The 72,089-nt window shown below is 41.0% G+C and overlaps 1 protein-coding gene across 1 annotated transcript; it reads left to right on the top strand.

The window, feature by feature from the left end:
* The first annotated feature begins 27,898 nt into the window (after positions 1-27,898).
* Positions 27,899-34,404, top strand: pdx1 (pancreatic and duodenal homeobox 1). The gene is made up of 2 exons (XM_043692776.2): positions 27,899-28,341; positions 33,304-34,404. Exons 1-2 carry the CDS (start codon positions 27,939-27,941, stop codon positions 33,705-33,707), a joined length of 807 nt encoding a protein of 268 aa, XP_043548711.2. The 5' UTR covers positions 27,899-27,938; the 3' UTR covers positions 33,708-34,404.
* Positions 34,405-72,089: the final 37,685 nt, after the last annotated feature.

A 72,089-nucleotide genomic window follows, 5' to 3' on the forward strand; every position in this document is an offset into this window, starting at 1 on the left:
ATTTTGACGATATACCTCAGTGGATGCAGTCACGAATACAACAGGAGATAATTAATACCTACAGAATTATATTAGCTATGTGTTGATTAATCGGGGACATTTAATTCAGAAGTTAGCTTTGATAAATACAATTTTGATATGTTAGGTATAAAATCCCAGAAGCAAGTAGAGTAGCATTGATCAGATTTTAATATAAAATCTTCAGACTGTTCGTGTTGCAACATGTAGTCGTGAATTTTGAAACCATACCTCTTAATAGTAGCTAACTTCATATATCATTTCACCGTAACAACCAATTTACTATGTATTTTGGAAATGTGCTCCTTCTTAATTGCCATAATCTATGAACTGGTCTTTTCTTCTACAACAACAATGATATTAACAATTAGCCCAACCCTATATTATGTGGAGGGGTCTCTTGCATGCTATCAGTGTATGACTTGGTAAATCTATAGCGACCCCTGGCGTTCCTTTGCTGTTGATTCAGACAGAGAGCTGGGCATTCTGGGACTTGTAGTTCGCAACGTCCTTTTTACAACAAATTTGTTGAATACAAGGACTAGTCGGTCAAATACCTCTCACAGGATCAACAGCATGAACTCGAGCGTCCTTCAGACTAATGATAATGTAACGTTTACATATTTTCACAAAATTTTCAAACGTTTACAAATTGAGCTGCATATTTAAATTTTTAGTAAATCCTTTCAAATTTAACAACATTTTTCCTACAGCAGAGAGACCACAATTGAACGCATCACTCCAAAAGTAGCCTTAGCAATGTCCTGTACAACCGCAACATGATATCCCAACTCCTTTACTCAATGCATTGACCAATAAAGGCAAGCATTCCAAATGTCTTCTTCACTACCCTACCTACCTGTGAATCCTCCTTTATTATTGCAAGAGTCTAGCATCTGAGTTATTAATACAATTACTCACCTAAGCAGTTATTTTCTTTGTACATATAGAGAGATAGGGACATTTTAAACTTTTTGATTATATGCTGTTCTGCATATTGTACAGGAGTATGGTGGAGAAATTGGACTGTGTAGCTTGGTATTGGAAAGTGCTAAGCCAATCACATTTCCCACCTTCCTGCGGTCCTGGTTCTCTTGCTGTACTCTCTCCTGGTTAAAACACACTGCTGCTTTCATCCATCCTTGCTTACTTTCCATCCTTGAGATAGCTCATCCCATTGCACCCTCTCAGATCCTGCACTTTCTGGTGAAGAGTGAATGACATCTGTCCCAGGTTTCCTCTCCTTTCCTGTGGTTGCTGCAGTCTGAAAGACTCAGGCGCTGGTGAACACTCATACTCAAGCCTTTAATTAGAAATATTTCCTTGACAAATTGGCACATCATCCTGTTCCTAACTGGTCAGGGAGATGGGAAGCAGGATGATAATTATTGTTCCCTAGTAAAGATCAACCACTTGGTCCCAATTTATTGAGTCAGGTTCTAGGCCTAAACGAGGTCCCACCATTCTGGCAGGGACTGACTGAGGGAGATAATGGCTTCATGGTCATGTCACTGAGCTAGTTATCCAGAGGCACAATCTGTTGTACTGGTGCAATGGTTTATAATCCACCATTAAGCCCAACAAGTGTAGAAAATACATCTAGTCCCATGGAGATAATTGTCATTAGAGAAAACCACTCTGGTTCACTTTAGGGAAGGAAACTTGGAATCCATTTTCACCTAATCTGTGGAAGTTTTTACCACAGAAAGTTGTCATGGAACCACTATTTCCCTCAATCAGTCCCTGCCAGAATGGTGGGACCATGTTTGGGCCTGGAACCTGACTCAGTAAATGGGGACCCACTGGCTGATCTTTACGAGACTGCTTTAAGTGTATTCAAGGCTGAGATAGACAGATTTTTAATCAGTAAGGGACTCAAGGGATATTAGTCAAAGGCAAGAAAATGAAATGGGGGCCATCAGATCAGCCATGATCTCAGAGCAGACTCAATGTATTAAATAGGTTACTTCTGCTTGTGTCTTATGGTCTTATGACCTGTAGGTGACTCCAGATCCACAGAAACATAGTTGACTCTAAAATGCTGTAGTGAGCCATTTAGTCAAAGGACAATTAAGGATACTGACCTTGCCAGCAATGCTCACATACTATGAAAAGGTAAGTGTTAATTAATAAAAGGTAGGAGGAAAGCACCCAAAATTTTAGGTTGCTAATCATTGCCAGACTGGATAAAATTAGAGATCTAACAATGTTTACACAAATAGAGAGGTGGATCGAAGATAAAGAGAAGGGCAGTGCTATAGTGTAAGACTGGAAAGGTTATGGAGAAATGACAGAAAAGTGAAATTGAGCATTATCAGAACAGCCATGTTCTCATTGAAATAAAACTAAAAACTGTAGACGCTGGAGATATGAAACAAAAACAGAAATTACTGACGAAACTCAGCATGTCTGGCAGCAGCTGTGGGGAGAAAATAGAGTTAACATTTTGAGTCTGGTGACTCTTCATCAAAGTTGGTTGAGACAATACATTGAAAGGTATGAAAGTGCATAGGCAGCAGGACAGGTTAATCGAAGGCATACAGGGCACTTGCCTTTATTACTCTTGGCGATTAGATTATCAGACCAGGGAGGTTATGTTGGATCTGTACAAAACTTTGGTTAGGCTACAGAGCACTGTGCTCAGTTCTGGTTGCCACACTACAGGGAGGATATGACTGGATGGAGGGGGTGCAGGGGAGAACCAGGGGGATGTTGCTTGGAATGGCACAGTTTAGAGAAACTGGAGAGACTGGGTTGTTTGTTGAGAGTGGAGATTGAGGTGTTTAAAATTACAAGGGACATGGACAGGGGGAAGAGAAAGCAGCTGCTCCCCCTGTTAAAGTGTCTAATAATGGGACACATTTATAAGGTGAAGGGCAACAAGATTTGAGGGCTTTTGAGGAAAAGAAAATCACCCAGGAGGCAAAGGGAATCTGCATTCATTGGCTGGGAAAGTAAGACTATCAGATCAACCATGATTTACTATAATCACTGCCTGGCTCACACCTCTCATACCCCCATCCCTTCTCCACAACACTCACTGCCCTCCTCACCTCCAATTCTCAACCTCACTCACTGTCCTGCTCATCCCCATTCTCCACCACACTCACTGTCCTGCTCATCCCCATTCTCCACCACATTCACTGCCAGGATGTAGCAGACATGGCAAATGCCATCTGAGGAGCAGGAGAATTGACCTTCGTGTATAAGCCGTTCATCAGACAATAGACAATAGACAATAGGTACAGGAGTAGGCCATTCTGCCCTTCAAGCCTGCACCACCATTCATTATGATCATGGCTGATCATCCTCAATCAGTAACCTGTTCCTGCCTTATCTCCATAACCCTTGATCCCACTATCCTTGAGAGCTCTATCCAACTCCTTCTTAAATGAATCCAGAGACTGGGCCTCCACTGCCTTCTGGGGCAGAGCATTCCATACACTCACCACTCTCTGGGTGAAGATGTTTCTCCTCATCTCTGTCCTAAATGGCCTACCCCTTATTTTTAAGCTGTGTCCTCTGGTTTGGCACTCACCCATCAGCAGAAACATGTTTCCTGTCTCCAGAGTGCCCAATCCTTTAATAATCTTATATGTCTCAATCAGATCCCCTCTCAGTCTTCTAAACACAAGGGTATACAAGCCCAGTCGCTCCAATCTTTGAACATAAGATAGTCCCGCAATTCCAGGAATTGACCTTGTGAACCTACGCTGCACTCCCTCAATAGCCAGAATGTCTTTCCTCAAATTTGGAGACCAGAACGGCACACAATATTCCAGGTGTGGTCTCACCAGGGCCCTGTACAGCTGCAGAAGAACCTCTTTGCTTCTATACTCAATCCCTCTTGTTATGAAGGCCAGCATGCTATTAGCTTTCTTCACTACCTGCTGTACCTGCATGCTTGCCTTCATTGACTGGTGTACAAGAACACCCAGATCTCTTTGTACTGCCCCTTTACCTAACTTGACTCCATTTAGGTAGTAATCTGCCTTCCTGTTCTTGCCACCAAAGTGGATAACCATGCATTTTTCCACATTAAACTGCATTGCCATGCATCTGTCCACTCACCTAACCTGTCCAGGTCACCCTGTAATCTCCTAACATCCTCCTAATAATTCACCCTGCCACCCAGCTTTGTATCATCAGCAAATTTGCTAATGTTACTATTAATACCATCTTCTATATCATTAATATATATTGTAAAAAGCAGAAATGTGAAGGTTATAGAACAAAGGGTTTTGTGGGTCCTCATCCATGAATCACAAAACACAAGCATCCAATTTCAGCAGGTAATATGGGAGGCAAATGGAACATTGGCCTTTATTTTGAAGTCAGAAGTCACATGATGCTAAGTTTATTTAAAATCACAAGCTTTCTAAGCACTGCTCCTTCGCCAGTTGAAGTCTAATTTGAAGGGAGTGAAATATGACTCAGGGCATAGGTTTAGGGTGAGAGGGGGAAAGAAATAAAAGGGACCTAAGGGGCAACTTTTTCATGCAGAGGGTGGTACATGTATGGAATGAGCTGCCAGAGAAAGTGATGGAGGCTGTTGCTACAATTGCAACATTTAACAGGCATTTGGATGGGTATATGAATAGGAAGGGTTTGGAGGGATATGGGCCGGGTGCTGGCAGATGGGACTAGATTGGGTTGGGATGTCTGGTCAGCATGGACTGGTTGGACTGAAGGGTCTGTTTCCATGCTGTACACCTCTATGGCTCTATGACTCTACAAGGCACAAGCCATGCCATAACTGGAATATTGTGAACTATTTTGGTTTTATGACTTAAGGAAAATGATAGTGGTAGTGGCATCTAAGGAAGCCCAGAAAAGGTTCACTGGGATTGATACCAGGTAAGGAGGGACGGTCATTTAAGAGGAGGTTGAGCAAATTGAGCCTATACTCATTAGAATATAGGAAAGTGAGAGGTGACCTTATCAAACATATATGATTCTTAGGGGAACAGGATAGATGTTGAAAGGTTGATTCCCCTTTTAGGAAAGTTTAGGACCAGGGAGCAAAATTTAGGAGTAAGAGGTTGCACATTTAAGACAGAGTTGAGGAGGAATTTCTTCTTGCAAAGGGTAGTGAATCTGTCAAATTCTTCACTACAAAGTACTGTCGAGGCTAAATTGTTAAGTTTATTCAAGGCTGGCGTTGAGAGGCTTTTAATGAGTCAGGGAGTCAAGGGTCATTGAGAACAGGCAGGAAAAGTGAAGCTGAGGGTTATCAGTTCAACCATGATGTGGGAGTTGGTGTTGTAATAATAATGTCACTGGACTAGTAATTCAGAACCGAAGAGTGTGGTGCTGGAAAAGCACAGCCGGTCAGGCAGCAACCGAGGAGCATAAGAATCCATATTTCAAGCATAAGCTCTTCATCAGGAATGAGGGGTGGCTCAAGGGGACTGAGAGATAAATGGGGGTGGGGGGTGGTGGTGGGGCTGGGGGTAAGGTAGTTGAGAATGCAATAGGTAGATGAAGTTGGGGGTGAAGGTTATAGGTCGGAGAGGAGGGTGGAGTAGATAGGTCGGAAAGAAGATGGATAGGCTGGGCAGTTCAAGAAGGCGTTGCAAGGTTGGATCTGGGATAAGGTGGGTGGAGGAGAAATAAAGAAACTGGTAAAACCCACATTCATCCTGTGTAGTTGGAGGGTTCCAAGGCAGAAGATAAGCCGTTCTTCCTCCAGGCAATGGGTGGTAAGGGTTTGGTGGTGGAGGAGGCCCAGGACTTGCATGTCCTTGGCAGAGTGGGATAGGGAGTTAAAGTGTTAGCTATGGGGTGGTTAGATTGTTTCATGCATGTGTCCTGGAGATGTTCTCTGAAGTATTCCGCAAGTTGGAGTCCTATCTCCCCAAAATAGAGGAGACAACATCAGGAGAAATGGATAAAGTAGGTGATGTGTGTGCAAGTGCAGCTAAATCTTTGATAGATTGAAAGGATCCTTTGGGACCGTGAACAGAGGTAAGGGTGGGTGGCAGGTGTGGGTGCAGGTTTTGTAATTCTTGAGTGGCAGGGGAAGGTGCTGGGACGAAAGAGTGGGTTGGTAGGGGTCATGGGCCTAATAAGGGAGTCACGGAGGGAATGGTCTTTATGGAATGCAGATGGGGTGGGGAGGGAACTATATTCCTGTTGGTGGAGTCTGTTTGTAGGTGGCAGAAATAGTGGAGGATGATGCAATGGATCTGGAGGTTGGTGGGGTGGAAGGTGAGGACCAGGGGTTCTGTCCTTGTTGCAGTTGGAGGGGTGGGGCTCGAGGGCGGAAGTGCGGGAAGTGGATGAGATGTGCTGAAGGGCATTGTCGACCAGGTGGGAGGGGAAATTGCAGTCTTGTAGGAAGTCATTTGGGATGTTCTGTGGTGGAATTGTCATCCTGGGAGCAGATGCAGTGGAGGTGGAGAAACTGGGAATAAGGGATAGCGTTTGTATTGGAGGCAGAACCCCAGGCTAACATTCTGTGGACATGGATTGGAACCCCAGTTTCGTAGGTGGTGCAGTTTGAGTTCAGTAAAAAATAATCTGGAATGAAAAAGTAGACTTATGGTTGTTGCTTGTCATAAAAATCCATCTGGTTCACTAATGTCATCTTGAGAAGAAATCTGCTGTTCTTACCTGGTCTGGCCTACATGTGATTCCAAACCCACAGTGGTTGGCTCTTAACTGCTGTCTGAAATAGCTTAGCAAGCCACTCAGGTTAGGGGCAATTGGAGATGGGGAACAAAGATTGGTCTTGCCAGTGACATCGATATCCACATGTATAGAGTCATAGAATCATAGAGCTGACCATGTTCCCAAACTAAACTAGTTCCACTTCTCTGCATTTGGCCCATATATCTCCAAACCTTTTCTATTCATGTCCTTATCCAAATATCTTTTAAATGTTGTGACTGTACCTTTCTCCACCACTTCGTCTGGCAGTTCATTTCACACACAAACTACTCTCTGTATGAAAAGGTTGCCCCCATATCCTTTTTAAAACTTTCTCTTCTCACCTTAAAAAATACCCCCAGTTTTGGACTCCCCCACCCTGGGAAAAAGACTATTACTGTTCACTTCATCCATGCCTCTCATGATTTTATAAACCTCTATAAAGTCACTGCTCAATTTCTGAGTGAAAGAAGTCCCAGCTATCCAGCCTATTCTTATAACCCAAACCCTCCATTCCTGGCAACATCCTGGTAAATCTTTTCTGAACCCTCTCTAAATTAATAATATCCTTCCAATAGCAGGCTTACCAGAACTGCACACAGTACTCCAGAAGAGGCCTCACCAATGTTTGGTACAACCTCAAGATAATGTCTCACTTTCTGTACTCAAAGTTCTGAGAAATGAAGGCAAGCAAATTTTTAAAATCCTAAATGAATGGTGGGCAGAGTTGATGGGCTGAATAGCCAACTTCTGTTCCTTTGTCTTGTGGTCTTATAACCATTATCTAACTGCTGCATTTGCCATAGTATTACCTCTTTTCAGTCAGAATCCACTTGCCAATAAATTCATACTTTTCTCTCATACAATTTAAACTATAATTTCTCTTTATATCAGCATTTTTGCTTATATCCTGATTCTACAAAGACATCGTGTGATCTAGCATCCTCACCCATCAATATTCTGGTATCATTCTTCATTAATAGCATTACCACCAAAGACCTCCCAGCTCCTTTACCTTTCTGCCTAACTTTTCTTAAATGTAAAATACGCATGAACATTCAGTTCCCAACCTCACTTGACCACTTCTCTATAATGGCAATCAGATCTTCAATTTACTTCAATTTGTATCATCAATTTAATGATGTTGTTGTGAATGCTGTCTATATTCAGATAATGCATTCTTAGTGCTGCCATTTTATTATTTTCACAACTTCTAGCCTTATCTGCTGGTGCATTCTGAAGTTTGCAATCTGTTTCTTCCTGCTACAATCAGATTATCATTACACTTATTGCTACCTTGCTCTAATGCTTTATCAAAGTTATACAACTTATTGCAGCACCCATCCAGCAAACCCTGCATGAAGACAATCCCAATTTTACAGCTCCCATTTTCTCTTCTACCGATACCAGTGCTCTTCAAGTGAAACCCATTTCTCCCACTTCTACCTTTGAGTCACACATTTAATTCTCTAATCTTATTTTTTCTTACTCCAATTTACTCCAGTTTCAGAGGTTATTATATTTAGGTTTCTGCTTTTTAATTTAGCCTCTAGTTGCTGATACTCTCCAAACGGCACGGTGGCTCAGTGGTTAGCACTGCAACCTCACAGCGCCAGGAACCCGGGTTCAATTCCTGTCTTGAGCATCTGTCTGTGTGGAGTTTGCACATTCTCCCCATGTCTGTGTGTTTCCTCTGCGTGCTCCAGTTTCCTCCCACAGTCCAAAGATGTGCAGGTTAGATGAATTGGCAATATTAAATTGCCCGTAGTGTTAGGTGCATGAGTCAGGGGTAAATGTAGGGGAACGGGTCTGGGTGAGTTGCTCTTTGGAGGGTCGGTGTGGACTTGTTGGGCTGAAGGGCCTGTTTCCATCCCACTATCATCCTATCCCACTACAAGTTCCTCTCTATGCAGAGCAGATATTCTGAACTCTGGACCAGGCAGACAACATAAATTTCTGAATTCACAATAGCAGCTGCAGAACACTTTACCCTGACTATATTATACCCTACTACCACTGCATTCTTATTAAAACCACTTGCTTGAATGGTTTATTACACCACAATGGCATGGTCCATTTACTCAGCCAGCTTGCAGTCACCCTGTTTTTACTTAGTATTCTCCATACAGGCGATGAGAACCTCAGACCTGTTGGAAATTACAAAGGTTAAAGCTCATCCACATCTGAGCTTCTCAATCCCTATTTTTGACTCACTTGCAGTCACATCTTCCTGTCCTTAACCTTGGACCAAATCAGACAACCTCATTCACAGGAGAGTAACTGCCACCCAGAACAAAGTGTTCAGTTAACTTAGCCCCGACTTATGTGTTACAGTGTCTATAGCTCAGCTCTTAGCTCAAGCTTCTCAGAGATGTTTTTATATACCTCTGGAGCTGGTGAGGCTTGAAACCAGATCACCTGGTGCAGAGGTAGGGATATTACCAATGTACCTCAAATCAAAATGCTCAGGTTTGCAGTGCCACATCTCTGAAGCAGGTGGGACTTGAAACCAGATTTCTTGGCTCAGATGTAGGGACCGATGCTCCTGCGGTTCCAGACAATTACTCGACATGTGTTGCCTTGGATCACACATGTTTCCATGAATTGCTACACTCTGCAGCTGCTATCTGTCCTGCCAGCTTTATAATATTTAATGAATGAATAAATGACTGAATGAATTTACTGATTACATTCTAATTCATTTCTCTAGTCCTGCCTGTGTTAATATTCTTATTATCATTTAGGTGAAGCCCTAAATAAGTTTTTTTGCTTTGGTTTTCACCAAGGAAAGGGAACTTGTTGTAAATGAAAACTTAGAGGAGCTAGGATACAGTCTTGACCAGATCAAGATTGATGAAGATGATGTGCTAGAAATTTTGGAAAACATTAAGATTGATAAGTTCCCAGGGCCAGACCAGATTTATCCTAGGCTGCTCCGGGAAGCAAGAAAGGAGGTTGCTAAGCTGCTGGTGAAGATATTTGGCTCCTCACTCTCCACGGGAGTTGTACCGGAGGATTGGAAGGAGGCGAATCTTGTTCCACTTTTAAAGAAGAGTAATAGGGAAATCCCTGGCAATTGCAGACCAGTCAGTCTCACGTCTGTGGTCAGCAAAGTTGTGGAAAGAATTCTGAGGGATAGGATTTATAACTATTTGGCAAAGCACAGTGTGATTAAATGCAGTCAGCATGGCTTTGTGAGGGGCAGGTCATGCCTCACAAATCTTATTGAGTTCTTTGAGGAGGCTTCAAGACAGGTCGACGATGGTCGAGCAGTGGATGTGGTGTATATGGACTTCAGCAAGGCATTTGATAGGATTCCCCATGGTAGGGTCATTCATAAAGTCAGGAAGTATGGGATACAGAGATATTTGGCTATCTGGATTCAGAATTGGCTGGCTGACAGAAGGCAGAGACTGGTTGTAGATGGAAAGTATTCTGCCTGGAGCACAGTGTTGAGTGGGGTCCCGCAGGGCTCTGTTTTTGGGCCTCTGCTCTTTGTAGTTCTTATAAATGACTTGGATGAGGAGGTTGTGGGTGGAGATGACATAAAGGTTGGAGGTGTCGTTGATAGTATTGAGGGCTACTGCAAGCTGCAGCACGACATAGACAGGATGCAGAGCTGGGCTGAGAAATGGCAGATGGAGTTCAACCTGGATAAATGCAAAGTGTTGCATTTTGGAAGGTCAAACTCAAATGCTGAATATAGGATTAAAGACAGGATTCTTGGCAGTGTGGAGGAACAGAGGGATCTGGGTGTGCAAGTACATAAATCCCTCAAAGTTGCCACCCAACTGGATAGGGTTGTTAAGAAAACATATGGTGTTTTGGCTTTCATTAACAGGGGGATCGAGTTTAAGAGCCCCGAGGTTTTGCTGCAGCTCTACAAGTCCCTTGTGAGACCACACTTAGAATATTGTGTCCAGTTCTGGTCACCCTACTACAGGAAAGATACAGAGGCTTTGGAGAGGGTGCAAAGAAGGTTTACCAGGATGCTGCCTGGACTGGAGGGTTTGCCTTATGAAGAAAGGTTGAATAAGCTCGGACGTTTCTCTCTGGAGAGAAGGAGGAAGAGAGGAAACCTGATCGAGGTGTACAAAATAATGAGAGGAATAGATAGAGTCAATAGCCAGAGACTTTTCCCCAGGGCAGGGTTGACTGGTACAAGAAGTCATAGTTTGAAGTTATTAGGAGGAAGGTATAAAGGAGACATCAGAGGTAGGTTCTTCATGCAGAGAGTTGTGAATGCATGGAATGCATTGCCAGCTGTGGTGGTGGAAGCGAAATCATTGGGGACATTTAAGCGACTGCTGGACATGCACATGGATAACAGTGAGTTGAGGGGTGCATAGGTTAAGTTACTACATTTTACATTAGGATTAAGTCTCGGAACAACATTGTGGGCCTAAGGGCCTGTTCTTGCTGTACTTTTCCATCTATCTATCTCAAAGTCCTTCTTAACCTGATTGAAATCCCCTTATTAGATTGTATAAGAAATTCTCACCAGCCAATCTAATCTGCTTTACTCATGTTAACGAGTCTTACTATTATCAGTAATACCATACAACTCTGAAATCACCTGAATTTTGAAAGATACATGCAAAATCTCCACTAACCAATCAACTGTCCCTTTTCTTGTTACGTCACATGGGATGGCCTCAAAACTCAGTTGTTCCACTCTGGAGCCATGAATTGCATTGGACTAGACAAGACAGGATTAGACTGGACAATTACAGATTGTACTGAACTATACTGTACTAGACTGAACTACACTGGACTAGATTGGACAGGACTGGATTGGACTAGATTCGACTAGACTAGATTAGACTACTCTTTTAGTTAGTCTGTCTGTCTGTCTGAGGGTTCCACCTCTCATTTAGATGCTGCTGTTAGTTTCAAGGTTCACCTCTTTCCTATTCTTTAAAGTGTTGCTATCTACCAAGAACATGTTAAAAGCAAATGATATATTTTTAAAAATTGAATCAGGAGAAATTTGACATTAGGTTCCCATCCTTAGGTGGCACAAGGAATGTAAAAGTACTCATATTTAGTGATACTTCAGAAGCTAATCTTCCTGAGAGATATTTTACTGAAGTGGATTTGATCTCTCAAAAGGGCTGAAAAGTCATTAGAGTGTTATGGAGAAGCAACAGTTCATAATACGACACATAATCAGAAACAATATATTGTCACCATATTGTTATAACAAATTATTCAATTGCTGATCTTAAATTGAAGGAAAGGATGAATAGGGAAAACATGGGATCTTTGTAGTATGTGGTAATGCTTTCTGGCTGCTTTGTTCCAGATGGTGTCAAACTACTGGAGGGTTGTGGGAGCTGCATCCATCCAGGCAAGTAGGGAGTATTCTATCACACTCCCAATGTGCCTTGTAGTTGGTGGACTGCAGTTGAGAAATCATGGAAAATGTAGGGTTAGAGGGATAAGGTAGGGAAGGTGGTCTGGGTGGGTTGCTCTTTGGAAGGTCGATGTGCTTAATGGCCTGCTTCGACACTATAGGGGTTCTATGCTTTTATGAAGGACATTACTCAACTGACTGTTCACATTCTATGTTGCTATCACTGCAGAAGTTTGTTAGGGAAGATATTTTTAAATCGAGCTGTTCAAAGATGTTATTACACATCTTTGGAGCAAATGGGACTTGTACTCAAGTGTCCAAATTACTCAGAGTGGATTTTTCTATAAATCCATTCAGATGTGTTATAATGCATCTCTAGAGCAGGTGGGATGTGAGTCAGGTCTTCTGGCTTAAAGGTACGATGCCAGCACTGTACCACAAGGAACCTCAGCATGCTCCCTACATACAACCATCTTCAGCTGCTTCATCAATGACCTTCCCTCCACCATAAGTTCAGAAGTGGGGATGTTCACTGATGTTCACACAATATTCAGCACCATTTGCAACTCCTCAGGTACGGAAGCAATCATTCTCCAAATGCAAGAAGACCTGTCCAGACTGTGCTGTTAAGTGCCAAATTCCATTCCTATCACTTGAGTGCTGGCAATGAACAGCTCCAACAGAGGAAAAACTAACTACCGCATCTTAATTTTAATTATATTACCATGCCTAAATGCCCTGCCATAATCAGTGAAAGGTTTGCCATTGACCAGAAACAATTGAATCAAGCATACCAATGCAGTGGCTGTGAGCGCAGGTCAAAGTTTATGAATTCTGTTGGATCAAATAGTTCCTAAGACTTTAATGAATGCCAGCTCCACAGCTACATGGAATTTCCATCTTTCTTTCTAAGTAAAAACTATCTGGTCTTTCACCTGAACTGGATGACCTACTAAAACATTCCTGTGCTGTCCTTGCTACGAGACTGGATGAAACAAAACAAGTATTAGAACAGAATGAAAGCAAAATTCTGTGAATGCTAGAAATCTGAAACAAACGCAGAAAATATTTGAGAAACTCAGCAGATCTAGTAATATCTGCAGAGAAAGAGAGAGAGAGAGAGAGAAGCAGAGTTAATGTTTCAAGTCTGATATGAATCTTCTTCAGAACTCCAATCCGATGCCCTGAATGTTAAAACTTCCAGCAAATTACCTTTCCTAAGTGACCAACATGAGAATGCATGCAGAAACAAAAATTGATTTCATCGCAATATCCATTGAATATTAATGTAGGGAATCATTCAATGTGATGTCAAGCACACTTTGATAACAGGGTGAATGAGAAAAATTTACAAATCAAGCATGTTGATTTTAAACAAATACCGGAGAGAAAAGAAGCCATTAAGAAAAAGTCTTTTGCTTCAAGTAATTAATTTTTTGATTGAATTACAAAATAGTCACATACTAAACATTTTTTAGGATGCTATTCTAAGACAGGATTTTGTAAAGAATATAGAGAATTTTAGATTTAACATATTTTGAAGTTCTAAGTCTAATAAACATTAATTTTTATTTAACAAGATAGTTGGGAATACATTAAATTTATATTAATCGTGCTTAATTGTATGCAGATGGTGGCATTATCTGAGGATTCATTATGCCCCTGTAATATCATAGCAACTGAAATTGTGCCTCTTCAGCAATACTTGTATTATGCAATTCTATAAGTAAATGCTCATAAGAGTATGTAAAAATTGATTCTAGGTGTACTTTTCATCAATTGGCTTTCTGGACTATAACAATGTCAATGCTCACGTTTTAGATGTGATGCACATGCATCTCCAGTTCTGATTTTTGTTTAAAAAAAAGGACACTTTGGTTACTTTTCATTTCTCAAATAGGGGCAAAAGGTTTGTTACCAATATGCCATTTGAAATGAGAACTTCCCAGTCTTCTTTTTACTGAATCTTTAACATTTCACTCTGACCATTCAAATATGCAGTCAAGAAGGGTGTTTTGATATGGAGAGTAATAAATTGTGAAAGGGACAAATAAAATAAATGATCCCTAGAAAACACTAAATGTGAAGAGAAGCAATGTAGTGGAACACCAGTTAGGCAGTCAAAAAGGATAATTGACTTAACAACCTTTTATTGCATCAACTTTGGAAATTCAGGCATTTCCACCACAGTGCCATTTCACAGTTATTGCCAGTGATAGCACACAGACAGACCACTTAGTTTGTCAGGTCAGTATCAGTATTTTCCATTCACGTAATGAAAAGTTCAAACACTAGAAGATTTGGATTAAAATTAAGAAATTACAAGTAACAAAATAAACCAAAAAATTGATGTCTGCTCACTGCTTTGTTTTTCATCTGTCTTCTTTCGTACGAGTAATGATGCCCCAGAAAATGAATGCTTTCTTATGAACTTTGCTCCAACAATGTTTTATGGCAGAAAACTCTACATTCTTACCATTGTCTGTATAAAGAACAATGTTCCTGACTTGCCTTTTGGTAGTTATTTTAAATGACCTTTTATTCCCATTTTGATATCAACCTGGGAATATTCATTTTATCATCCAACACAACCTCTAAAAATTCTGATTTAGAGATGCTGGTGTTGGACTAGGGTGTACTGAGTTAAAAATCACACAACACCAGGTTATAGTCCAACAGGTTTATTTGGAAGCATTAGGTTTTGGAGTGCTACCTGATGAAGGAGCTGCGCTCTGAAAGCTAGTGTTTCCAAATAAACCTGTTGGGCTATAACCTGGTGTTGTGTGAATTTTGACTTCCTAAAACTCCTGACATGTCTCCACTTCACCTTCTCAGCTGTCTTGGAATAAAAAGCCCAAATATTAAGATTTCTTCCTCTTTCTAACTCTCATTCTTGGGAGCATTCTAGTGAAGTAATGCTGATGATTTTGAGTTTTTATAACCTCCCCATTATAGGATGCTCTCAACTGCACACAGTATTCCAACTGTGACATAATAAAGGTCTTGTAAAGGTCCATATTGTCTCTTTCCTTTTGTTTTCGCTTTCTCCAGAAACAAAACCATGGGGAATTTGTTTGCTTTTTTAATGGGCTTACCTACTACTGCTGTCACTTTAATGACCTGCACGTCTAAACAATAAGATCCTTCTGCCTTCCAAATTCTTTAAAAAAATTAGTAGTTTAAAGTTTCTTTTCCTCTATCTGTTGTCATTTCTAAAACATAAAAATTTAGAAACCAGCAAAGGGAGACTAAAAAGTTGAAAAAGGAAAATGAAAATAGAATATGGGAGTAAGTCAGTCAGAAATATTTAAAAAAAAAGTTTTAAGAACTTTTACTTGTATACAAAAAAAAGACAGTAGCCAAAGCACACAATAGTCCCTAAGAGGCATAGACAGATAGAATTACCAGGAGGAATGAAGAAATGGCAGGGATATTGAACAAATATCTTGTGTTTAAATTCACAGTATAAAACATAAGTTAAATACTAGAAATAAAGGATAATAAAGAATCTTAAGGAACTTAAAGGTAATAATATGTGCACAGCAAAAGTTCTGGAGAAATAAAAGTGATGTAAGGGCAACCATTCCAGGGTCTGTTGACTTATATCTATGGATTTTAAAAAAGGTATCAGCAGAGAAATTCCCTAAATTCTAGAATGGTTACAGCCATTGGAAAGTTTGCAAATATGGCAATATTTTTCAAGAAGGGGAGTTGAGAGAAAACAGAGAGTTTGATTGACATCAATTATCAATGCACAGAAAGGAACACATAAAGCCAACATGATTTTACAAAAGGGAAATTGTGTTTGACAAATTCATTGAAGTTTTAGTGGGTGACTTTTTTTTAGTCGGGGAGATAATGGAAACCAATACATAGCAGCCTCAGCAACCATCAGCAGCCATTCTTAAACTATCTAGACTCTAATCCTTGGAATTCCATTTGGAATCTTCCTTCCTTTCCAACTCCTTCTTATCCTGAAATAAACTCATTAAAACTTCCCTCATTGACAAAACTTTAGTCTTGATATCTCTTCCTTTGGCTTGTTGATTTTAAGTGCTTTGGGATATTACAATAGATCAGTGGTGGCTTTTTCACTGGAGGGAAGGCATACTTCAATTTCTCTCCTTGGGAAATGACAACAGTAAACTTGAGGCTTCATCAAAAAAAATGAAGAGCATTAAATTGGTAATTTAAGTAATTAATAGAAATGATCATTACAAAGTGCCAAGTAGAAAAGCTTAATAATGAAGTATTTTTGCCTTCCTGTTTAAGAAACAGGGTGAAAGAGAGAGAAAGAATCTGTCATAATTTATGATCACCAGGTCAGGGGGTGGCAACTGGATTGGGCTAAAAACTTAGGTTTAAACAAGACTACGTAAAAAGGTAATAGAATAGATGACTACCTCTGCTGATTCCCGTGGCAAGAGAAAGGAATAAGGAGTATCTTAGAGATGGAGATGTGGAAGGGTTGAAACTGAGTGGGGGATTCGACGTTTCGGGCACAGGCCCTTCTTCAGGGCCTGTGCCCGAAACGTCGAATCTCCTGTTCCCTGGATTCCTGAAGAAGGGCCTGTGCCCGAAACGTCGAATCTCCTGTTCCCTGGATGCTGCCTGACCTGCTGTGCTGTTCCAGCAATAAAGTTTCAACTTTGATCTCCAGCATCTGCAGACCTCACTTTCCCCCCTTGAAACTGAGTGGTCAATTGTGGAGAAGGTATAACCTCCTAGTCTGGGCAGTGACTGCTCTATTAAGACAATATATGAACTTGACCAGGCCCTTCTGAATGTATTGCAGAGCTTGAAGACTTGACAAGAAGACTTGCATTGATATGATGCCTTAGCACATTTCTGAAAACGTCTCAAGTGTTCATAGAGAATGAATTAGCTTAAAGTACAAAAGCTGTTTTAATGTAGCTGTTTGGTGCTGTTTGATTTTCGTTTTACATTTAATTTTAATTTCTTGTGATTGCCTTCATATATTCCATATTAATAATTATTTTTAGGAAAATACATGAGGATGAATGGTGCTGAAGGAGGAATAGTTGGACTATGGAGACTTAAGTTTGTGAATTTTGATCTAGACCAATGAAGACAATCCAGTGTGAACAGTAGATATTGTGCTCGATTTGAATGGAAGTGATGAAGATGTTTCCAGGAAAGTCTTCAAAAGATGTGGTCAAACAGACTTGTTAATTTCAATCCAATCACAGAAGGACTTAATCATAATGGTACCAATATTTTAATCTTGCAGATTAGATTCCCTACAGAATGGAAACAAGCCCTTTGGCCCAACAAGTCCACACTGATGTTCCGAAGAGTAACCCATCCAGACCCATTTCCATATCCTATATTTGCCCCTGCTAATGCACCTAACACTATGGGCAATTTAGCATGCCCAATTCATCTGACCTGCACATCTTTGGACTGTGGGAGGAAACCCACACAGATACAGGGAGAATGTGCAAACTTCACACAGACAGTCACCCAAGACAGGAATTGAACTTGGGTCCCTGGCACTGTGAGGCAGCAGTGATAACCATTGAGCAACCATACTGCCCCTCCTACTATAATAACAGGAGATAAGGTTAAATGATCCTAAGGTTTAACAAAGTCTTAATTGACCAGACAAAATTAGCGTGTTGATCCAAAGATAGGTTTTGAAATTAGTTTCAAATGAAAGTCGAATCAGGTACAAAACTGAGCACACCTCTGAAAATATGAACCTACTTCCTGTATACCTCTTTCTGTTTCATCCAAGGGAATGGTCAGTTACTCTAACATTGTTCTACACCTTTCATAAATAACCTGAATACACATGTTAGCAAATCACTAGGTGGTTTGTGTATGATGGAAAATTATTGTTGTGTTAAACTCTGATGAAGAACATATTTCTGTAAGCAGTTAAAATAAAGAAAACTTTTGGCAAAACAAATCTAGCATTATGCATTTGAGCAGGTACAACACCAAATGTGCTTTCACCTTACAACAGAACTGAATTTAGTTGGAAAAGCAAAGGACTTTGGTGTTATAGTATATAATTCTCTCAAAGTGGAGGTCCAATGTAGAGATGCCATAGACAAAACAATAGAGTATAAGTCTGGAAAAGCATATCTACTCTGCATATAATCACACACACATTTTCAAAAAAGACTTCATCAGACCACATTTATGTTATTATCTCTCAATTTTAATCCCCTTTTAAAGTAGCTGGTAGAAGAACCTTAGAAAAGGTTCAGAAAAGGGGTACAAAAGTGATTTCCAGATTACCAGCCTTAGTTACTCAGATGGGCTTAAAAACTAGGCTTTTTTAGCTTAGAGGTGTACAGATTCCAGTGTAAACTGATAGTACTGTCTTCTATATTATGTTACTACTGTTTTGTTTTTGGTTTTATAGCTGGAAGGACAGGAAGGATCATGTGTATAAATTACACAAAGGGTTAGGCTAGCTGTTAGGTGGGTCTTAATTTTTGAAAGGAATATAGATGTACAGAAGGACTTGCTGCCTTTTGCTATCTGTCTGTATACCTTCACAAAAGAGCTTGGAAAGCTCCTGTCTGGACAGAGATCATGATGCAGCCCTTTGTCAAAAATGGAGGCAGTTTAAAGTGAGCTAAAACCTCACTCAAGTCTTATAAAAATACTGCAGATGAAATGATAACTGATATAAACAGTCAATGTGAACTCTTGTGTTAGGTACAATTTTCTAAAAGGTTTAGCGGGAATTTTCTAGGGTTTTATAGGTTTTTGTCTTTTTTTTAACCTTTCTCAGGAAAACCTGCTGGTAGGAGGAGGGGTCCATCATGATTTCACAGGCATTCAATTAATTAATTAATTAGATACTACTTTCTCATCTTCTCACAGTAAGTGGTGAATGGTCCTAAATAAATCAGGCAGCCAAAATATTTAGGTATCTATCAGTTTTCTTTTTGACCTGGATTAAAGCAAATTGGGGTTATCTCCCCATTTTATTTTCATTTCTTAGGAAGTAGTTTTGCTTCCTGTTGATATTGTCTCTGGGATTTATTGACAACGGAGTGGAAGGTCAATTCTCCGGTAAATTTTGAGACAGACTGTATTCTACTTATCTTGTACACGATAATAAATATGAATTATAGCTTGCATTTTGCCGGTTTCCTCCCACTTAGAATATGAATCATTTTCCAAACTAAATTGATACACTGCATTGATACATTTTTGCAACTGCGATTTGGCAAAAAAAGTCTAGTGCATGTGATAGTATAATAAAAGGGCATCTCAGAGATTATGCAGCTGAAACCCTTCAAAAGGTTGGTCATTGCAAAATTATTTCACAATGTTTTTCTGAAGCGTATCAATTGTTATCATGACACGTTAACGCTGCAGTATAGATTAGGCAAGACCATTGCATGAAGCTCTAACATCAATTAAAAACAGGCAATGGGATGTTATGTTGTATTATGCTCTCACGTAAGAGTTACTAACCTCTTGCATCCTCTGTTGAGCTCATTAGAATCTGAGTTCAGTCAGCAATTGAAGTTCCTTGAACCACTATCTATAATTTTTGTTAATTGATTTCATGCACTCATTGTTCTGCACTTCTCTGAAATAAAACTTTTAGCTTTCCAACAAAATACGGAATAAAATATAAACTAATACGATCAATTATTGTTAAATCAATATATATTTTAATCAACTTTTCTCTGATGAAGTCTCAACCATTAGTTGTTCACTGCGGGTGCAGAAACCGTGGGGCACAGTGAAATGCAGCAAAAATCAGAATAAAGCTACCTGCTGAGATGTGAAGTATGCAGTACTTCATAAAGCAATACTCTCCAGTGATTTCAAAGACTAAAATTTCACCATGGGATTCCACCATAACCTGCATATCTGTGATTTTTATGATTTAGAGATGCCGGTGTTGGACTGGGGTGTACAAAGTTAAAAATCACACAACACCAGGTTATAGACCAACAGGTTTATTTGGGAACAGAAGCTTTCGGAGCGGCGCTCCTTCAGCTATCTAACGAAGGAGCAGCACTCTGAAAGCTAGTGCTTCCAAATAAACCTGTTGGACTATAACCTAGTGTTGTGTGATTTTTAACTTTGTGATTCTTATGATCGCGGTAAGATTTGAGTTCTGATCAGAGTTGTTCTCAAATCGTGATAAGGACAAGACTAAATGTTACTTTTCATGAAGTGTCCATTTTATATTAATGGCATTTGAAGATTAATTCATTATTATTGGAAAGTCTCTGAAATAAGCAACACAAATCTTCAGTTCCTCATGGAAGCAACAAACATTTTTCTGCGTTACACGAACTCGCATTAACCTGGATACCTCCGCAGTTTCCTGTGTGCAAGACCACCCACCAAGTGTTCACTCCACTATAAGACCATTAGACATAGAAACAGAGGTAGGCCATTCAGCCCATCAAGTCTGCTCCTCCATCCAATGAAATCTTGGCTGATCAAGGTTAAAAATCACACAACACCAGGTTATAGTCTAACAGGTTTAATTGGAAGCACACTAGCTTTCGGAGCGACGCTCCTAAACCTGTTGGACGATAACCTGCTGTTGTGTGATTTTTAACTTTGTACACCCCAGTCCAACACCGGCATCTCCAAATCTTGGCTGATCAAATAATCATCAACTCCATTTTCCTGCCTTTTACTCCACAACTCTTGACTCCCTGATTGATTGAAAATCTATCTAGCTCAGCCTTAAAAGTACATAATGATTGAACCTCGAAAGCCCTCTGAGGTAGAAATTCCACAAAAAAAATCCTCCTCATTCATATATGGGCTCATAGTGCGAGGGACCCGGGTTCGATTCCAGTGTGGAGTTTACACGTTCTCCCCATACCCGAGTGGGTTTCCTTATAAGACCATCCTTCAATACTCGGGAGCACCCGTGTGCACTTTCTGCGGATTGCCTCCCATGCTATCGTACCATTCCTTAGATAAGGACTAAAACTATTCCCAGAATTACAGGTGTGGTCTAGTTAGTGCTTTCTGTAGTTTTCGCTAGCCTTCCCTATTTTACATTCCATTCACTTTGCAATAGTTTCCAACATGCTATTCAATAACGGAGTAGCAAAATAAAATTTGCAATTAAAATTGTCAATGCTTGAAATATTCAGCCTGTCTGGCAGCATCCATCGGAGAGAAACTGAATTAATGTGTCCGGTCAAGACGCTTCCTTCAGCAATTTCTATTTTAATTCAATAATGGCCTTTGCACGTTTAGACACACTGGCTGTTCCCTTCCAGTTCGTTAAAATTTAGAGCACTCTTCATCCTATTGTTTCAGTAATGTGTAAAAGTAGGACTGTTCTTCATTGGTACTTATACTCAATTTGCCAATAAAACTTTTTAAAAATAAATTTTGTACATTTACTGCATAAATCAAACATAATCAATTGTTTTGAAATAGGAGACAATTCAATAGGCACAAAGCACCATGTATATTTTGTTTATGACTTTTAGCAAATTATAATTTATCATAAAAGACCAAAGGAAATTTGGTGATTATCTCTTGGTACCGTATCTATATTATCAGTCTAAACCCCAAGAGTTAGAATATTCATCATCACCTTCTGGGGGATTTTTGTTTCTACTTCTTTATTTTTCTACATGCTTGTTATTGAATAAGATGTAATGTTGTCCTAGTAATTCATGCTCTGTAGGTACAAAACATGTCTTTCAATTGCTCAGTCTTTCACCCTAGATTTCCAAAATGTAATCCATTCATAGCCTTTTCAGAACTGCAGCATGGTTTGACAGGATCACATTAATCATCATGCAGCTCATTGTGGCCTTGCCCTTGATTACAGCACTCAGCCAGTTGGTGTTAACCTGGCTACCTCTGCTGATTCCCATGGCAAAACATTTGGCTTCATTCTGAGTTGGTGTGGAATACAAAGTGACAATAAGAGCAAAGAGGTATATCACCAGACCTCACATTTATATAACCCTTCATAATATAGGAAATGTCTCAAGGGCTTCAGAATGATAATCAGAAATAATCATTTGTCAAACCAATGAGATGTTGCAGTAATAATCAAAAGCTTAGTCTTAGAGTCGTAGAGATGTACAGCACAGAAACAGACCCTTTGGTCCAACCCGCCCATGCCAACCAGATATCCCAACCTAATCTAGTCCCACCTGCCAGCACCTGGCCCATATTCCTCCAAACCCTTCCTATTCATATACCCATCCAAATGCCTCTTAAATGTTGCAATTGTATCAGCCTCTACCACTTCCTCTGGCAGCTCATTCCATACATGTACCACCCTCTGCATGAAAAAGTTGCCCCTTAGGTCTCTTTTATATCTTATGCCCTCTAGTTCTGGACTTTGCCTATTTACCCTATCTATGCCCCTCATAATTTTGTAAACCTCTATAAGGTCATAGAGAAGGATTTTTAAAAACAGGTAATGAAGAGGTGAACCAGGCCATCCCATCTGGGTAAACATACATGGCAGAAAGGACAGGTACCAATTGTTGAATAAAGAAAGCAGATGCCTGAGAGGCCACAGTTGGATGAATGGAAAGTTGTGTGAGGGTTGATAGATGTTGAAAGAAGTTGCAGAAATTGTATGGGCCAAACCCTTTCAGAAATTTAAAATGAAGTTGAGAGTTTTGGAATGGGAAACATTGGTTGTCATCTGGGAGTCAAAGCAACAAGAATGGAGATGTTTGGTGAACTGAATTTGAGTGTGAACGGTGTAGGTAACTGAATTTGATGAGCTGAAATTTATGGAGAGTAGAGGTTGATTGGGTAGCTGTAGAGAACAGTTTAGAATTTAGTCTGATGTGATTGCTGGGAGGGGGTGTGAATGTTTCTGCTGGTGGAAGAATGGACTCTGCCAATATTGCAGAGGTGAAATAAGGCTGTCTTTTAATCAACAGGATATTGGTTGCAATATTGTGCTTGAGATCAAATGGAAGGCTGAGCTTTCTACCAAAAAGTCTCATACAACCACAGACCTGTCAGAATCAGTGGCAGAGTTGTGATGACAGAGATGGTGGAGATTAATGTGACAAAGCCAACATTAGATCTTGGACAAGCAGTCTGATAGCAATGGAGCTATTAGGAGATTTGCAACTGGGGAGAATTAGCTGTTAGCAGCATACACAAGAGAGCTGGCACTGTGGTGTGGTGTGATCAAGGAGTAACCTGTAAATGAGGAACAAGCAGAAATAGAGAGATTCTACTGAAACTCTCCAAGCTATTTAGTAATTCCCTCTTGGAGAGACTCCCTAATTCTCTGTACAGTTAGGGTTCTGAGTCACATCACACATTAATATTTCCAGAATCGTATGCAGTTTCATTACATGTGCCGAAGTAATCTTCTGCTAAAATATCTGTATCTATTTTGAAGAAAAAAATGAACTTTTTTGATTCTCTATCTGACATGCACTGAGAATGGGGAAAGTTCTCCTGACAAAGCGACCATGTGAAGGAGACTGCCCCCCCCCCCCCCCCCCCAGTTGAGAGCGTGTTGCTGGAAAAGCACAGCAGGTCAGACAGCATCCGAGGAGCAGGAAAATCGAAGTTTCGGGCCGGAGCCCTTCATCAGGATTCCTGCCCGACCTGCTGTGCTTTTCCAGCAATACGCTCTCAACTCTGATCTCCAGCATCTGCAGACCTCACTGTATCCCAGACTGTCCCATTAGTAACGAATAAAATGTTTCTTTGCAACAATATTCTGTATTGGATAAAATACGATCGGTTATATTGGAATTATAAAATCAAACGGTACATGAGGACTCCATACTGTCAGGCCTTTGCAAGAGCTAGCCAGTTACTTCCACTCTCATTGTAAATACTTCTCCCCCAAATATTTACTCAATTCTCTCTTGAAAGTTATTGTTGAAACTGATCCCTGAATTTTTGCAAGTAATTGCAATCCAAATCATAACATTTCGCTGCATATTTTTCCTCAGGATGTCTCTGGTTCTTGGCTCACCTGGCTTTCTGCGTCTTCCTTTCTGCCAGTGAGGGAAAAAAAAGTTTCTTTAGCTGCCATGTTTAATGCTTGGTACCATTCACCTAACTCTCTATTAGACCTTTTCTAAAGTGTATACCTTCCTAAACTATTATTTGTTTAACATGCGTTTAAATCGCAGCTTATAATATTGTCCGCAGCGTTTTGGAAAGGCCGCTTGCCTACACATCACTTCTGTCGGGTTGCCGTTATTTCTGCAGCACTGGTTTCCACATCTTGCAGACCGAATACTTCACGCTAAAGCTCTTCCCAGAAAATATCACGGGAAAAGGGAAACCTGAGTGTCCCCCCGCACTCAAGTCCCGTGGTTCCTTATGGATTGTAGAGGCGTCGAAAACACGCAAATGGGAGTTAGTCAATACATTGGCGGTGTACCGTCCCTCGGCGCTGAACTCGCGATTGTCCCCATTGTAAAGTCATTCAAATTAACTATTGCAAGTAACTTTCACAAGTCAATCAACAGAGTCTATGTGCATCTCGATAACGAACGTTTGTTACAAGGTGTTAATGGGGATGTTTGCGGGGTTCCTGGCTTCTATAAACATCACACAACTTTTTTTCCACCGAGGCGAATGAACCACCCAAACAGTAATGGAAGGTGAACAAACTAACACAAAAAACCGTCATTTGCAGACTATAACTGAGTGACTATCGCGGCACTAGCTGCAACTGGGAAGAGTCTTTGATAGTCGACTCGTACGCATTCTCTGACTGGGTTATCCTGTGGGCAGTTTGGTTTATACTCCGTGGTGGCACCCTGGATTTGTACAACATTAAAAACAGGATCAAAAGCAGAATCGAAAACAGAAATTGTTGGAAAAACTCAGCAAGTCTGGCAGCACCCATGCAAAGAAAGCAGAGTTAACGTTTCAGATCCAGTGACCCTTCTTCAGAAAAGATCCAGAGTAATCGTTATAAATCCAATCCACACAACCGAGGCACGTTGTTTTGTTTCGATTGTAGTGAATTGTAAAATAAATGCAATCTATTACCGAGCGACAGAACAGAAAAAATCCCACCGGAGCAGCCACGGTGGTAAGTAATAAACTGTTTTGGGGGAATGATGAACTACACGAACTAACTCACATTCTACATATTCTAACTGTTCTTAACCACAGGGGCCTTTCAGACGGAAATTTCCACTGCCCATTCACAATCCTATTTCAGACAGTTTACGGGTGCAGTTATTGACGTAAAAACTATTAAAATCACACCAGCTTTAGATCCTAAACTGCCCAGATCGGTAAATCTGAATGCATTATAATCCAACTCCTCCTCTAATTCATTGTATATGTCATAGCGTCTAATCATGTCAGTACATTTTCCTTCAAGACAATATTTTAATCAGATAGTACAATCTGACTGGATGTTAGCAGCACACAGTGATTGGGACTATCGACAATGCACATCAAAGCCAACATTAAAATGTGTTTGAAACTTCTCCATGATGTTTTTGGTGAATGTAGATATATTACAATGTAGATTGCTCCGAAGTAGTGACGAATATGTCCGAAAGTATGTTCAAGCTGCCTTTCAGTTTCATGGTTAAAAATCACACAACACCAGGTTATACTGGTTTTGCGTGATTTTTAACTTTGTACACCCCAGTCCAACACCCCAGTCCGAATCATTTCAGTTTCATGTGTATTTGTAGTGCAATAAGCTGTTAGTGATACAGTGGATACGTAGAAATCTTTCAAACAACAATGGCTTTACCTTACACATGACGGGCAACTAAGCCTTTGCTAACTAATCTCGTGTGTTACTGCACCAAAGTGTTTCGATTCGTATTTTAGTTGAGTTGCAATATCTTACGATTTTGGGGGTTTATTTTTCTTCCGACTGAGAGAATAATTGTCGAGTTTTCCCTGAAGTGCGTGTCTATCTGTAATTCCTGCTAATAAAATACCTTTTCACTATCCTCAGTAATTGGTTTACAACCTTTTCTGTTTATTTATCCATAAGAGCTGGTGTTTAATGGCTCGGGAAAGCAATTGGTTAATGGCTCAGTACCGAATCAAACGCGCGGTGTCCCGTTTTACTGCAGGACTGAATGGATTCAGCTGGCGGAAGCGCGTTTGACCATTAATGGTCTGGAGTTTTATGATCATCTCAAAGTGTGTAAATACGATAAATATTATAATACTGAGAATCGGTAAAAATGTACTTTTCCTGCTACAGATTCAAAATAGCGTGAGTGTATAGATCATTCGTAAATACTAAAAACAAGCATAGAACTTTTGTAGAGAATAGTATGTGACTCAAAATTGAAGAATAGTCTTTAATTTGATGGGGTTTTGACCATGCAGAATGGCATAAAAGTTATGCCAAAAGTCTAATTCAGTTATTTCGTCTAGTTTAGCAAAACCATGCTTAAAAATGAACGCAAAAAGTTGCTCATTATCTAAGATGATTTTAAAAAATAAATCCTTTTAGCCGTTAACGAGGAAGAGAAAATGGAGTTAAATGAAGCGTTTAAATGGGTAAAAATTTGCAGAAATGTGCAATTACAGCAGGAGAGCAAAGTAAATAGTCTCTGTGTGAGAAAGCGTGAGTGAACACAGCTACTGAAGCGATCTTTGTCCTTTGCAGTAGCTCCCCGCCTCTTCATAGCCTTGTCACCAAGTCAACCAACAGCAAGCTCTACCATATCACCCGGAAAGGTCAACATGGGCTGTGAATTACAGAGAAAAAAAAAACTTGAAATAATCAATGGGCCGCTAACGGATATCAGGACGGTTTTCGTTGTAATCTTTACGGTTATGGTCAGAGCAAACGAATGTAATAACAAAAGTTGCGTCTAAAGTTTATATATATTTATACATAGGCATGCTTAGGTATGTGTGCGTTGAATATATATATATATATATATATATAGGCCAATTTCTTTCACTGTTATAAGAAATACTCTTGCCAGAAGTCTTATAGAGTCACCTAATCAAAAGTCAATATTTAACTGGGTCGAAGTTTAAAACAGACGTTGTAAGAGTGATAGATAAAGCAGGAGAAAATCTAAAATGCAGCGCGTTAAACAGATCAATTGTTGAAGAAAAATGGAGTATAAATTAGGAAACGGAGAAGCTGGAATGAAGATAAAAATGAAGAGCCAACAGGTGCAATCAACAAGAACTTCTACAAAAATGCAAACACAAGTCAATTTTGAAAGAAGCTATGATCCATACAAATGTCTACACTGGTTTTAAAACTTTATGCGCACAACGTATTATTTTAAACGTAACTGATAAAAAGAAATGAGCATATGCAAAGTTATATGCGGACCTGCTGCTAAAGGACTTTATCATAGCTATGTGAATCCCAGTCATTCAAACAGGATCAGCGAAGAAAGCAGTAGCTAATCTTCGTTTGTTAGAAATAAAGCACCTTTTCTTTTGCTATCTGTGGTTCCCAGGCCCACGTCGCTGAGAAGGCGATAACACTGCCCTGTCTAATCTATCACTGATACAGTTCACATCTGGTCATACATTTTCCTAGTCAAATGTTTAAAATTCAACGTATTTGTGTAACTTTACTGATTACCCTGAAATGAGGTAAAATTAACTCGTAGCCAGTATACCTGCCATCTGTGTATCGATTGAGAAAGTACAGAAATCGTTCTTGAATAAAGCAAGTATTTCTAGGAAGAGAGAAGGCAGTTCGCCTGGCACTCACACAAGTTTCCATTGTTACAAAAGTACATGGAAAGTAAATGGACTGTGCAGGCAAGTGAAATTACCAAGTGTTTCTATCATGAGATGACAGTCCAATAGGTTGTACGAACCAAGTCACATGACATGCTTGTAGTTCTCCACCAAGCATAACAGAGTGCTAGGTGCTATTTTGATTCGTGAATCAAGCTAAGCAGAAGATTAAACTGTAAAATTACAGCGGCATCCTTATGTTTCAATTGTTTATGCACTAGTAGCCATGAATAGCGAGGAACATTATTATGCCCCGGCTCAAATGTATAAAGAATCATGCGCTTATCAGAGATCACAAACCCAAGGATATAATCAAAGCCCACCAGCATGTCTCTTTGTAGCGAGGCAGCCACAGACTTCTTATGTCAACCCTTCCTTGTCAGGGCTTGAACAAGACAACCCCGCTGATATTTCTCCTTTCGATGTACCTGGGATATCTGAGGATCCTACAGTCTCGCATCTCCCCCATCCACAGCAGCAGCCTCCCGACCCGCACACCCACCAAGGGGCTTGCTTTGGGACCAGCTCTGAAATGGGGGCCCTGGATGACCACAGTAGAACGCATCTGCCCTTCCCGTGGATGAAATCGACCAAGTCGCATGCCCATATCTGGAAAGGACAATGGCCGGGTAAGTGTCCTGGCTTCTGAAAAGCAATTACTTTTTCTAATGATTCTGGATTTTTTTTTAAAAGATGGCGATTACCCAAGAAAATATTTAAGGTGTAGATTAGGGCAGGGATGGAGGGCATTAGATAACAGGGCCAAACATCATTCATTCCACTGGGCGTGTAATTCTGGTTAATGCTATCGACATTATTGTCATGTAAAGAGAATATCGATGTCCTAATTATCACTGTTGGCAGGACTAATGACATTGATTACTGTAATAGGAGAATCAATTAACACTTCAAGTTGTCAGTGAAAAGATGATGACTATTAGACCATAGTTATGCTACACAAAACGTCAAATCTGTACATGAACTCCTCATAAAATCAAAACCGTATTTCGAATTACGCTGTTTAAATGGACTCATCCATCCTTTCCTTACACCGGCGCAATTCTGACGAGCGGGCTTCTGCTGAATCGGCCACAAATACAAGACAATTGTTGCTTTATTGTTTTCATTCATCGCCTTTTATTAAACAATTAAAATTACCTCAACAATGCGATTTTAAAATAAACAAATCCAGTGGAGGAACATAACTTCTGAAATAACGATTTGTAATACATTTTCAAAATAGGCCTAGCAGAATGGAGTGCACAGTTGATATTCGTTTTGTTTGGAACATGGGCTGAAGAAAGGGCTGGAAACTTTGGGGGGTGGGGGTGTGGAGGTGGGGTGGGGTGGGTGAAGGATAGCAAGCAAATATTTGGCATTATAGAAAACGCACGGTAATATTTAATTGTATCTGATACTATAAACAGGCATCTGGGTTTGAAAATAAAACTGCAATTTCTCCTGGAGAAACGTTCTAATCAACAACGCCACTCGCTAGATTTCGCCAGTCTGTTGCGTTTACGGAGAGTCTGGAGCTAAACTCAGGGGTCAAACTACAATGAGCCACTAACTCGGATGAGCTCCAGCTTTACTTTTCCAAAGTGCATATGAGCTGTATTAAATTGTTTTCCATAAAACGTACGTTTCGAAAGCCTAGGATGCATCCAATATTGAGACCAACTTAAAATCTAATTATGGCAAACTGCAAATTGAATTCAAATCGCATTGCATCCGGGCGATGATGTGATTGCTGGCCATAAAGGGATCTATACGTGTATAATTAGTCTAGATTTGTTTGCATCGAGTCATAAAAGTGAAATCTCGGCCCATTACATAACCAAACACATGTTGATTGGAATAAGGGTCTCAACAAATGCTTAGCATTTCACCAAACAGGTAAATGGAGTCGTTTATTTCTCTAAGTTTAATGTGCTTGTGTTCTCAACAGGGACAGTCTTGTTAATAACAAATACAATGATATTGTAACATTCCTTGCTCGCATTTGAGTATAAATTATATATCTGAGAAATGATGGAGCGCATTTGAAAAATGTTCTTTTCATTTTTACTGCCGTTCTATTTAACGCAAACGCTATCAGCAACCAGGGCAAATATAGGGCAATCACCGTTGTTCTGGAGAACAGTTTGCCTATGTGTACCTCAAAGGTCGATTTTTGGTGTTTCTCACTTTTGGAATCAAGTTGCTATTTATCTTTCTTCTGTAGGTTACATGGGGTCGTTTTCTTTCTATAGGGACATATGCTTTATGATTTCACTCGTCATTATGTTGAAATTTCAACTCCAACGAACAGCAGTTTCCAAAAAATTCCAAAAAATTTGAAGTAGGGTTCACATGCCTGATATATACCGTTAAGTTTCCAGTTCAGACAATGACAAAAGACAATGAATTTTAAATAACAAAAGGCGATCAGTCGACAGGTACTGCTAATTTAATAAGGTAATATAGTTATTCGGTGTTTTGGGCAATTATCAGACTGCAGATTATTTAACTTTTTTTTTAAAGAAAATAAATGATTCGAATCATAGGCGTGATATTTATATGGCGATTCCACACATTCTAAATTCCATCGTAGATAGAAAACAGAACCGCAGCAGTAAATAACGCATTTCACAATCTGAACAAACATTCTGAGTCTGTCATTGTATTGCTCCTGCCATGTTAGAAATATTAGGGGCTTGAAGTCTGCTCCACTGTCAGTTAGATTCTGTATTTTAATCCATTTACCCCCTTCACTCGTTCCTTGAAAAACCTTCCCATCAAAAATCCGTCATCTCAGCAAATGGCCACTCCAATTGTCCCAGAATCGACCAAGTTTTGGGAAAGAAGGTTTCAGATCTCCACAACGACTTGTGTAGAAGCTTGCTTCTGATCCCATTGCGAGACAGCGTGGTATTTGAATTTTACCATGCCTTTTCTTGTCCTGATTCTTCCACGTGTGAAGTTCAAAGCTCAGACCTTTTCATTTATAGTTAACAACGACGAATAAGAAATTTGAATGTTAGTAGACAAGCTACATTTCAGCTATAACCCGGCACTATCATGTCGTAAGCGATCGGAAGCAAAGTGTTTGTGGGCAATCCCAGACTTTCCTAGTAACAATATTGAAAATGATCTGGTCGTTGGGTAAAAAGAGTGGATTTCATTGCAGGTGAGAGTGAACGCCTTCACATTAGAGCCGCCGCGCAACTGTTGTTTATGTTGACTAATGAATAGTTAACTTTCAAACATGATCGGCGTCTTGAAGCAGAAGATTTAGATATTTCCAGCAACAATTTTACGTTTCTAGAGTCTGACAGTCAACTTGCGGTTGTTAAAACAGAAGATCACGGCCATCGAAACCAGTTCTTCAGGAGAGCGTGTGCAAACTTAAGTGCTAACCCACACATTTACGAAGCGAATTCGTAGGGGGTTCACTAATACTTCCCCTTGTTCCTGTAGTTACTTGATGATAGGCAGTCGAAGGCAATTTCTTCCCCTCCATGGTGGACGGGAAACTGTTGCGAGTTTGTAAGGGCCGAATCTCCTGCTTTTGAGTGTCCCGGCAGCCCTAGACAACATGACATTGTACAGTTTTCTAACTTTAAAATAATTGTTTAATTTGTAGGTCCGCTTCTATTGAATCGCGCTCCTTTATGACAATAAAATATGCAAGATTGGGTGTTTCTTTTTACTCAGAGTTAAGAGCAGCTGCACATATCACCTTTTCACCAGGAGATCGCCCGAATAATGTAAATTAATGTCACCTGGGCAGTTTAATGGTACTTTACAGCAAACCAGTTATACCCACTTTGACATTGAACCATCCATCTCTCAATAAATTGATTTAGAACGATTGACAGTAAAAACAAAATGTCGACTGGGAATTGAGATCGGCGACCAAATATAATTCATAATATGCCAGTTTATTGCTGCTGAAACTGTTGACATGGAATCAGGAACTTGACTTGCTGTTCAAATTGAATGACAATAATCCCCAAATTGATATGTAAAAGAAAGGATTCATTTAGAGAGTACTGCAGTAGGCTTTCAGTATAATTGAAAGTTATTTAGTACATGTTTGATCGTGACACCTTTTCAAACTGTGGAGAGGGAAGAGGTTGAGATTCACAGCAGAAAACGCAACTTTTAATGAGTGTCCTTTTAGGCTCGGCGCCTGTTACAAATGAACAAAAATCCTCTCAAAGAAACAACTTGCTTAACATGAATTCTTAGTCGACAGAATTGTGTTAAATTTATTTCCAAACTAAAGGTATTTGAAATGACAATAAAAGGCATCCCGCTTTAAAGTGTTTCGTTTCTTTATGCTGATTGGGTGCCCCGGATATGCCACATTGGGTTTTTATTTGAGGATATTTCAGAAGGCGATCGTGTATGGTTAGTTTCATATCAATTCGCCATTTCAACTATGTTTAAATGAAAATGAAGTACGGTGGTGATTGGAGCACTGATTCGGCTCCACCATTAAATAATTTGCAGTGCAGAAGTTCCTTGTCTCTTTAATGGAAGTGTTACTTTTTCTGCGGGACGCGGACTGTGCGCGTGTTAGGGTTTCCTTTGACGCGCTGATACACAATTTTCTTGTTGACGTTCCTGATATGACCATTAGACCATAAGACATAGGAGTGGAAGGAAGGACATTCAGCCCATCGAGTCCACTCCTCCATTCAATCATGGCTGATGGGCATTTCAACTCCACTTACCAGCATTCTCCCCGTAGCCCTTAATTCCTTGTGACATCAAGAATTTATCAATCTCTGCCTTGAAGACATTTAGCGTCCCGGCCTCCACTGCACTCTGCGGCAATGAATTCCACAGGCCCACCACTCTCTGGCTGAAGAAATGTCTCTGCATTTCTGTTCTGAATTTACCCCCTCTAATTCTAAGGTTGTGTCCACGGGTCCTAGTCTCCTTGCCTAACGGAAACAATTTCCTAGTGTCCACCCTTTCCAAGCCATGTATTATCTTGTAAGTTTCTATTAGATCTCCCCTTAATCTTCTAAACTCCAATGAATACAATGGAGTTTGACCATCGCAAAGAAATAGCTTACTGAAATAACATTATGAAGCAGGCTACATTGATAGATTCCCACAAACTTTACCTTTGACTGAATCTCGAGTCTCATGCGGCACATTTCTGGCAGTGAACCTCTTACTGTTCGCCAAAGGAGTAAACGGAGACTGTCCCACATCGTTTGGGAAGACGAATTTCTGGGGGTGCTCCTGGTTCTCAAGCCAATAGAAACAAACAGGGCGTAAGGTACCCGGTGTGCTTTGGAACTGCATTATCACTGGAGTGTTATCAGCATTTCAACAAGTAGAAGCGTGGGTTGGTGTGGGGAAGAATGTTAGATGGAAATACGTGTTTCCAGTAATCCCCGTTCACATTTTAATCATAATTTCTTTCACTTCTGATGTAATTTAACCGGGATGCCATCGCTTTAATTTCCTTGGCTGGCTATTATTAATTGACTACAATATGCATATTTCCTGAAACAATCAGGTTAATAATATACCGACTGAAAGGCGAAGTTCTGGTGATTTTAAATGATTGGTGTTCTCTCTGTTTTTAGGGAGTTCCTTTATGGTGGAGCAGGAAGAAAATAAGCGCACGCGCACTGCCTACACTCGAGCTCAGTTGCTTGAGTTGGAGAAGGAGTTTCTCTTCAATAAATACATCTCCAGACCCCGCCGCGTGGAGCTAGCGGTAATGTTAAACCTGACCGAACGACATATCAAAATCTGGTTCCAAAACAGGAGGATGAAGTGGAAGAAGGAAGAGGATAAGAAGAGAGCGAGGAATGGCGCTCCGGAACAGGACTCAGTTGTCTCCTCCGGCGATCTTAAGGAGGATGTTTGTGCTCCCAATAATCCTATGGGAAGAGACCTGCTGTCGGTCAGTGTCTCCTCTTCACAGCCCTGCACTTCCTTAAAAAGCCAAGGTACAGTTGCTAGAGACTCAGTGAAGAATTCGTAAGGTCGAACGTGCAACAGCGTCGGAGAACATCACTGTATAGATCATTTTAATTGGACTTACAACGTAGGTTGAAATCTCCTGTAACAGTTCCCAATAAATGCCCTACCTGTAGCACTCAGTGACTGCAGTTACATATAGCTAATATTTGCCATTCATTTGTTTTCTATGTTTGCAATAGCAGTTGGCGTACAATAATAGATTGTACATTCCAGCGAGTGGAAAGGTCTGCGATTGTGCAGAAATAAGTCAGCTTCAAAAAATCTAAATATCCATATTGTGTGTTTGTGCTGTTTCGAGTAATTTTATGTACCGGCACTTGTCAATTTCGTTTCGTCTTGTAAATTATAATGGAGGTGTTAGTTTAAAGTCCATAGTTATAGAATAATATGCCTTTTTACTTGTTTTCCTGGCGGTACAAACTCAGGTGTTGCCTGTGGTTATAAATAAAGACGGCGTATTTGAAATAAAAACACAGAAAATGCTGAAAATATATATTTTAAATTGTACGTGTAGAAATTTGGCCGAGCTCTGTATATTGTTTTAACTTGTATACTCTTCATCCCAGGAAGATTTTCAGCTTTAGTTCTACCTGAAGAGCAAAATTCTACAATTGTTACATTTTGTTGGAGATTGTTTGTGATCCCATTTTGGTTGCACGTCTATCTATAGAACCGCTTTAATAAATGAGAAAGATGCTTCAAAACTGGAGTCCATCGTAAATTTGTAATCTAACAGACTTGCCCAAATCGCATTGCACTCTGTTTTAAATGTTTTTGAATGATTGAATGAAACTTTATTCTTCCAATTTCCTTGTTGTTTAGACAGTCGGCTCACGAGAAAATTAGGGCCAAGTTTTCCACATCGCCTTCAACACACTCTACCTTCCATCCTGCCTTGCTTAAGTCAATACCACCGGAATAAGATTGTGACATCGTCAGTGTACCAGGTCAACAGTTCGCACAATCTGTCCATATGTCATGCTCAAACTTATTGTAGTATTGTTCTCTGGAGGCTTATCATTGCGAACAATTAGGTTAGAACTAAGAAACTTCATTTCATTTCGGAACCTTCCAACTAACGGAGAATAAAACTTGTATTAGGTATGATTTGACTGGCTCAAATATCAACATCAAAATTTGAATGAATCTCCTTCACCAGGTCACCCATTCAAATAAATATGTGTATGATGACATTTTACATATGGCCATTTGGGCAATTGACTCCCCCCAACAGAGGGACTCGATATTTTATTCGAAGTAATTGCTGGAATGTCCTGTTAACCACTTAGGAACCATTTATTAATTTGAACTGCGCGTTTATTACTTTTTCATGGGATGTGGTATCCAGTCGTTAATTGGTCTTCAGAAGGTGAGGGTGAGCTGGATCTTTGAACCTTTACATCACGTGCATTGTTATTTGGAAGAGAGTTCCATAATTTTAGTCCCAGGACAGAAAAGCAACAGAGACATAATTCCAAGTCAGGACGCTGTGTAGTTTGCAGAGAGGTTGTGGTGCTCCCATGCATCTTCCACCCTTGTTCTTCTAGATAGTAAAGATTCTGGGGTTTAGAAGGTGTCACTATGTATTGTTAGTGGAAGGATTGGATGTTTAAGGCATTAGATGGAGTCCTAGTCAAGAAGACTGTTTTGTACAGAATGGCCATGGCCTTTTTGAGTGTTTTTGGAGCTCCACTCATCCAGGCCAATGGAGAATATTTCATCACTCTCCTGCCTTATACCTTGTAGATGGCATTCTGATGACAGAAGCTGAGTTATTTGCCTTACATTTCCCAGCCCTTGACCTCTTTTAGCCACAGCACTTATATGGCTAGTCCAATTCAGTTTCTCATCAATGGCAACCCCTACGATGTTAAAACTGGGGATTCAGTAATGGTGATATCATTGAATGTGAAGGGGTGATGGTTAGAGTCTGTTGTTGGACATGTTCATTTCCTGGCACCTGCACAAAGTAAATATGACTTGCCACTTATCACACCAAGTCTGAATGTAGTAGAGGACATATGGACAAGGGTTGCTTTGTATCTGAAGAGTCACAAATGCTGCCGAACATTGTGCAATCATCAGTGAACATCCCAATTCTGAACTTATGATTTGGGGAAGGTGTTTGACAAAAGACTTGAAGATAGTTTGGCTCAGGACACCACTCTGAGAAACTTCTGCACTGATGTCCTGGAGCTCAGATAATTGGCTTCCACCAACTATAACTATTGCTCTTTGTGTTAGGTATAACTTCAACCAGTGGAGAACTTTACTCCTCATTTCCAATGACTCCAGTTTTACCAGGGGTCTTTGATGCCATACTCAGTCAATTTCTACATTGATTTCAAGAGCAGTCATCCCTACTGCCCTCATTTGTTCAACTCTATTGTAAATGTTACGGCCAAGGTTATAATAAGGTCAAGGGTTCATTGGCCTTGACAGATCTCAAACCAAGAATGAATAGTTTATGACTTTGTGAATGTCATTTGCTAGCACTGCCAATGACCCCTTCCATCACATTGCTGATGATTGACAGATTGTTGATGGGGCAATACTGGGTTGGTTGGATTTGCACTGCTATTTGTGAACATCATGTATTTGAGCAATCTACCACATTGCCGGGTAGATGCCAGTATTCTAGCTGTATAGGAATAGATTGGCTATGGATGGGTCTGGTTAAAAGTCCAATAATATTGCCAAGAAATCGACAGCCTTTGTAGTATTCAATATCTTTGGTTGTTTCTGGATGTTGCATGGGGTGGATCAGAATGGCTGAAGAGTGGCGTCTGTGAAGCTGAGGACTTCAGGACAAGGTTGCAATGAATCATCCATTCAGCACTTCTGGATGAAGCTGGCTGCAAATGCAACAGCTTGCCTTTTGTACTGATATATGGGATTCTACCATTGTTAAGTATAGGGATTTGTGCACCATCTCATCCTCTTGTTAGTTATTTAATTGTCCATCACTATTTATGACAGAATTAAGGGCAGCACGATGGCTCAGTGGTTAGCACTGTTGCCTCACAGCACCAGGGACCTGGTTTCAATTCCCACCTCGGGTGACTGTCTGTGTGGAATTTGCACAATCCCCCCGTGTCTGCGTGTGTTTCCTCCGGGTGCTCTGGTTTCCTCCCACTGTCCAAAGATGTGCAGGTCAGGTGAATTGGCCATACTAAATTGCCTAAAGTGTTAGGTACATTAGTCAGAGGAAAATGGATCTGGGTGGGTTACTCTTCGAAGGGTTGGTGTGGACCTTTTGGGCCAAAGAACCTGTTTCTACACTGTAGGAAATCTAATTTGGTGGAATGAGTGTGGGATATGTCAGCCCTTGAGGTTATAGATTCTTGTCAAACACAATTTTGTTGGTGTTCATAGCCCATGGTGTCTCATAGATACCCGATTTGGAATTGCACATCAGGATTTTGTCTGAACACATACTTTTTAAAAAATCATTCACAGAACATAGGCATCACTGGCGAGCCCAGCATTTATTACTGAACCCTAATTGCCCAGATGGTAGTACCAAAACTACCACATTGCGGTTAGTATGCACTCATAAGGTAGGTCAGACCAGGTAAAGGTGACCAATTTCTTCCTAAAGTTACACAGTCAGTTATGTAGCATGGAAACCAACTTTGGTCCAACTCATCCATGCCAACTAGGTATTATAAACTGATCCAGTCCCATTTGCCAGCATTTGGCCCATATTTCTCTAAACACTTCCTATTCATGTGCCTGTCCTGATGCTTTTTAAATGATGTAATCGTAGCCACCTCCACCACTTTCTCTGCCAGCTCTTTCCATGCAGGCACCAACCTCTGCATGTAAAAGTTTCCCCTCAGGTCCCTTTTAAATCTTTCCCCTTTAATCTTAATTTTATGCCATCTAGTTTTGAACTCCCCCGACTCTGGGAAGAAAAGACCTTGACAATTCACCCTATCTATGCCTCTCATGATTTTATAAACCTTTCTAAGGTCACCCTTCAGCCTCTGATGTTCCAGGGAAAATAGCCTCAGCCTGTTCAGCCTCTCCCTTTAGCTCAAACCCTCTAATCCCAGCAACATCCTTGTAAATCTTTTCTGAATTCTTCAAGCTTAACAACATCTTTCCTATAGCAGGGAGATCAAAATTGAATGCAGAATTCCAAAAGTGGCCTCACCAATGTCCTGTACAGCCATAACATGACATCCCAACTTCTATACTCAGTGCACTGACCAATGAAAGCAAGTGTGCCAAACATCTTCTTCACCACGCTGTCTACCTGTCACTCCACTTTCAAGGAACTTTGCACCTGCACCCCTAGGTCTCTTTGTTCAGCAACTGTCCCCAGGACCCAATCATTAAGTGTATAAGACCTGCCCTAGTTTGCCTTACCAAAATGCAACATCTCACATTTATCTAAATTGAACTCCATCTGCCACTCCTCGGCCCATCTGATCAAGGTCCCCTAGTACTCTGGTAACCTTCTTCACTGTTCACAAACACCAACTATTTTGGTGTTGTCTGCAAATTTACTAACCATACCTCCTATATTACAAAAAGCAATGGACCCAGCACTGATCCTTGCTGCACACTTTGGTCACAAGCCTCCAGCCTGAAAAACAACCATCCACCACCAACCACTGTTACCTAGCTTCAAGCCAATTTTGTATCCAATTGGAAAGATCCCCCTGGATTCTACATGATCTAACCTTGCTAACCAATCTACCATGCAGAAACTCATTGAACATCTTGCTGAAATCCATACAGGCAATGTCCACTGTTCTATCTTCATCAATCTTCTTTGTCACTTCTTCAAAAAACTCAAGTTAGTGAGACACAATCTCCCGCACACAAAGCTATGTTGACTATCCCTAATTTGTTCTTGTCTTTCCAAATACAGGTACATGCAAATCCCCTCCAAAAATGCACAGCCACTTATATCAGGTTCACCAGCCTTTCCTGACTTTTCCTTCCCATCTTTCTTAAATGAAGGCATCACATTAGCCAACCTCCAATCATCCAGCATCTCACCTGTGGCTATTGATGATGCAAATATCTCAGCAAGGGACCCAACAATCTTATTCCTAGCTTTCCACAAAGTTCTAGGATCAGATCCTGCAGATTTATACACCTTTATGTGTTTTAAAACAAGCAAGCTCCTCCTCTGCTCTATGATGGACACTTTCCAAGATCTCATTATTTATTTTCTTATGTTCTCTAGCTTCCATGTCCTTCCACATAAATACTGATGTGAAATATTCATTTAGTATCTCAACCATCTCCTGTGGTTCCGTACAATTATGGCCATGTTGATCTTTAAATGGCTCTATTCTCTTCCTAGTTACTCTTTTGTCTTTGGATCCGCCTTAACCCTATTTGTCAAACCTATCTCACGTCCCCTTTTCGTCCTCCTGATTTCCCTCTAAAGTATATTCCTACTGTTCTTATACTCCTCTAGGGATTCACTTGATATCTGATATAGGCCTCCTTCCTTTTCCTACTCAGAGTCTCAATTTCTGTAATCATCCAGCATCCCCCACACTTACCAGCCTTGCTCTTCACATTAACAGGAACATACTGTCTCTGAACTCTTATCGTCTCATTTTTGAAGGCCTCTCACCTACAAATATCCTCTCCCAACCAAATTTCCTGCTGACTAGTGGAGGGCCTATAGTACAAACACAATAAAATGATCCTTTCTTTATTTCAGTTTCACCATATGACTTCACTGGACATTCTCCCAGGAATATCCTCCCTAGTACTTCCGTAATGTTATCCTTAACCAAAGACGCGACTCCACCTTCTATTTTGCCCCCCGTTTCTATCCATCCTATAACATTTATACCCTGGAATAATAATCTGCCAATTTTGCCCTTCCCTGACCCATATTTCTGTAATAGCTTTGATATCCAAATCCCATGTTCCCAACCATGCCTTGTCTGTCAGGTCTCTTGTATTGAAATAAATGCCACTTAATTTATTAATCTTACATTGTTCTCTGTCTTGTTCTTGTCTGCCTTGACTATTTAACTTGTTCCTTTTCTTTACTGTTCCAGCCTCTTACTAGTTTAAAGCTTCCCAAATAGCACTAGCTGGTCTCTCATAGGGATACTGGTCATCTTCCAGGTGCAACCCATCCTTCTTATTCAGGTATCTTCTACCATAGAAGAAATCTTATTGATCCAAAAATGTGAATTCTTTCTTGCCTGGACCAGCTCCTCAGCCATGTGTTTATCTGCTCCATCTTTTATTCTTATTCTCACCAGAACATGGCACTGGGAGTAATCCAGATAAACTCTCCTCGAAGACCTACTTTTTAACATCCTGCCTAATTTCCTATATTCTTTCTTTAGAACTTCATCCCTTTCTTTTCCTATGTCATTGGTACAAACGTGTACATTGACCTTCTGTTGATCATTCTCCCCTATGGGAATATTCTGCATCCTTTCTGAGACATCCTTGACCCTAGCAACAGTGAGGCAATGCATCATTCCAATGTCTCACTGTCAGCTGCAGAAATGTCTGTCTGTGTCCCTTACTAGAGGGTCACCTATCACAATGGATCACTTGCAACATGACACACCCTCCATTACAGTAGAGCCCGTCCCAGTATCAGAAACCTAGCAGTCAATGCCACATTCCCTTGAAAGGCCATCACCCACCACAGTATCCAAAACTGTATACTTGTTTGAGATGGGGATAGCCACAGGAGACTTCTGCACTTCCTCCCTACCTCTCCTACCTTTCCTAGCTGTAACCTGTTTACCTGACTGCACCTGAGGATTTTCTACCTTCCAGAAACTGCCATCCATCACATCCACTAGCTCCTGTAAATTCCTCATTGCCTCTAAGTACTGCTCCAACCAGTCCACGCGATCTGATGGGATGCAGATCCAAACAGACTTCCTGCAGACATAATCTTCAGGAACATTGAAATTTTTCTCGATCTCCCACAACTGACAGGAAGAGCACATCACCCAACTAAAAGCCATCTCTGCTCCTCAAACAATCTACAGACCTAGAATATACCCCAAAAAACAAACATATCACACTTGCTCTAAAGCTCAGCATTAGCACAGTCTTACTGTTCAACATACTGCTCTAGGATAACTTAATGCCTATCTTTTGTATTAAAAAAGTCAAAAGACAAATGTAAGTAAAACATAAATAAAAACTCACCATGCTCACTATTATAAAATTACAAGCAAAAAAATTAAGATTTATAAATTTTATAAGTCTTAAAATGAAACACTAAGCTGATCAAGCTCAAAATCATCACTGATCATTCCCAGTTGCAGTATGTAGTTGCCATAAACAGGTCTGCCAAGGTCAGTTATGAAACTGCACTGTTTGTTTTTCTTTGACCATCTCTCAAGATGTTTGTAATTTCATAGTCAGTCAGCTGTGAAAGTATACAGTTCGATTCTGGCACTTCTCCACATGGTCACTCTCCCAAAACGTCATCTAGTGCTCTCTCTGTTTCCTCCCATTTAAAATATCATTGTCTTTGCCTTTTTTTTAAGTTTCCAAAACAATGCAAAACTTCTAAAAACATTAATTACTGCTCCATGAAAATGAGGAAATCAGCTCCAGCTCTTTAAACAACTCAAAAAAAAGGAGCAACACTTAAAGCCAAGACCTTTTCCCCTCTACCATTTTGGATCTAGTGAACCTAAGGGGGTTTCTTTGGCTGACCACTGGCAAGTGGTTACACCTATTGATAATGCCATACACACCTCCACTTGCAATGATCTAAGGACAAGGTCAAGTAGTTGTTTGTTGATTCCATCAATACCCATTACATGCCCAGTCTGTGTCAAACCACTCCTTCAAAGTTTGGACAGTTCAGTCAGTAGTGGTTTTACTGAGCCACACAAGGTGAAGCCCACTAGCTGGAGTATATTTTGTGCCTTTGTCATCCTGAGTTCTTCTGCCAAGTGGTAGTCAATATCATCAACTGAAGAAGGACAGAAGGTGGTCATGAGTAGGAAGTTTTCTCTCCCATATTTGACCTGATGCCAAGAATTCATGGAGTTCATAGTCAATGTCAAGGACTTCCAAGGCAATACCCCCCATCCTTCACTGTAGTGATTGGAACCAAGAGGCCTTGTTGACTATGAGGTCATTGTTTAGATCGTTAAGCTGGGCTAATCAGGAATGCTCTAGCTAACGACTTATTTGATAGCACCCTAGCACCTCTTGCTGTCACTCATTCTGGATCCATCCAGAAACCAAAACAATCAGACAACACAGTGTAAAGGAAAGGCAATACAGCAGAGGATTTACCAGAAGGATTCTTTGATGATCCAATAAAAGATGCAAGAGTGCAGCAAGTAGACCCTCCAAAAGATCAAATGGACAGAGTGGGAGGAGTTTCAGAAAGAAATCAGACAGGTCAATATGGTTTCAGAAGCAATTGTTGCCAAAGACAATGAAGAAATTCATTTTGACAGACAGATAGAAGAAATTGATGAACAAGTAATATGCTGGAAGCGAATGGAGCATTTGCGACATCAAGAAACAGTAAAATGGCTGATGGCAGCATTGAAAGGCAGGCTATCTCAAAGTGACAATTAAGTTGATACAGATGAAGAAGAATTTCAGGAATTCCTTTCAGGTGATTGGCGTGCGAAGGGAACCTTACTTTAATACCCTGGAAATTTCAAATTCTGACTTGAAGAAAGCTTTCTGCAAACCTTAATGAACCTTCAACTGAAAATGGCTTCTGGTTGTTTATATCATGTGAACTTGGAAATGATTGAGAACAGCGGCAATTAAACACTTAGGAGAAAGTATTCCTTTTTTTAAACGCGTAAATAAAGTCTTTTTGAAATGCCAAGAGAATATATAATCAGAAGATGTAAAGGGAGAACCAAATAACCAGGGGATTACAAACTCTTCAGTTCAGGGGACTGACTCAGAGCTGGCTGGCCACACAGCCAGTGTACTGTTGGTGGTTTTTGTTTTTGGGGAGCTGATTCCTGAACTGGCTGATCTATGCAGCCAGTTTGTTCCTGGTATTTCTTTATTGAGGACTGATTTCTGAACTGGCTGATCTTCACAGTCAATGTGCCACAGGTGTATTACAGTTCTCAATAGGGAACCGTTGTTTTATTAGCTGGTTATAGCTTGTGTCTTATTCTTTTTGTGCTTTATTTTGAGAAAAGGACTATGCTGATTTTGTGGCAGGGTTAAGCCCTTGCATTCCAGCTTTTAGTGTCTGCACTTTCTTTTTTGTGTGTGTTTTCACTTTTAGGGTGTTTGGACTGAGACCGTGTAAGTCAACTGCACTTTTCCAGATTGACTCTTCCTGATGAAGGGCTTTTGCCTGAAACGTCGATTTTCCTGCTCCTCAGATGCTGCTTGACCTGCTGTATTTTTCCAGCACCACTCTAATCTAGACTCTGTGGGTAAGCCTGGCCCTCTGTGGGTGGACCAGGCCTCTATAAAGACTGAACAGCTGTGTGAGTGCTGGGGGGTGAGCATTTGCTGCATGCAGGAGTGGACTCTGCCTGTTGGAGTGGACTATGCCTATTGGCATGGATTCTGTCTTCGGGTGTGGACTCTGCCCGGGTGCTGGAAACTGTATTATGAGGACTTTGTCAATTCTGATACTGTATGTGGGTTTTGAAATTAATTGAGTTTGGGTACGGGCCAGAGTGGACTAGTTAATACATAGGGTGGCCAGAAGCCAGAGATTCGATGACCTGCCTGGGGGAAAGCGGGCTTGGAGGGGAGTCTGTTAGTATGCAGGGTGGCTGGGGGCTAGGCAGCTGACAATGTGCTCGTAGGAAAGCTAGTCAAGGGAGGGGCAGCCAGTACATGGCATGGCAGAGGGCTAGAGGGTTGCTGACCAGTCTGGAGGAAAGCCGGCTGGGAGGAGACTGTCAGTACATGGGATGGATGGGGCCAGGCAACTGATAGCATCCTCACAGGAAAGCCAGTATAGGGCAGGCCGGTCAGTGTAAAATGTGGGTAGGCTGAACCAGGCGCCGACAGCAGCCCGTGGGATGGCTGATCCGTAGGAACGCTGGCCAGAAGAAAGGTTCAGTCAGTACGCAGGGTGGCTCGGTGCTGGAAGGCCGACAGCCCGACTGCAGGAAAGCAAGTCGGGAGTGGTTTGGTTGGTACGTGGGGTGATCGGGAGCTGGTGGCTGACATCTGTCGAAGAGGAAAGTGGGCTGGGGAGAGTTAGTAAGTATGCAGATAGCCGGAGACCGGAAGGCCAACAACCAGCTCGTAGGAAAGTGGTCAGTATTTGGGATGACTGGGAACTGGTGGTTGACGACCAGCCTAGAGGAAAGCAGGCCTGGGGAGGGTCGGTCAGTACGCAGGGCAGCCAGAGGCCGGAAGGCTGACCATTGTCCTATCATTGTCAGGCGGCTGACTGTGTGGAGTTTGCACATTCTCCCCGTGTCTGCGTGAGTTTCTTCCGTGTACTCCGGTTTCCTCCCACAGTCCAAAAATGTGCAGGTTAGGTGAACTGGCCATGCTAAATTGCCCGAAATGTTAGGTGAAGGGGTAAGTGTAGGGGAATGGATCTGGGTGGGTTGTCTTCGGCGGGTCGGTGTGGACTTGTTGGGCCGAAGGGCCTGTTTCCACACTGTAAGCAATTTAATCTAATCTAATCTAAAAGGAAGGCTAGCCAAGGATGGTCTGATCAGTACGTGGTGCTGTCAGGTGCTGTTTTTTAGCTATATTGGGTCTGTGTTCTATGCACTGTCTCTCATTCGATTGGAATGAATAGTCTGTGTTTGTTACTGTTACCTTTTTTGAGACTGAAATTGGGATTTGAGGTTTGTCCTCTTTTCCCTGACAACTGAACAGTGGGGTTTGGGGATTAGCCTTGCTGTCCCTTCCCCTGTAAGTAATGCTTTTTTGTGAACTGCTGTTTTTTGTTTATTGTTAACTGTTTGTATCTTGTACCGTTGTGTAAAATTTTAAAAAAGAGAAAAAAAAAGGTATAACCAAGAGATATAAAGAGAAAAAAAGTTACCAAGGGATACACATTCCTCAGTTCAGGGGACTGACTCCAAGCTGGCTGGCCACAGTTAGTGTATTGTGCACACGTAAGTAAAGGGTGACTTGGTGATGGGATACTGGCCTCAGTGCAGTGGCGACGAGAGAAAACAATATGTGCCTGAAGAACATTCACTCGCAACAGTCATCTTGGAGATGAGGCAAGTATTTCTGACATCATACCTTTGATTGGGAAGCTTGACTGGTTTGAGCCTGCTGTTGAAGACTGGGCACAGTATATGGAAAAAATATGATTTTGTTTCCAGGCTAATGATATTGGGACAGATAAAAAGCAATGAGTAATCCTTCTAACTGCTTGCATTTTCAGTTATAAGGAGCTTAGCTTTCCTAGAGGCACCAGGCACTAAAATTTGCAAGAGTTGATGGAGTTAGTTGAGGAATATTATGTCTCAAAAACTTCTCTGATTCTGAGATGCTATTTTTATTTGAATGTTAGAGAACCAGTGGTTTTATTCAAATGTTAGAGAACCAGCAGAATCCGCATCGAGATTTTTGATTAAGATCTTGGTTAAGATTACTGACAGAACATGTGGTTTTGGGTTAACGTTGAATGAGATGCTGAGAGTCCATTTGGTATATGGGATTAATGATGTAACCATTCAGAAATGCCTACTAGCTAAAGCCCAATTGAACTTCAACAGGCACTACAACAGGCTTTGTCTTTAGAAAATGGGACAAATGGAGCCTGTGAGCTACAGGGCACCCCAATGAAAGTGGACACCCTTACCTGCCTGACAGAGCTTGGGGAACACCACTTGAATGTGGGCACGCACAGACCCTCATGCGGGGCATATCCTGAGCAGAGGGACACTGGGACAGCCCACAGCAGAACTACACAACAAAACCGCACCTCGGCCAAGTGGCTAAAAAGTTCTTCAGGATCTGGGGCCGGCAAACCATTGCAGTTGCTGCTGGTGTGAAAAATCAAGACAGCAAAGGAGTCCTACAAGGCCTGACTTGAGTAAGAAAACCCTTAGGCCAGTACCCAGGAGAGTGTACACCCTGGAAAGTTCCCTTACATTTGGGTTTGAACAATCAAATTGCTTAGTGACATTCAAATCAGAACCGATTAAAATTAATATTTGGTTAAATGATTACCCAGTTCCAATGGATGTTGTTTCCGGGCAGCTGTATCTGTGGTTGCAGAAGCTGTCTTTAACAAGATTCACTTGGGTCTCCAACTCTGAAATTTGCACAAAGCCCTCAGCCAGGCTGAGAACACAGACTGGGGAAATGTTGCAGATTAAGGGTACGACTTCAATTCCGGTTTCCTATGAGAAGCAGTTGGTGCAGTTACCACTGATGGTAGTAAAAGGCTTGTGCTCAAGCCTATTGGGGCAGGATTGATTGAGAAAGATTCACTTAGATTGGCTCAACATTTTTCCATTAGGAAATGGCTGCATCAGGGAAGTCCGAGTGAAATATCCAGGAGTCAAAGTCCTAGTGAAATACAAAGACGACAAAGCCATTTTACATGTTGACCAGGAAGCAATTCCTTGAGTTTGTAAGGCCCACCTGGTGCCATTTGCTTTGTGGGCAATAGTAGAGGTGGAAATCAGAAGGTTGGAGATCGAAAAAATCTTAAAACCAGTGCAGTTTGTGGAATGGGCAGCATTGGTCATCCTGATTGTGAAGCCTGATGGCTCAGTTCGCCTTTGTTGGGATTTTAATCAATTGGTAAACTGCTTCTCACAGCTGGGTAAATACTCAATCTGTAGTATAGGGGACTTGTAGCAAAGTTGGTTGGGAGGTGCTGCCCTTTACGAAGCTGGACATGAGCCATGCTTACCTGCAATTGCGGCTGAATGAGGAGTTCCAAAAATATGCCAAAATTAAGACCTATAATAATTTATACCAATATACAAGACTGCCATCTGGGATATCATCAGCCTGCACCTTGCCCTAGTCGGCCATGGAGAACATTTCATAAGAGCTGCCTCAAGTTGTCGTCTATCTGGATGACTGCTAATAATCAGGAAGACCAATAACGAGCACTTGGAGAACTTGCACATAGTGTTTAAGTATTTCTCCCAGGTAGGTGTATGCCTTAGAAGGGAAACATGTGTGTTCCAGGCCTACTTGGATTACAGAGTCAGCAAAAATGGTTAAACCCATTGGAAGAGAAAGTGAGGGCAACGAAAGGAGCCCTGGCTCCCACGTCTGTACTGGGGCTTAGGTCTTTCCTTGGGTTAATGAATTATTACAGAAAATTCATACATAACCTGGCCTCCATCCTGGCCTGTTTACACCTGCTATTGAAAAAGGGTCAGCCTTATAAATGGTTGTGAAGCCAAGATGCAGCCTTTAGGAATGTGAAAAAGCAGCTGTCATCATCTAAAGTGTTGGCCCACTACGATCTGAAGCTGAAGGTAGTGCTGACATGTGATGCCTCTCCATACAGTATTGAGGTAGTGTTGGCTCACTAGTGGCCAAACAGAGAGGAATAACCGATTACCAGATTTTGGCTGATGTTGAATGCAAATGTGCCCAGATAGAGAAGGAAGGTGTGGCAGTCATCTTCGGTGTGAGGAAGTGCTGCCAGTACATCTGTGGACAGGAATTTGTCATAGTAACGCATCACAAACCCCTGCTAAGGTTGCTGAAGGAAGACAAGATGTTGTCACCCAGAGCTTCTGGTAGAATTCAGCGGTGGGCTCTTATTCTCAGCACGTATACATTAAAGCTAGAAAACCGCCCAGGAAAATAAATGGCTAATGCAGATGTCCTGAGCCACCTCACACTGGTAGATACTCCACCAGTGGTGCATCCTCTGGAAGTGTCCATTCTGGTCTTAAACTTCCTGGACACCCTTCCAGTCACCGCTGATAATATCCAACTGTCGACTCAAAGAGATCCTGTCCTAGCAAAACAAAAACCGCTGGTGGCAATGGAGGAGACAGAAGGGCCATTGCTACCAGGCATGAAACCTTTCACAAACTGGCGAGACCCCCAGTTCACCATAGAGGATGATATATTACTTTGGGGAGCAAGAATGATTGTTCGGAGTAAAGGTCGCTGCCAGATACTGGCCAAATTCCAGCAGGAGCATCCAGGAGTTTTCAAGATAGGGATGCTATCAAGAAGCTATGTCTGGTGGCTAGGGTTGGATGCTGACATAGCTGCGTTGGTGGAGCAGTGCCTGGAGTGCCGACAAGGACAAAAATTGTTACCAGTAGCAGTTCCACATTCATGGAAATGGCTGGGTAAACTCTGGACTTCGTTACATGGTGACTAGGCTGGTCCTTTCATGGGCTCGATGTTTCTGGTCATTATGGATGTCTATTTGAAGTGGGTGGACATGCATAAAGTCCATTTGACAAATTCAGGGATGACAATTGAGAAACTGTGTGCATCGTTTGTGATACATAGAAGTATTGCCATTTACCAGCAGGGATTTTGAGTATTTCCTGAAGTCGAATGGCATTCAGCTCCATACCATCGGTCATCCAATGGTCTAGCGGAAAAACTGCCCAAACATGGAAGGCAGGCTTAAACTAGCAACCTACTGCTGTCCTGGCTCCTGTTCGATTATAGGGCTACCCTTCATGCAACAACAAGGATAGCTCCAGCAGAGTTGCTGATGGGGAGAAGACTCCACACCAGGTTCGACCTGACATTCCTGGGGGAGAGGCTAAAATGGCAGCAGGAAAACCAAAGCCAGCCACATGCTTCCTCTAAGTGTGAGACCATTTAATTTTGGGCATGACGTTTGGAAACATGGAAATAGTCCTGTATAGGTACAAGGTGAGGTTGACACGAGGTCATGTCCTGTGACTTACAAAGTTCAGGTAGGTGAGGCAGTCCTGAACAAAGGTTTGGATCACCTAAAAGCTGTTACCTTACAACTGGGGCAGGAGCAAAACATACGTGGGCCCTCAGAACAGCCAAAAGGCCTGTCAGACACTGTAGGTTCTCCCTTCTGTCTAGTGTCGAGGAAACCTAAGAGTCCTAATGGATGCAGCCTCAATACCATTATAGTTAGAAGAAGAGAAGGAAACTCTCTTGAAGCACTCCAGATGCAAGAGGCGGGTGATGGTTCGGTACGTGTGGCCCGTGTTAGAGTCCAAGTCAGGGGAACTGGACATAGGGCAAAAACATTGCTGGAGCCTCATTGACTACAAGATCGTTCATTGGCCCAGGTTAACAACCCCAATTAGGATAGTTCTGGCTGACCATAATAACCAGGAAATTAGAATCTCTCAGTTCAGGGGACTGGCTCCGAGCTGGCTGGCCACAGCCAGTGTATTGTGCACAATAAAGGGTGATGTGGTGACTGGATACAGGCCTGTGTGCATTTATTTCACTCACCCTCTGTATACCCCTCTGCTGGGCTTGTACTACCAGTGGAACATGACATGCTTAGGGATGGTTATGGTGGTGTCTGGGATATTGGTTGTATGGCATGATTAATTGAGAATTACTATGTCTGAATAGAGTGTGACCTTTCTGTAGGACAGCTCTCGTAGGCCCATGTTCCCAAAAGCTCCTAAAGAATGCGTAGGATTTACAGAGCTGAGTTTCCCACTCTTCTTTCTGGTACTTAGGTTAATGTTTTGTGAATAATCCAGTTTTATTCCTTTTTTGACATTTCTATAGTGGTTTGTATGAATGAACAGCTTGCTAGACCATTTCAGAGAACAGCTAAATGTCAGCCATTGTTGTAGTTCTGAAGACACATATACTCCAGATCACATCAATATGGCAGATTTCCTTTCCTACAAGGATATTAGTGAACCAGATGGATTTTAATGACAATCAATTATAGAATTCCTGTTAACTCTAACATAACTTGTAACAATTGAAGTAAATATGGACAGAAAAGAATAGCATGCAAGCTATCCTTCCATGTCAATGGAACAGAAATTAAAGATTGCAGACGAGTACTGTGTCTGAGTCAGCAAATTCTACAAGAAGGCAGGCAAATCCAGATGTGCTGTGTAATTTGTAAATGTTGTGCAAATATATCACTATGTGTTTCATATCTTTGTCACAGTAATACAGTTAATCTCTAAAATCTATATCAAACATAACACTTTCATAAGTAGTACCGGTAACTGGGATTAATGTCAAAAAGTAGGTGAAGCATTATTTTTAAATGACATGACCCTAATAAATAATACCTGGGAAAATTGCCAAATGTTAAATGTGGCAGCTAATTTTACACTAAGTTGCACATGATGCAAGTTGTAAGCTGTGAATCAGGTTAGAATATGGTTTAGCTTCTCATATCTATAAGAAACTATAAGAGGTTGAATACAGACATGCATAAACAGAGTCAGACAGAGACATGAATATAAGAATTCAAATAGGTGCAGGCATTGACGTTGATGTGTGCATAGACATAAACATTGTCAGAGGCATAGATAGAGACATTGCCTTTGAAATAGATTGAGATATTGACAGATACATAAGCATAGACTTAAGCATGGACATAGACAGAGGCATTGACATTGACATGGACTAGACAGAGGCATTGACTTAGACAGAGTCATTTGACATAGACATTGACATAGTCATAGGAATAGGTATATACATTGATGTGGACATAGATTAGCCACAGACAGATAGATATATGTAGAAGAGACAAAAACATGAATGGACTTAGAGTTTTGGTAAATGCACAGCTCATCTGCAAAGTAACTGGATTTGTAAATTTTCGACAAAGATAAAAGTTACTCAGCATGTTAATATTAGAGAGGAAATAAAACATTTAGCTTAATATCCTTACCACACAGGTATATACTAATGGAGTTCTCAAATCAATCATCCAATTTCAATTGTGCTACTCCATGGCTGAATATTGACTTCAAGGGGACTCGCTGTATTCTTCACTTACACGTTTAAGATACTTATTTTTCTTCAGAAAGAGTAACGTGAAATCTGTATGTATTTAAAAATAAACATGTAAGTTAAGCAAATATTCAGTAGAGGGATGGATTGCTATCTACTCCTGTCATTTTACACTTGGCATTAAAATCCCTGTTGTTTCACTCTGTGGACAGTTCGAATCCAGAATCTTTAATATTGCAATTTTAGGGCTTGTATAAAGTGGTTCTTTACAAATATGTTTTTAATTTTCAGCATCACCAGAATGAACACATCAAGACAAAGGACACTCTCTCAACAGAAAATGGCGGCCTTATATTTAAATGGAACATGCTGTGCTGATATTTAATTGTTTCGAAAACAGCACAATTTGTGGTTATTAAATGTTGAGTTGGAGGAGGGAGCTGAAGAAACAGCAATTCCCCTTCCTGATTGCACCTCTTGTTACTTCTCTGTCACAATGCCTGCCTAGCATTGCCTTGCTGCCTCAGGATGGGACCCTCCTAGAGTTGGAAGGCCAAGCCTACAGCTGCCGATGTTTGTCCCATCACTCACCTCCACATCCAGGTTCTAGCAGCAACATCCCTGGACGCTAGGATGAACCTCCTGGATTCATGGAGAGCCATCCTCGGGCAGTGTGGTGCAGCAGTGGAGACCTATTCACCTTCGCCTTTCCCTAAGCCTCCCTTGTGCCCGTAACCTCAGCCTCTGTCTTTGCCTGCAGCCTCCTCCTGATTCCAGCCATTGGACAAGTGAGTAACTTTCCAGGGTAGGCCTGACTCCAAACCAAATTTTGACTGTAACAGATCCAGCAGCAGTTGCACAAGAGCAGTGATCTCTGCATGTGCTGATGCTGGTATCTCTGTGCACAAAATGCAGTGTTGTCAGCAAAGCATGTGTGGCCATATTCTGGCAATGTGATGTCAGAGGCATGTGGACATATGACATCACAAACTGTGTCTTTGCACATGCAGAAGTAATTTTCTGTCCGTACGTTCACAGAGGCTAGTTTACATTATGGATAATCACTACAAACTTTTAAAGAGAAACAAGTGCTTAAACGCAAAGCCCTTTGTCAAGCTTCATCTAGGACACACAAACATGGAATTAACAAGGCGCTTGGCACAGGATAACGTATACTGATCAAGAATCAACAATAGCATCAAGGATGTATAAGGCATGCCAGAGTAATAACAGCAGTAACAAAAAGAATCGCTACACTCTCACATGATTCCATCAGTCCCTTAATCTACAATCATGTTAGACATTCATTCACCATACATGGTGAGAATTTTCTTCTAGCCACCAACTACTTGACCAAATTTACGCTATAAGGTACTTCAAGCCTATCGGTGACAAGATATTTAGTCTGTTCGATAGAAGATAGTCTATCCTAAAGAAATCATTCCTGGCTATGGTGCACAGTAGACAGGCGGAACCTTGAGGGACCTATGTGACAAATGGGCATAAATCTCATTATCCTATATCCCACAATCCTGCTAATTAAATAGTTTACAACATTAGGCATTTATCGTGAAGTGCAGTGCCACAAAGATGTTGAATTGCCATTCTATAATTAAGAGATACACCTCTGGACATAAAATCACCATCACCAAAAGGCACCATCTGAACATAAGAACAACAAGCAGGCATTGACCATTCAGCCCCTTGAGCCTGCTCTGCCACTCAATATGATTAATGGCTTACCTGATTAACATCAAACACACATTATCCTGATAACATTTTAACAAAAACTTATTTACCTCTATCTGAAAAATATTCAAGGACTCAGCTTCTATCATTGTATAAGGGGGAGAGGTCTAAAGACCTATGACCCTCTGAAAGAAACACATTTGCCTCATTTCTGTTTTATATGGGTGGTCCCTGATATACAGTGATCATAAGCTCTAGATTCTCCCAAAAGGGGAAGCATCCTCTTCACATTTACTCTGTCAAGACCCTTCAGGATTTAATATATAACATAAAAAACAAAATAACTAGGAGCAGTAGTAAACAATATAGCCCCTTGAGCTGCTCTGCCATTCATTACAATCATAGCCGACCTCATCTCGGCCTCAACTCCATTTTCATGCCCATTCTCAATTAACCTTCAACACATTACTGTTTAAAAATCTATCTACTCCTTTACTTTACTCAATATCCTAATATCCACCACACTCTCGTGCTGTGAATTCCACAGATTCACAACCTTTTGAGAAAAGTGATTTCTCCTCAACTCTGTTTGAAATTTGCTAACCCTTGATCTAAAACTATGATTTCTAATTCTAGATTGCCCCACAGAAGGAAATATTCTTGTTATATACCTCAATTAAATCTCATTTCATTCTTCTAAACACCAGAAACTATAGACCTAAACTGCTCAACCTCATTTCTTAAGTCAAACATCTCACTTCTGGAATCAATCTAGTGAATCTCATTTGAACTGCTCCAATGCAACTGCATCCTTCCTCAAGTAATGGACCAAAACTTTATACAATGCTCCAGGTGTGGTGTCACTAATGCCTTATCCAGTTGCATCAATGTTTCCTTATTTTATACTCTATTCCTTTAACAATAAATGTCAAAATACCACTTATCTTCCTTATTACCTGCTGTACCTACATACTAGTTTTCTGTGATTAATACACAGGGCACCCAGCCCTCTGTGCAGCGAAACAATCTGAGGTTTCTCCACACTTAGGTAGCAAGTTGCCTTTCTATTCTTTCAATGAAATGGATTACAGTAAATTTATCGACATTAAAATCTATCTGCTGAATGTTAGCCCATTCACTTAACCTAACCATACCCATTTGTAGATTTCGGCACCTTCCCCTGCAACCGCAAGAAATGCAAAACTTGCGCTCACACCTCCCCCCTTACTTCCCTCCAAGGCCCCAAGGGATCCTTCCATATCCACCACAAATTCACCTCCACCTCCACACACATCATTTACTGCATCCGCTGCATCCAATGTGGCCTCCTCTATATTGGGGAGACAGGCCGCCTACTTGCGGAACGTTTCAGAGAACACCTCTGGGACACCTGCACCAACCAACCCAACCACCCCGTGGCTCAACACTTCAACTCCCCCTCCCACTCCACCAAGGACATGCAGGTCCTTGGACTCCTCCATCGCCAGATCATAGCAACACGACGGTTGGAGGAAGAGCGCCTCATCTTCCGCCTAGGAACCCTCCAACCACAAGGGATGAACTCAGATTTCTCCAGTTTCCTCATTTCCCCTTCCCCCACCTTGTCTCAGTCCCAACCCTCGAACTCAGCACCACCTTCCTAACCTGCAATCTTCTTCCTGACCTCTTCGCCCCACCCCACTCTGGCCTATCACCCTCACCTTGACCTCCTTCCACCTATCGCATTTCCAACGCCCCTCCCCCAAGTCCCTCCTCCCTACCTTTTATCTTAGCCTGCTGGACACACTTTCCTCATTCCTGAAGAAGGGCTCATGCCCGAAACGTCGATTCTCCTGCTCCTTGGATGCTGCCTGACCTGCTGCGCTTTTCCAGCAACACATTTTCAGCTCTGATCTCCAGCATCTGCAGTCCTCACTTTCTCCCCTTAACATGAATTGTAAATAATTGGGGCCCAGGGTCCAGACCCTGTGGCACTCCACTAGTTACGTCTTGCCAACCAGAAAAAGATCCATCTATCTTAACTCTGCTTTATGTTAGTTAGTCAATCCATAAATTACTTCTAGATTTATGTGATCTAAATGTGATCTTACATTCAAAGTTTGTGAGAAGATTTGTAGCTCGGGTGCTCGTTGTTGTGGTTCTGTTCGCCGAGCTGGGAATTTGTGTTGCAGACGTTTCGTCCCCTGTCTAGGTGACATCCTCAGTGCTTGGGAGCCTCATGTGAAGTGCCTCTGTGATGTTTCCTCCAGCATTTATAGTGGTTTGAATCTGCCACGTCCGGTTGTCAGTCCAGCTGACTGGTGGTCTGTATCTGACACATGGTGGAAGGATTCGATTCTTTCGGCATTCATGCAGGAACCGGAGTTGTTCGTATGTGGCGCTTAGGCGGTTGGCACAGGATTCCCATTTCCTGGCTTGTCTTAGCGTCTCTCGCCTGTAGGTGTTCAAAGTTTGTGAGAAGATTTGTAGCTCGGGTGCTCGTTGTTGTGGTTCTGTTCGCTGAGCTGGGAATTTGTGTTGCAGACGTTTCGTCCCCTGTCTAGGTGACATCCTCAATGCCTGGGAGCCTCATGTAAAGCGCTTCTGTGATGTTTCCTCCGGCATTTATAGTGGTTTGAATCTGCCGCTTCCAGTTGTCAGTTCCAGCTACATGTGATCTTACATATTTCAATAAATTTGCTTTTACCTCTTCTGAATTTGCTTCCTAGGAAGACAACCTGTCCATTCTAAACTGTATCTAGTAAATCTTCTCTGAACAGCCTCGAATGCATTTACATCCTTCCATAAATAAGGTGACCAATAATGTCCACAGTGCTCCAGGTGCCACCTCACCAGTGACCTGTATAAGTGAAATATAACCTCATACTTTTGTATTCAATTTCTCTCATAATTAATGATAACATTCAATGAACCTTCCTAATTGCTAGCTGTACTATGCCTCCATTCTATTCTTTTGCAATTCATGCACAAGGACACCCAAATTCCTGTGCATCTCAAAGCTCTGTCATGTCATACCATTTAGATAATATGATTCTTCATTGTTCTTCCTGTCAATATAAAAAAACTTCACATTTTCCCATATTATTCCTCATTTGCCATGTCGTTTCCCACTTACTTAGCCAATCAATATATTTTTCTAATCTTCTTGGGCCATCTTCACAACTTGCATTCCTATGTATCTTTGTGTCATCAACAAATTTGCACTCCTACCATCTCGTCATCAAAGTCATTTTCATAAATAGTTGCAATCCAACAACGATCCTTGTGGCACACCATTTATCTTAAGGTCAAAGATTACCCCGCCAAGCTATCACCATTTCGAGTTTCTTGAAATACAGGACAAACATTTTGAAAAGCAAAGGAGAGTGCAAATGATGCATGAGTGACATGCAGGTGCAGAATAGCCTAACCTGCACATAGATCAAAAGATCATAATGATATTCCTATCCAAGGAACCTGGTTGCCCATAGAGTTATCCAAAACATGCAATGAAAATCCTACAAAGTTGTGGCCTAATGGAGCAACATTGTGGAGAAACAGAAGCCAACTCAGGGAGTTGTACAGAACTCCAACTGTGCATTGAACACACACAAAGATATGTTCAGATATTGAAGGATTGGAAGACGATTATCCCAACAAACAAGATACTAAAACATACCAAACGCCAACATTCATAGAAGTTAAGAACAACCAAGTGTGAAGTCTAAATCTCTGAAAAGTTACCCTGTCATGTGATTTGGAAGGATTGTGAAACTACCTATATTTTCCACAAATTCTTATACTCTTAAATTCATAAATATTACAATTCTTGTTTCTATGTAAATAGGTTTTGAACTATCGAATGTACATATATTTTCACTGTCAGTGCATGTAATTTTATCTTGACAAAAAAGGAGGATGTTTTAAGAGTTGAGTTTGCTAACGAGTCAAAGATCAAGATAACATCACATGACCAGCAGTCATGAGAAGTCCAAGCAGCCAACTTGGGATGTGTACGTAAATCTTTCTTTAATTGCAAGTTGTTAGTTTGTATGTTACATAAACCTGTTTGAGTTTTTCAGGCAAATAGAGCTTATGCTACTTACCAATTGAATATGAGAGTGATAATTCTGTGTTAAGGAACACAACACAAGAATATAACAGGGACAGATAATGTAAGCATTAAGCATAATTTTTCAAACATTTTGGGAAAAAGAAATAGAGCTGAAGGATTTTTAAATATCACAGTTAGATCTCACATGCAGTGCTATTACAATTTTGAAAAGATTGTTCAGACTTTAGAGAAGGCTAAGAAGAAATTTGCTGTAATCATACCAGGGAAGAGGGTCTATACTTATATGGAGTGACAAGACAAGCTGTGAGTGTTTTCCTTGGGGAAGATTTATAAAGTGTTTTGCTCAGAATTGCATTAAGAATGCAGCACCTAAGCAACTATTCAGCCCAACATGCTTTCGTTGGAATTTGTTAACCTCCACACAAGTCTCCTCCCATTCTATCAACCACATCTCAATGGTTCAGTACATCTATCAATTCTCTTTTATGAACCCATCTAGTGTCATTTAGAAAACATAGAAGAAATTTCCCTCAACCACTTCCTAAAGTAGGGAGTTTGACATTCCAAACACTCCTTGAAAAGAGAAATTTATTTCTATATTGCATTTGTTTGTACCCATCCTTCTCATTATAAGGAAAACAATACTAAGTATAATAACCTAGATGTGATCACACCAAAGCCCAGTTTAGCTGAAGCATAACCTCCTTACTTTTTGTATTTAATTCCCCTCACAATAGATATTAACATTCTTTCAGCTTTCCTGACTACTTGCTATTCCTGTATTCAAGACTTTTGCAAACCATACACGAAGACACCAAGATCTCGCTGCATTTCAGAGGTGTGCAATCTCTCATTATTTAGAAAATATGCTCCATTTATAATTATCTCTGGTGAAGTAGACAATTTCACATTTTCTCACACTATAATTTATTTGATAGATCTTTACCCACTCATTTAGCCTATCTATATACCTTTGTAGCCTCCTTTTGTCTTCACAACTTACTTTACAATCTAACTTTGTGTCATAAGCAAGTTTATCAACGATAACTTTGGTTCCTTCATCCAAGTAACTTATATAAACTGTAAAAAGTTGAGACCACCTCATTGATCCCTCTGCTCTGATTACAGTCATCTTTTTATTATGTGCTTACCAGAGGGTGGGGTTGTGGCTCAGTGGTTAGCACTGCTGCCTCACAGCACCAGGGAGCTGGGTTCATTTCCAGTCTTGGGTGATTGTCTGTGTGGAGTTTGCGCATTCTCCCTGTGTCTGCTTGGGTTCCTTCCAAGTTGACAAGCAAGAGACTGGAAGAAGGCAACATCAGTAGGTGGATGAAGGGTGTAACCCTTCCTTAGGTTTAGGGACGGGTGTAAGGGGAGCTGCAGATAAAGGGGGGGGGTTGGGGAGGGTTTTGGGTGAGGGGTGGGCGGAGTGGTGAGGTAGGGATAGGTGAACTCAGGTAGAGGGTATGGCCTGGTAGGTCGATAGGAGGAATGAATCCAGTTGGTAGCTGGAAGAACGGGTCAATCAGAGGAATGGAAGGGAGGGGAAGGGACTGGGAAGGGAATGGGGGAATGGAAAGGGACATTATTTGAAATCGGAAAACTCAGAGTTGTGTCCACTGGGCTGTAGTCTACCTAGGCAGAAGATGAGGTGCTGTTCCTCCAACTTGCAGTCTGATTCACTGTGACAATGGGGGAAGCCAAGGATGGTCATGTTAGAAAGGGAGTGGGAAGCTGAATTAAAATGGGCAGTGACTGGGAATTCAGGTTGGTCCCTGGGGTCCAGCTGAGATGCTCGGCGAAATGTTCCAGGTGCTCTGGTTTCCTCCCACAGTCCAAGCGTGTGCAGGTGATCAGGAAGGTTGAATGAAATGTTGAATGTTCAAGGGGGTTGAAGTATAAGGGTAGGGAACTTGCCTCAAATGCACAAGGTACTGGTGAGACCACATCTTGAATATTGTGAGCAGTTTTAGTCCCCTAATTTAAGGAATGATATTATTTCATTGGAGGCAGTCAGAGAAGGTTCACAAGGATGATATCATGTATGGTGGGATTGTCTTGTGAGCAAAAGTTAAACTTCTTGGGATTCTATCCAATGTAATTTAGCAGGATGCAAGTTGATCTGATTGAAACATATAAGATTCTTAAGGACCTGACAGGGTAAACTTTGAAAGAATGTTTCCTGTCTTGGGAGAGTCTAGGACCAGGGCAGAGTCTCAGAATTAGGGGCACCAATTTAAGACTGAGATGAAGAGAGATTTCTTCTCTCAAAGGGTTGTGAGTCTTTAGAATGCCTTGCCACAGAGAATTGTGGGGACAGAGTCCTTGTTATGTTTAAAGCTAAGATAGACAGATGAGTAGAGTTCAAGGAATCAAGGATTAGGGGAAAATGCAGGAAAGTGAACATGACGAATTTCAGATTAGCCATGATCCTATTGAATGATGGAGCAGACTCGAGGGATTGAACAAACTGCTCCTGCTCTTATTTCCTGTGGTCTTCTGGATCACTGATTGGGTTAACATTTATAGCTGATACCTAGTTGTGTTTGAAAGGGTGGTATCAGCTGCCTTCTTGCACTGTGCAGTCTATTTGATGTAGGTAGACAGTCAATGCTGTTAGAGAGGGAGTTCAAGGAAGTTGATACTGCAACACTGAAAGGATTGCAATATATTTTGTAGCCTAAATGGTGAGAGACTTGGAGAACTTGCAGAGGATGATTCCCATTGTTAATTCCCAATTACTGCAGTTTTTCTAAGGCCTCTTGAGACCCCTTGACTAAGTCTGGACTTTATGTCAAGAGCAATCACTCTCACCTCGCCTCTGGAATTCCATTCTTTTGTCCATATTTGGACCAAGGCTGTAAGGAGTTTGGGAACCGAGCAGCCTTGACAGAACCCAAACTGAGTGTCACTGAAAAAGTCATTGCTTAGCAAGTGTTTCTTGATAACACTGTTGATGACACCTTCCATTATTTGACTGATGTTTAATAATAGACTGGTTTGGACTTGTTCTACTTTCTGTATACAGGACAAAGCTGGGCAATTTTCTTCATGATCCAGTCGATGCCAGTGTTGCAGCTGTATTGCCGGAATGTATCAGGAACCAAAGTATCTAGTGCCTCCAACTTTTTCTTGACATCACATGAAATGAATAAAATTGGCTGAAGACTGGCATCTGTAATGTTGGAACCTCTGACGGCCAAGATGGATGATCAGCTTGGCACTTCTGGCTGAAGATGTTGTGAATGCTCCAGCCTTATCTTTTGCACTAATGTTCTGTGAACCCCCATTACTGAGGACACGGATGTTTGTGGAGCCTTTTCCTTCAGAGAACTGTTTAATTGTCCACATCCATTCATGGGTAACTGTCACAAAACTACGGGTTGGCTCTGATCCATTGATTGTGGAAATGCTTAGTTCTATTGTTCATTACTTACAGTGCTTGGCATGTAAGTAGTCCTGTTTTGTAGCTTCACTGCTTGATCCCTCATTAGTAGTTATACCTGGTGCTGCTCCTGTGCTCCTGGTGCACCCTCCTGCACACTTCATTGAGTCAGGGTTGATCTCTGGCTGATTGGTTATGGTAGAGTGGAGGATATTTCAGGTCATGAGGTTGCAAATTGTGTTGAAGTTCAATATTGGAGAAAGTGAGGACTGCAGATGCTGGAGATCAGAGTCGAGAGTGTGTTGCTGGGAAAGCACAGCAGGTCAGGCAGCATCCGAGGAGCAGGAGAATCAACATTTTGGGCATAAGCCCTTCATCAGGAATGAGGCTTGTGGGCCGGGACTGACAGATAAATGGGAGTGGGTTTGGGGTTGGGGGGAAGGTAGCTGAGAAAGCAATAGATGGATGAAGATGAGAGAGAAGGTGATAGGTCAGAGGGGGCAGTGATGGACAAGTGGTTGACGATGCCCTCCAGTGCATCTCCTCCACTTCACACACTACCACCCTTGAACCCACCCCTCCCGACACAACAAGGACAGAACCCCCCAGGTCCTCACCTTCCACCCCACCAACCTCTGCATACATCTCATCATCCTCCACCACTTCCGCCACCTCCAAACGGATCCCACCACGAAAGATATATTTCTCTCCCCATCACTATCAATGTTCCGGAGACACCATTCCCTTGCGACTCCCTCATCAGGTCCACGCACCACCCCCACCAGCGCACAGACCACTCCTGACACCTTCACCTTTCCCTGCCACTGCAGGAAGTGCAAAACCTGTGCCCACACCACTTCCCTCATCACTGTCCAAGGCCCCAAGGGATCCTTCCACATCCATCAGAAATTTACCTGTACCTCTACCAATGTCATTTACTGCATTTGTTGTAACCGATATGGTCTTCTCTACATCGGGGAGACAGGATGCCTACTTGTGGATCATTTCAGAGAACATCGCTGGGACACCCACCAATCCCACCGCCCCATGGCTGAACACTTGAACTCCCCCTCCCATTTCATCAAGGAATGCAGGTCCTGGGCCTCCTCCACCGCCGAACTGTTACCACCCGACGCTTGGAAGAAGAATGCCTCATATTCCGCCTAGCAATCACAAGGGATAATGTGGATTTCAACAGCTTCCTCATTTCCCCTCCCCCACATTATCCCAGTCCCAAACTTCCAACTCGGCACCGCCCTCCGGAACTGTCCATCACTGCGCCCCCCCCGCCCCCCCCAACCTATCATCTTCTCCCTCACATTCATTCACCGATCGCTTTCTCAGCTACTTTCCTCCCACCCCACCCACCTCCCATTTATCTCTCAGCCACAGCCCACAAGCTTCATTTCTGATGAAGACCTTATGCCTGAAACATCAATTCTCCTGCTCCTTGGATGCAGGAGACCTGACCTGCTGTGCTTTCCCAGCAACACACTCCCGAAGTTCAGTATTGCCGCTTACGGCCCAGAGTGCTTCATGGATACCCAGTCTTGAGTTTGCTAGATCTGTTTGAAGTCTGTCCCGTTTAGCATGGTGATAGTGCCACACAATAAGATGTAAGCTATTCTCAGTCTGACAATGGGGTTTTGTCTCCACAAGGACCGTTCTGTAGTCACTCTTACCAATACTGGCATGGATAGATGCATCTGCAGCAGGCAGATAGGTGAGGATGAGCTCAAGTATGTTTTGCTTCCCTCTTTATCCCCACCTATTGTTTATTCCTTATCTCCTCCCTCCAACCTATTGACTGCATATAAACCAACATTTTCCTAGCTATCATCAGTTCTGAGGAAGGGTCAATGAACCTGAAACATTCACTCTGATTTTTCTTCACAGATGCTGACAGACCTACTGAGCTTTTCCAGCAACTTCTGTTTTGTTCCTGATTTACAGCATCTGCGGTTCTTTCAGTTTTTATGTTTTCCCTCTTGATAGTTCTCTCACCACCTGCCACCAACCACAGACTCACAGCAGCATCCTTTAGGACCTGACCAGCTTAATCAGCAGTGGTGCTGCCAAGCCATTCTTGGCAGATGTTCAACTCCTCCCACCCAGAGTACATCTTGTATCCTTAACCACCCTCAGTGCTTCCTCCGGGTGTTTCTAAATATACAGGAGTACTGGTTCATCAGTTGAAGGGAGGTGATAATCAGCAGGAGTTTTCCTTTCCCATGTTTGAACTGATGTCATGACACTTCAGGGATCTGGACTCAATGTTGAGAACTCTCTGTTGGGTCTGTCCTACCTGTGGGACAGGACATATTCAGAGATGATGATGGTAGTGTCTGTGACATTGTGTATGAGGTATGATTCCATGAGTATGACATAGTTAGGCTGTTGGTTCCCTAGTCAGAGAGACAAGCCTCCCAATTTTGACATAACTCCCACATGTTAGTAAAGTTAAAAATCACACAACACCAGGTTATAGTCCAATAGGTTGATTTGGAAGTACTAGTTTTCGGAGTGGTTCTCCTTCATCAGCTAACTAGTGGAGCAGGATCATAAGACACAGAATTTATAGCAAACATCATAGAGTTATGCAACTGTTACGATATATTGAACACACCAAGATTGTTGTTAAGTCTTTCATCTTTTAGAATGGGTTGCAGGTATTGGTTAATTATATGTAAACCCCAGAACTTCTTTCAAGTCACATTCCTGAGATAACTTAAGGTTTTATAAAATAAAAGGTGACATCTCAACTCAGGCAATGCATTAAGTTGTCCAGTACTCCCCAGGAGCAGAGAAGCTATGCCATGTTCTTCACAGCCTGCAACACATTATCGATGAAAATAAGCACCTCACCAAGACCTTCCCTACGCCTAAACTTCTCGCCTTTAAAAACCACCAAACCTTAAACAGACCATTGTTCGCCGCAAACTGCCCAGCCTTCAGGGCAACATTGACCACATCGTACAACAATGTCATGGCAACCATTGCAAGACATGTCAGAATGTTGACATGGATACGATCATTACACGTGGGGACACTACCCACCATGTACATGGCAGGTACTCATGTGACTCAGCCAACATTGTCTATCTTATACGCTGCAGGCAAGGATATCCCAGGGCATGATACATTGGTGAGACCAAGTAGATGCTCTGACAATGAGTGAATGGACACTGCGCAACAATCGTCAGACAGGGATGTTCCCTCCCAGTCGGGGAACATTTCAGCAGTCAGGGACATTTAGTCTTGGATCTTGAGGTGATCGTCCTCCAATGCGGACTTTGAGATGAGCAACAATGCAGATTGGCCAAGCAGAGTCTGAAAGCCAAGTTCAGTACCCACGAGCATGGCCTCAACCAGGACCTTGAGTTAATGTCACACTACAGGTGACCCCACAACACTGCACATTTTCACACACACTCACACAGAAGCACACATACACACATTAAACACACATTCTTACATACACTCACACAGATGCCCTCTCATACACATGCTGTATCTCAAACGCACACATACATCCTATACTCTCTCACCAACTCGCATACCCTCTCACAGGCATATAGTCCTTCACACTCATGCACACACTCTACCAAACACACACATACTCTTGCACGCACACAAACACTCACATGCACACATTCACACTCTTTCTCTCTCTCTAACACACACACACTCTTTCTCTCTCCCTCACATGTACCCAACACACGTATTCGTCCATGGGATGAAATTGCGTTTGCAGAATTGTACTGATACATTCTGTTTTATTCAAAAAGCACATACTCTGCAGGCAATCAATGTAACATTTTATAAATTCCTACTTTGGGAATAAAGCCAGTCTGACTCAAAACTGGAATACAGACAGACTCTAACCTTACACCTTTAATGCATTGTCTGAGCTGAGATGTCCTTTTTTTATAATACCTTAACTTATCTTGGGAATGTGACTTGAAAGAAGTTCTGGGATTTACATATTAATGAATTGATATCTGCAACCCATTCTAAAAGATGAAAGACTTAACAGCAATCTAGGTGTGTTCATTATTAGTTGCATAATGATCTTTTGCTATAAATTCTGTGTCTTATGATCCTGCCCACTAGTTACCTGACGAAGGAGTTGTGCTCCGAAAACTAGTACTTCCAAATAAACTTATTGGACTACAAATTAGTGTTGTATGATTTTTAACTTTCTCCATTCTTGTCCAACACCGGCACCCCCACAACATGTTAGTAAGGAAGACTTTTCATGGTTGACAGGGCTGTGTTAGCTGTTGTCATTTCTAGTACCTTAGTCGCTGCCAAACCATCCGTCCAGTTTCATTCTTTTTCCCTTTTTAGGGATTGATACAATGATTGGACAGTGAAGAGGGTATTGCTGTGGTCTGGAGTTACATACAGGCCAGAGCGGGTAAGGACAGAAGCCTCCTTCCTTAAAGGACTAAAGTGAACCAGATGGATTTCTGTGACAATTGAAAATGGTGTCATGGTCATCATTAGACTTTCCATTGCAGATTTTTATTGAATTCAAATTCCATCATCTGCCATGGTCAAATTTGAAACTGGGTTTCCTGGATCTCTGGATTATCTGTCCTCAGATAATATAACAGAACTAGAATAGCTAGGCAGCACAAGGCAAGATAGTAAGCTCAAAAAATTATTACTGTAAAGTTTTTCCATCAGTTATTTCATCATTCTCCAATTGAGGACCAAATTATTTCATTCCCATGAATGTTCACTTCCTGATTTATTCCCAACATTTTAACTCTTGTATTTCCTCTCATTTTGGTCCTTCAGCAATTAAGGTTCAGGGCACACTGAAGGATACTGTTCAGTCAAAAAGTAATTCCCTGAAATATGCTTTATTTAAGAAAGATAATTGAAATTGAAAACTCAATAGCATAAAAGACAAATCAGTCTACACTGATTTGTATGCTTCATTTAGACTGGTAGTGTAGGTAAATCTTAAATTTATATTTACAATGACATTGTAATATGTTTAGACTTAGTTGTAGCAAATATTTCTATGAACAGCTTATTATTTTTTCAGTTAACTTTATGGATAGTATTAATTTGTCTTTTTATAGCTAGATAGTCATACACTGTAATGACTAATCTAAATTTTTGGAATAGGGTGGCACGGTGGCTCAGTGGTTCACACTGCTGCCTCACAGCACCATGGTCCCAGGTTTGATTCCAGCCTTGGGTGATTGTCTGTGTGAAGTTAGCACATTCTCCCCGTGTCTGCGTGGGTTTCCTCCTGGTGCTCCGGTTTCCTCCCACAGTCCAAAGATGTGCAGGTTAGGTGAATTGGCCATGCTAAATTGCCCATAGTGCTAGGTGCATTAGTCAGAGGGAAATGGGTCTGGGTGGGTTACTGTTTGTAGGGTCGGTGTGGACTGGTTGGGCCAAAGGGCCTGTTTCCACACTGTAGGGAATCGAATCTTTATAAATATTGTGAGTATCAGAAATCTGAAATAAAAACAGAATATGCTGGAAATGCTCTGTAGGAGTAACAATACCTATGGAAAGAGAAACAGAGTTGACATTCTGGGGAAAGGTTCTTGATCTGAAACATTATCTCTCTTTCTCTTTTCACGATGCCATCAAATATATATTTTATAAAACCGATATATACAAAATGTATGAAGTGATCTTATTGAATTATCTTATTTCTTCCTAAACTTTTAAAAAGACAATGTAAGTTTACATTGATTTTGAGTAATTAAATTGACTTACATCTATGTTTTTAAACTTCAATTCCTTATGTTTAATTTGACATATGCCATATGCCATAAATTATTGGCCATTTTGTTCTTACATTGATTTGACAAGTAAATTGTCATGTACTGTATATTTGCACTGATGTATACAACATGCTTGCATTGAACTGTATTGTACATTTGTACTGTGCTGATAAGATGAGGTAAATATTTGTGTTATATCCAAAGGGAACTTAAGGTATGTACATGGTTTGTGGCAGGCAACAAATAGTGGGGACAAACTGCAATGATGATTTTTCCAACAAAATCTTGCAAGATGAAGGGAAAACTTTTAAATTTTTTTTAAAGTTAATTTTGCATTAGATCTTCAAAGAATACACTCAACATCTGATTTCTATAAATCAAAATAGGCATTTAGATATACAGTAGTAAACAAATGGATGAGAGTGAATATAACCTTCAGTAAAAACTTACTAAAGAAACCATTCAAATTGGAGAATTTTCTATGGTAATTGGTGCAGATGAAACGTTATCATTAATTGGAAAAAGTTACAGTCATATTTTAAACAGCAATACAGAATCAGTTAACAATATTGATGGAAGAACTACACCAACACCAACACATCATTTAAATCAACTCAGTTAACAGGCAGCATCCTAGCCTGAGTCAAAGATCATGATGGGTTTTACATATTTCTGCTTATAGCATTCATGTATCCTAGGCAAAAGCAACTCAAACAATGCAAAATGACAATTTCAAATATAAGGGATTTACACATCAAATAATTCACATTTCATGTTTTTCACAATTTTTTGTACTAGTTCAAGATTCAACTAACCTGGATCAGGCTAAACCTAACATGGTTATGAGCTTCTGTTCATTGTGTTGGCTTGAGAAGGCTCACAAAAAGGAATTAAAATAAAAAATGCTGGGGAAAATCAGCAGGTATGGCAGCATCTGTGGAGTGATAAACTGAATTGATGTTTTAGGTCTAATATGACACTTCATAAAATGCCATTTCTTTTCTTTAAACATGCAGACACTGGGAAGCACTTCTTTATAAGCCACTTTCATGTCAAGAGCCATCTAATCAACTAAGAAACTGACAGTTCCAGACCAGTGAAACTGTGAAATGGCACAGTATATGTTTTTAAAAAGTCATTTTCTGTGATTTTAATAAGTCCATAAGACGTAGGAGCAAAAGTAGGCTGTTCAGCTCATTAAGCTTGCTTCACCATTCAATGAGATCATGCCTAATCTGATAATCCTCAACTCCACTTTCTCTACCTTTTTCCCATATTTCTTGAATCCCTTACTGATTAAAAATCTGTCTATCTCAATCTTGAATATACTTAACATGTCCAATGTCAACAGCTCTATACTGAAGAAACTACAGACTACACAGATTCATAACCCTTTGAGAGCAGAAGTATCTCCTCGTCTCTGACTTAAATGGGCAACCCCTTACACTAAGAACTTGCTCTGTGGTTCTAGATTCTCCCACAGAGGAAATTAACATTTTTGCAGCTACCTTGGCAAGTTCCTTAATAATCTCATATGATTCAATAAAGTCATCTCTCATTCTCCTAAACTTCAGTGAATGTAGTCCCAAAATCTCCTCAGAAGACAATCCCTCCATTCAGCCTACTGAACCTACTTTAAACTGCCTCCAACACTAGTATGTCTTCCCTTAGATAGGGTGACAAGCTGTTTACAGTATTCTAGGTGTGGTCTGACCAGTGTCTCACATAATTTTAGCAAAACTTCCCTATTTTTGAATTCAAATCCCTTTGAAATAACATTCCATTTGCCTTGCCTCTCACATTGTGCAGTAGATACAGGACGTCCTTTTAAAAATGTTTATTTTTGGTGGTTATCCAATTTTCAGTTGCATTAATAAAACTCTATTGAGTTACAATTCTTACGTTTATTAGCGGATATTTTTTAAATAAGAAGTAATGAATTATGTTTTATTAGACTGTCACATTGCAGCTGTTCATGGTAGATTTTTGTGATAATGAACTATAACCTTGCAAGCACAATCTCAAATGTATCTTCGGTGTGATTTCTCAATTATATCCATGGAAAATCTACAAGGCGAGACACATTTGAGGGCTTTCACTGCTCATAATCCGGTAAAATATCACGAATGCATCTATGGAACAGAATATTAAAACTAAGGATTTGTTTAGGTAATGCAAAACTTTCCAGCAGTACTATTTAAGGAAGTTCTATGAACCAGAAGAAACAAACTTGAACTCACTTATTTTATACACTGTCTATTCCTTATTGGCATGTGCACATTGACAATAATAACGACTTCATTTTGAGAAGCAATTTGATGAATGTGAGGTGCTTTGAGATGGTATGGGGATGTGATAATACAGTTATTGCAGTAGGAAACACAGACATGGGAATAGGCTATTGATCCCTTTGAGACTGTTCCACTATTCAGTGAGATCGTGAAATTTGCAACTTTATTTAACTGCCTTTGTTGCACATCCCTGAGAACCCTTGACTGTGATCTTAGGTTTAAAATTATTTGCTAATGTCACACTATTACATTCTGTGGGAGAAAATGTTACCATCTACCACCCTTTGCATGAAAAAGCGTTTCCTAAATGTCTTTAGGATGGCTTAGCTTTGAGTTTTACAGTTATGTAGTCTTGACCTAGACTTCCATAGTAATGTCAATGTTTCTGTTTAACTTCTCAATCAATTGCTTTCAAAGTTAAAAGAATACTGAAAAATAATTCCTTCACCTTCTATATTCTAGGGAGTGCAATCTAATATCTCCCCATTTAATATCTCCTTATAAATTAAGAGTTGAAATATGTTAACAGAGTAGAGGATCAGCCATGATCTAATTGAATGGCATGAGGGGCTGAATGGCCTATCCTACTCCTATTTCGATTGCTCTGTGTTCTAATACTTCTGCACTTAGCTGTAACACATCTAGCTGTGAGTGAGCAAACCACCTTGGGAGTAGGGGTTTGCTAATTTGTTACCAGTTCATAGGAGATAAGAACTTTCTTAATTGGAATTTTAAAATTTAACTGTAGTGGCTGTACTGATTTCCCAAGGCTACTGAAATAGTCATAGAGTCATACAGCACAGAAACTGGCCCTTCAGTCCAACTCGTCCATGCTGACCAGACATCCCATTCTGGCCTAGTCCTATTTGCCAGCATTTGGCCCATATCTCTCTAAACCCTTCCGATTTATATGCTTTTTTAAGTGTTTTCATGCACACATCCACCATTTCCTCTGGCAGCTGCTTCCATGGATGGTCCACTCTCTGCGTGAAAAAATTACCCATCAGGTCCCTTTTAAACTTTTCCCCTCTCACTATAAATGTAGGCCCTCTAGTTTTGGATTCCCCCACCCTAGGAAAAAGACCTTGGCTATTCACCCTATCCATGCCCCTCATGATTTTACAAACTTCTGTAAGGTGACCCCTCACCATCTGATGTTCCAGGGGGAGAAGCCCCAGCCTATTCAGCCTCTCCCTATAACTCAAACTGTCCAGTCCTGGCAACATCTTTGTAAATATTTCCTTCCATGTCCCATACAGCCTCAACATGACGACCCAACTTCTATGCTCAATGTTCTGTTCAGCAAAGGCAAGGGTACCAAACGCTTTCTTCACTATCCTGTCTACTTGTGACTCCACTGTCAAGGAACTATGCACCTGCACCCCTAGATCTCTTTATTTGGCAACACTCCCCAGGACCCTACCCTTAATTGTACAAGTCCTGCCCTGGTTTGTCTTACCAAAATGCAACACCCCATATTTATCTAAATTAAACTCCATTTCTCACTCCTCAACCCACTGGGCAATCTGATCCACATCCCTTTGTACTTTAAAAGCCTGCTGCTCACTTTTTCAGCCAGGTCTTGTTGCTTTCTGTGGCATGCTTCCTGTTTCTATTAAAAGATAAAATGTCTCTCTCTGCAGGACCTTATAGATTACAGGCTTAAATCCAGGGAGATAGCTGCGAAGTGGGTAAAGTCTTATCATGCTAGGACTTTAGAACACCAGTTACCTCCTCCATTTTCACCTCCATAACTGTTATCTTCATAGCATGCGCTTTGATACTTCAGTTGAAATCAATTCACGTGAATTAATAATGTACCTTCTAATTGACTGGAGCACCTGGAAATCAGATACAAATACTATATCAGTTTAAAACCCAATGACAGGTGCAGTGCACCTACTACTGGGTTCCGCACGTACAACTAGATGCCCCCTATTTCTAGCAGGTTACCAGATTAAAATTCAGCATATGATTCCACATGATTTTCCAATGTGTTATCTAAGTTATTAATGTATGTGTCGCAGTTGAGGTCTTAGTACAGATTCTTATGGCACACAAATAAGTCACTTACTTCCAATTTGAGTATGAGACCATTCATTTGATTTAATGCATTGTACAATTTCAATCTCCTAACTAGATAAATGACCATTTTTCAATGCCATGAGCTTTAATTTTTGCTATTAATCTCATTTGTCAAATGTCTCTGGAAGTCTGTATTAGGTACATCCACAGATTGATCCATAACTATGACTTCCTTCAAAAAAAAAGTTTAATTCGACATGACATACATTTTCGATATCCATGCTGCCCTTTTCTGACCATTTCAGATTTCTAAGTCCTCAGTCACTTAATTCTTCAGTACAGATTCCAATCACTTCCCCCAACATATATTACACTGGATGTAATTTTGCTCGCTGAGCTGGAAACTTTGTGTCCAGACGTTTCGTCAGTAACCTCATCAGTGAGCCTCCGGTGAAGCACTGGTGGTATGGCCCTGTTTTTTATTTATGTGTTTAGGTTTCCTTGGGTTGGTGATGTCACTTCCTATGGTGATGTCATTTTCTGATCTTTTTCTCAGGCGGTAGTAAATGGGATCCAAGTCAATGTGTTTGTTGATAGAATTCCAGTTGGAATGCCACGCTTCTAGGAATTCTCGTGCATGTCTCTGTTTGGCTTGTCCTAGGATGGATGTGTTGTCCCAGTTGAAGTGGTGTCCTTCCTCATCTGTGTGTAAAGATACTACTGAGAGTGGGTCATGTCTTTTCGTGGCTAGTTTATGTTCATGTACCCTGGTGGCTAGTTTTCTGCCTGTTTGTCCAATGTAGTGTTTAGTACAGTTCTTGCAAGGCATTTTGTAAATGACATTAGTTTTGCTTTTTGTCTGCAAAGGGTCTTTCAAGTTCATTAGCTGCTTTTTCAGTGTATTGGTGGGTTTGTGGGTTACCATGTTGCCAAGAGGTCTGAGTAGTCTGGCAGTCATTTCCAAGGTGTCTCTGATGTAGGGGAGAGTGACTAGGGTTTCTGGACACGCTTTGTCCGCTTGTTTGGGTTTGTTGCTCAGAAATTGATGGACTGTGTTCATTGGGTACCCGTTCTTTTTGAATGCACTGTATAGGTGATTTTCCTCTGCTCTTCGTAGTTCCTCTGTGCTGCAGTGTGTGGTGGCTCATTGAAATAATGTTTTAATGCAGCTTCGTTTGTGGATGTTAGGATGATTGCTTCTGGAGTTCAGTATTTGGTCCGTATGTGTTGTTTTCCTGTCAACTTTGGTTTGAAGCTCCCCATTGGCTGTTCGCTCTACTGTGTCATCTAGGAATGGCTGTTTGTTGTTGTTTTCCTCCCCTTTAGGGAACTTTATGCCAGTAGGGGTAATGTTGATGATCTTGAAGGTTTCTTCTCATTTGTTTCATTTAGTGATGACAAAGGTGTCATCCATGTAGCGGACCCAAAATTTGGGTTGGATGGTTGGCAGAACGGTTTGTTCAAGTCTCTGCATTACTGCCTCTGTTAAGAACTCTGATATCAGAGATCCCATGGGTGTTTCGTTAGTTTGCCTGTAGGTTTTGTTGTTGAAGATGAAGTGAGTGGTAAAACATAGGTCCACTAGCTTGACGACATTGTCCTTACTGATGAAGTTTGTGGTGTTTGGTGAATGTGTCTTTAGTTCTTCTAATAGTGTAGTCAGTATATCCTTGGCCAGGTTAATGTTAATTGATGTGAACAGGGCTGTTACATCAAAGGAGACTATTATTTCATCCTCATCTATCTTTGTGTCTTTGATGCCTTCAGAAATTCTTGGGTGGAGTGGATGGAGTGGTGTGAATCTTTTACTAAGTGTTTTAGTCTTTGATGTAGCTCCTTGGCTAATCTGTAAGTTGGTGTTCTGGGTATTGAAAATATGGGTCTGAGGGGAGCTCCTGGTTTGTGCATTTAATGACCCACCACACACTGCAACACAGAGGAACTATGAAGAGCAGAGGAAAATCACCTATATGTGCATTCAAAAAGAATGGGTTCAGTAATGACATCACCATCAGAAATGATATCACCACAGGAAATGGCATCACCAACTCAAGGAAACCTAAATGCATAAATAAAAAGTGGAGCCATACCACCAGTGCTTCACCACTGGCTCACTGAAGATTTTACCTACTATGGTGATGAAACGTCTGTAAATGAACCTTCCAGCTCAGCGAGCAAACTTATATCCAGAGCCCAACCTGAGCTACAAATCTTCTCAAAACTTGCTAATATATTACTAGCAGCTCTATATTTTCTTCAGTTTCTCTCCCACCCATCTTTCTTAAAAATGTTGTTACATTTGCAGGTTTCCAAAAATCAATTCTTGAATATAGGAAACTTTGAGAGATTATAATTATGCATCTGCAATTAC

This window comes from Chiloscyllium plagiosum, unplaced genomic scaffold, assembly GCF_037043375.1.
Source record: "Chiloscyllium plagiosum isolate Xiang-an unplaced genomic scaffold, Cpla_swu_hap1 HiC_scaffold_6, whole genome shotgun sequence".
NCBI classification, from domain to species: Eukaryota; Metazoa; Chordata; class Chondrichthyes; order Orectolobiformes; family Hemiscylliidae; genus Chiloscyllium; species Chiloscyllium plagiosum.

What these genes read in the sequence shown, in the direction of transcription:
- pdx1 (XM_043692776.2), top strand. Translation starts at nt 27,939, where the DNA reads ATGAATAGCGAGGAACATTATTATGCCCCGGCTCAAATGTATAAAGAA. An exon ending in CTGGAAAGGACAATGGCCGG is followed by an intron (nt 28,342 to 33,303) that starts GTAAGTGTCCTG and finishes CTCTGTTTTTAG; the next exon opens with GGAGTTCCTTTATGGTGGAG.